Here is a 72,089-nt window from a genome sequence, read left to right on the forward strand (position 1 = left end):
AGATAAAAGCATCAGGATTTGTACAGACTTCAGGGATCTCAACAAGGCTTGTCTGAAGGATTACTTTCCTTTACCCAGCATTGACACAATTGTAGATCTAACAATGTGACATGCTATGTTATCACTCATGGATGGTTTCTCAGGCTACAATCAAATAAAAATAGCACCAAAGGACCAGGATAAAATGGCATTTACCTATCCATGAGGTACTTATTGCTGGAATGTTATGCCTTTCAGTTTGAAGAATGCAGGAGCGACCTACCAAAGGGCATTGACCATAATATTTCATGACATGATGCACACATTCATGGAGGACTATGTAGATGAACTATTGGCTAAGTCATTCACAAGAGAAGTACATCAGGAGATTTTGGATAAAATCTTTCAAAGGCCAAAGCAATTCAATGTACGACTGAATCCTAAAAAGTGTGTCTTTGGTGTAACATCTAGCAAACTCTTGGGATACATAGTCTCAGAAAAAGGAATCGAGATGGACCCCACAAAGGTACAAGCAACCATGAAGATGCCACCTCCTAGAAATATCAGTCGATTAAGATCTATACAAGGACAGCTACAATCCATAAGAAGATTCATTTTTCAACTAGCCGACAAGTGCCTTCCATTCACTCATCTACTCCACAAGAATGTTCCTTTTATATGAGAAGATCAATGTGTAGAATCATTCCACCAACTCAAGAAATATCTGATGAATCCACCTATCTTGGTACCACCAATAGAAGGCAAACTTCTCATTCTTTACATATAACCTATAGAGGTATCACTAGGAGTATTGTTAGCACAAGAGGATTCAACAGGCAAGGAAAGGGAAATATACTAAATCAGTGGGGGACATTAAATGGATATGAGACCAACTACACATTCATTGAAAAATCTTGTTTAGTCATGGTATTCGCTTCTCAAAAGTTTCGCCACTATATGCTAGCTCACACGATCAAACTGGTAGCAAAGATTGATTCATTAAAATATCTACTCAGCAAAGCCACTCTCACAGGAAGGTTGGATAAATGGGTCATGATTCTAAGTGAGTTTTATATTCACTACACAGATAGAAAGTCTATCAAAGGTCAAGCTATCATTGGTCAACTAGCAGAAGCACCATTGCAAGACAATCATCCAATCCATGTTGAATTTCTAGATAGAGATATTCTCACAGTATTGACAACACCATGGGTCTTGTACTTTGATGGATCATATACACAATATGGATCAGGAGATGGTGTTCTATTTATCACACCAAAAGGACACACTATTCCTAAACCTTAAAGATTAATGTTTCCTTGCACAAATAATTGTTGTCACTCAAATTGCACCCGTAATGCACAAGCTGAAAGCTTAAGAAACTTGGTGACACATGGGATAATTCTCAAACCTATGGGTTGCCTATAGTGTGAATTAACCTCCAGATGAAGGGTTGGTTCCCTGTGAATAACTCTAAATTCTTTACCAAGAAAAAGGATAGGAAAACTAAAAAAGTAAAAATAGAAAGACTCTGCAAATGCTAAACCAAGGTAAAGCATCAATATGATATCTCAAAATGACATAAATACACTCCTAAAAACACCAATCTACACAAATAGACTTTTGGTTTATAGCACATAATTATTTCATGCAAAGGATTTAAGCTTCAAGAAATTGAAAGGAAAAAAAACTTTCACAATCAACCAAATGAACCAATTTATCACAATGCACAACCTGTGATTTACAAATGAGACAGAAAATTTAAAGGTTATCTAGACAATAACACAATAAACTAACTATCAATCATGAATAAGAAAATGAACTCCAAAAATATAAGGCATAAGCTGATAATTTTATTCAGTATTCTATCATAAAACTGCACATGAGCTACAAGAATGTATTCGCTGCTAAAACCACCAAGAGAATGATCAAGAACTTTTTAAGAAAGATTAAAAAAATCACTTTATACAAAAACCTTCCAAAAGGTAAAGGAAAGATGACTCCAGAATGACTGAAGATGAACTCCCACTAAAAATATCTATTCTGAAAACTGATCCTCAAGTGGAAATAGAAATCCACCAAAATAGGCTCAAAATCATGAGAAAAACTCGTGCAAACTTGCTCTCAAGCTTAAATCGAACCCCAAACTACCTGATGACTTCTCCTCATTTCATGCTGAGCTCACCAAGACATTACCTTGCTAGCCACTTTAGACCACCACTTCACCTTGGCACTTTAGATCAGACCCACCTCTTCCTGAGTGTGCCTTGGTTCTTCTTCTATGCTCTTCCACATGACACATCCTGATTCGTTCTGAGCCCACCTAGATGCTACCGGTTACTTGACCATTTGACTTAATCGCCTGCATTAATCATTAGCACATGACAGATTAACATTCAACCGTCGGGACTGCTCACAACTTGTCTCTATGTCGCGAGGATTAACATTCAGGTACCTTTTCATTGCGGTATAGTGACAGCCGCTAGATCTTCAGGAACCTGTTAACTTTTTAACCACTTTAACCTTCAAAACAGGCCCACTTTTGAGTCACTCATCTACAAACCCTTTCCACGTGTTACAATCTAACTTATTCATGGCCACCACCTGGGCTCCACCTAAACTGCCACCTCACCACCTATGTGTCACTGGGGATAACTATTGAGCATCTTCATCTTGCGGTATAGTGACGGTCGTTAGATCTTCTTGGACTTGCTCACTTTTTAACACCTGAGCCGCTCACCTTTTTCATACGTGCTTTGTTGTCAAGTCGGGAGGAGTATTCGGTGATCATCTTCACATCGAGACATAGCGATAGCCATTGGATCTTTCTTGATCACCGTTGATCTTTCTCACTTGCTTGACCTTTACCTCTTCGTCCATTGGTGCCACATGTCAATCTTTGGTTTGCCACCTGATCCACCTGAGCACGGTCTCATCCACCACTTCAGCGCCACCAGACTCACCATTTCACTTTGGTTTGTTCGGCATCAATCTTTCAACCAAACTTTCTCCTTCGACGAGTCGTTCACATATGTCTCATCGAACCTACAGTTTCATCGATGCCTTAATTTTATCGACGGGACCAATTTGGATTTCTTTGATGTACCTTATGTCGATGGAACCGATACCTTTGGCAAAACTATTTAGAGATCCATCGTGGCCTGTGTGTCACCACATGGCACCTTGTGATTTCCTCAGAGTCCACCTCGATGCCACCTAACCTACCATTGGACCGCCATCTCACCAATCACCAAGTCACGATGATATCTAGCGAGCAGTTAACCATCACAACATAGCGACAACCATTGGATCTTTGCGATCTATGTTTGATCTGCCTGACCTTTAGCCTCCTCTTTGCTAGCCTGTCACAAAATTTGGATGCCTTGAGATGCATGCACATGCAAGGAACCCACCAACATTGAGGTGCTCCTTGTCAAAAGCCCAAAAGCTTTGACACTAAGGATATATGCGGCTTTTCCTTTAAATGCGATAAACTCCCTCTACACTGTCAATGTGGGATAAATGCTTTCCCTTGAAAGTTCATTTCTTTTGTAAACCCAACTTGGCGCCCAGGTAAAAATATGCCTTACACAGGCTGATTGCATTTGTTTTGAAGTTTCTTTTTCCTTCCATTAGCCACGCAGGGGATTTGGCGATACACTTGCCAAATGAATTTGTCTAAAGGTTTGATAAGCCATGCCACTCTTGAAAGTGCAATGCAACATGAATATCTCTGTGGTCTATTTATCTTTGTAACACCCATCTCCATCAGCATGTTGGGCTCAACCCTCGTGGGAGCCACATTTTAACCCACATGTTGTATTTTACTTTTCCTGTATCTGCACATGAAGCAAACAAGTCAAAAAAAATAGTGTATATTTGATTTCTTGTTGATGATTTGACCTAAAATTTGCTGATTTGCTTGGAACTTTTCAATATGAATGAAAGCAAGGCATCATTAGGCCACCAAATTTAGCGTGTATAAAAATTTGGTAACATTTTTGGTGACCTCTACATAGTGTTTTCCTTCTAAACACTATAGACCAGTCATGGCTTATCCATTCAGTCATTCTGGAGTCATCTTTCCTTTAGCTTTTGGAAGGTTTTTGTATAAAGTAAAAAAGTTTTATCTTTCTTAAAAAGTTCTTGATCATTCTCTTGTTGGTTTTAGCAGAGAATACATTCTTGTAGCTCATGTGCAGTTTTATGACAGAATACTAAATAAAATTATCAGCTTATACCTTATATTTTTGGAGTTCATTTTTGTATTCATGATTGATAGTTAGTTTAATGTGTTATTATCTAGATAACCTTTAAATTTTCTGTCTCATTTGTAAGTCATAGGTTGTGCATTGTGATAAATTGGTTCATTTGGTTGATTGTGAAAGTTTTATTTCCTTTCAATTTCTTGAAGTTTAAATCCTTTGCATGAAATATTTATGTGCTATGAACCAAAAGTCTATTTGTGCAGATTGGTGTTCTTAGGAGTGTATTTCTATCATTTTGAGATATCATATTGATGCTTTACCTTGGTTTAGCATTTCTAAAGTCTTTCTTTTTTCATTTTTTTAGTTTTCCTATCCCTTTTCTTGGTAAAGAATTTAGAGTTATTCACAGGGAAGCAACCCTTCATCTAGAGGTTAATTCTCACTATAGGCAACCCACAGGCCTAAGAATTATCCCATGTGTCACCAAGTTTCTTAAGCTTTCAGCTTGTGCATTATGGGTGCAATTTGAGTGACAACAATAACATTGTTGAGTATGAAGCTCTAGTCACAGGCATCAAGATGGTCGTAGAGTGGAAGATCACAGAGTTGAAAGTCTTTGGAGACTCACAATTGGTCATTAATCAGGTTAATGATGACTATCAAACGAAGGATGACAAGTTGATACCCTACAAGCTCATGGTGGATGATTTCAAGAAATACTTTGTGGACATCAAATTTGAACAGATTCCAAGGTTGGGAAACAAAGTTGCAGATGCCATGGCAACCATTGCCTCACTCCTGCAAATACTAGACCAACAGAATCGTTATGAGTTCCTGGTGGAACAACCATTTTCTCCTGCCTATGACAAATGTAAATCCAAAGTCATATGCCACATAGTCAATTCTGACTCACCCCTTTATTGAAAGATCTACACATACCTAAAAGACAATATCCTTCCACTAGATCTATCTTGAAACCAGAAACACAACTTTATTCGTCAAGCATCCCATTATACCCTAAACCCTGACACACTTTACCACTAAGCTCTTGATGGTACTCTTCTTCGGTGTCTTGATCATAACGAATCAGAAACCACCTTGCATGAGCTTCACAAAGGTATTTTGGCACACACTCAAGTGGTCCTACTCTCACCAGAAAACTTCTAAGGATGGTCTATTATTGGCAGACCATGGAAAAAGAATCATATCAGTTTGCTAGAAAATGTCCAAAATGTCAAATTCATGGCAATCTTATACATGCACCAGCACAAGAGCTGAACCGTTCACCACATCATGGCCATTCTGTCAATGGGGACTCGACCTAGTAGGCAAGATTCATCCTTCCTCCTCAAATGAACATAAGTTTATCATCACAGCCACTGATCATTTTACAAAGTGGATAGAGGTCATCTCATTGACTACTATTACCAACAAGCAAATATCCTCTTTTATCCCAAATTATCTCATTTGTCAGTATGGCATCCCTAGTTCCATTATCACAGATAATGGAAGACCTTCCAAGAATCAAGATGTGAAAGAGCTATGTGAATTATTCCATATCCAACATTGTTTCTCCACACCATATTATCCACAAGGGAATGGCCAAGCAGAGGCCTCAAACAAAACCATCTTGAAAATCCTCAAAAAGACAGTGAATGAGGTTGGTCATGATTGGCATGTTCAACTCAACCCAGCATTATGGACCTACAGTAATAGCATCTGCACACCTATGGGAGAAACACCATATTCACTTGTGTATGGATCATAGTCTATTATACCTATTGAGATTGAAATTCCATCACTCAAAGTATCACTAAAAGGACTCATTCCAGATGAGGAGTATCGGGTAAACAAACTGCAAGAGTTAGAGTTGCTAGATGAACGCCGACAATGTGATTTTGATCATCTCAAACCATATCAATAACACATATGTAGGAGCTACAATCACAAAGTAAAACCAAGAGCATTTCAAATTGGTGATTTGGTACTAAAGGAAAATCCCCGCAATCAATAGAATCGGGAAAAGAAGGGCAAGTTTGAACCAAATTGGCTAGGTCCTTTCATCATCATATCCGCTTATGTATCAGGGGCATATCAGTTATCTATATCAGAAGGGGACCTATTTGATGAACCTATCAACAATGTGCATATAAAAAAGTTCTACACCTGAGTTTTCCAATGCATGGATAAGGGGAAAAAATTTATGAAAAAAAAAATCAAAAAGTGCAATAAACACTAGTGAAAACATGGCAACAGGTGCTATTTTTGATGGATTGACTCTTCCATCTATATATAACCATATGATATCTTTTTGCTTCCATTCACACTAAGCCTATGGCCATCAAAAAGATTTTGTAAGCACATAGCAAAATCTTGGACACACTTAGTGTAGTCACTGTCCTTGATTATCCAAACAATTATCCACATAAATCCCTCACCATGGCTTTGTGATCCATGTATATATCCACATCAAAATAGGTATCCATAGTTGGGGGAAAATCCTGATCTCAGTAGGGGCATTCTGCTTTAAGTTTTCATCATATAGACATAATTAAAACATTAAAGGATCGAGGCATACCACGACGACAAATGTCAAAACTAACTGTCAGACTTAAAATCAAAATTACTGTCAGAATCAACACGAGAACATAACATGATGGATGATCTATTCTGAATCATTATTTGTTTACTCTTAGCATGAAGTTTGACTTTTTGTATCTTGATTTTTCAATTATTAGATCTCCTGAGTAATGCAAGGATGCACTGAGCTAGAGAAGCAAAGAAGGAGTCTGATATTTTATTTGGTTTGCTATTTGTGAGGCGATCATTCATATGATGCAAATTTGTCTCGAGATGTGATTGGAAACATATCATTGAAGACATTTCGCATTTTTGCACATAAAAAATGGTTAACTCTTGTCTATTTTACATAAACAACACTCAAGTCATCTTGGTTTAATTATACTTCGATGCTTGTGTCATTATGCAATATCAAAAATCATGTAAGTTATACTCGAGTCATCATGGTTCAATTATACCATTGATGTTTGTATTAACTTCCAACATTTCAAAATCTGAATGATGATAAAAAGGGCACAAACAATTGGCTAAAAGGAATGACAACGAGACACAATTAAACTGATCATTAGTGCATTTAGTTACATTCATTCATACATTTAGTTGCATTCATCATCATTATCATCATTATTATCATCATATCCTATGTATATCATATACCCATCACATAAATGCATTTATCATTAAAAACCACAAATCATCATCATATCAACATTTTTTTTATCAGGTAAGCATATATCACCTTCAAAACATATAGATAACCATCATCATATAAATAACATCCATATATCAAAACATGCATGTACATCCACAACCACCTTCATAAAATCATCATAAAACATCATAAAGCATCATAAGATAGAACTCATCACATCAATCATCATCATAGAACATCACAATATGGATCAAGGGAAAATCATTGTCATATCTCATATATCTCAAGATCAAAATATACAAATAAATATCATGTCTATATATGAGTACATCAAAGGTGATCTATATCACAAAATGGGACAATCAAATATGACTATCTCCAGAGACAGAAGGTCTCACGATAGATGTCCCCACTTCTAGGTCCCCACCAGAAGGATCGCATTGTACCGGTCCCATCATGCTTCTACTCTTTGTCCTGGTATGACTGCATCTAGATCAGGTGGATGCAACTGCAAGATAGCTAGGTGATATCCACTCTCGAGGGACCAAAGCCTTATATAAACATCAATAATACTCGACCTCCTTGGCCAAGTACTATATCTCCCTAAGTGTATCTTAGAGAGGGGTACCTACAACTACTCTATCTAATCTATCAGTAAGGGCCTATGCTTGTCCTTATCACTCTATCACAGTATCTCTCTCAATCTACAGCTGAGTAATCTGTTGCTACTACGCCAAAACATATGCTTGCAACTGCTGCATGGAGATCTGCAGAGCCCTAATCTGTGCATCCTGCTAATGTGAAGGTACCAACCTGAGAGGAAGTCCATGTTGTACATGTCCCTATCTGAGGATCTAGTGGAGGGAGAAAGTCTGATCTCCTCTTCTATGTAGCCTGCCTACCCCCCACCACACCTCCAACTGCACTTGGCACAAGACCACCACCTCCACCACCACCCCCATCATCGCCCTCATCATCCTCTATGTCCCTTTGTCCTCCCCGACCCTGTGGACTCGCATCCTCCTCATCATCAAAAACTGGCATTGGCTCTGCTGGATCGGATAAACGGACCACAACATGTGCAATCCAGTACGCAAAGTACTCTTCAATCATACCTGCATCTACCACCTCAGCTTCGTAATCCCAAATTTGACGAGGTAGATGTTGGGATCCAAGAGCACTAAGAGGGGGGGTGAATCTATGTTCTACCGATAAGATATGATTTTACCCTTTTATAACATACACATATAAATTGGTAAATGAAGAAACATATAACTACAAGTAAATAAACCATCCACATAAATGAACACCATAACACATAAAATTTATACGTGGAAAACCTCAAAGTGGAAAAACCATGGTGGGATTTGTGACCCACAATATCAGTTCACTGACCATATGAAAGGATATTACATAAAATGGGAGCCTACAAATGCAGGAAGGCACACTGCTCATCACAAAAAAGAGTCTCACTGACTACAAGCTTCTGCTGAAATAAAACAATAATAATGAACTCACAAAATGCATTTACTATGCCAAAAAGAGTTATGGTTATAGTTCTACTTTGTACCAGTTCATAAACCCTGAACACTTCTACCAATATCTTCTTCCCTCCAAGAATTCTTTCCAAGCTATCTACAGATCATTGCATGCTATAATAGTCACATACAAAATGATCTACATACATATACTTCACATTACACAGTTCTGCTATTATTCTCCTATGTCACTTTATTCAAAATGACCTAGCAGACTGACCTATATACCCTTACAAATAATATGCCTTATGTCAACTTACAATGCATTACAAAAGATATACAATATCGGCCTTATACAATAATTACAAATAAAACTTCCTTTGGGTCCAAGCCTAATGTTGGCTTCACTGAAGTGTTGGATGTCGGTGCCGGTGCCTGTGCCTATGTAACCCTGGATACTCCAATGTCAGTGTCTGTCGATGAATGCCTCCTAATGCCGGTGTGTGCTTCCTTATGAATCTTGTTGCCAAGATACCATGTTGTCATGTTGCCATCAATGACAATATATGAATCCAACGAGTGCCAATTGCTAACAATCTCCCCCTTTGGCATTAATGGCAACACTCATGTGAAAAATGGATTTCCTGTCGGTTTAACTTGAAGTATGCTCCCCTTGAGAAATACACTCCTTTCTGATATCCTTCCCATATTTTTCTGTCTAATGTTTTTCACATTATATACAATCCCCCTTTGGCATCAATTCCAAAGACCAGTGAAAGAATTGAAAGAATTAATAAATACAGATTACTTTACCGGAGCTTGACCAATTTCAAAATTTTCAGGTAAGCCTTGTGTAGCAATTGTAAATATGTATCCCAGTCGGTTCTAAAGGTATCAGATATGGATACAAGTCCACTCAGTAAGTGTGCAAATGTTTCCTTCTCTTTGACTTCTATCGGTGTGGACTTAGCAATCATATCCATACATTCCCTCTAATGTACATCAAGTGAATCCAACCTTGGACTCACCAATCCTCTAAGACTCCTTGCTCTCCAAATGATCTTGTCTCTTTCCTTTTCAAAAGAAAAAAATTGGTTCTCCAAGGACAAAATTTGTCCATCAATAGATGTTGTTACTGAGGTTAATCCATCAAAAGAATTTGCAATTTTGGCAACCTTATCATGTAACTCCTTTAATCTGCTATCTACATTTGATGTAAGAGTTTCTATGTTACAACAGACCCTATAGATATTTGTACATTGGTTCAAACAATTCTCAATAAGAATCAATTTTCCTTCAATTTTCTTCTTCTCTGTTTCAATAAGCTGATCAAAAGTGGCTCGCTTAGCCAAAGTAAATCTCTCAAGTGCCTGCCAGTCTGAAATTTTCTGCAAAGATTGAAAGTTGTTAGATATATGCTCCGTTAATGCCTTAAGCTTGTTAGAAGGTCTTGCTTCATTTTCAATCTTAGAATCAGGAATTAGTCTATGCAAAACTATGATTGAGTGATATATTATTCCTTTATCTGTCGATCCCTCATCTATTAGTTTTTGAATAGCCATCATCATTAACTCAGTGGGACTCATCTCAATGATTGATTTCTTCTCAACTTGAGAAGTGTCAATTGCCAAAACCTTTTTTGGGGAATCAATATTAACTGTCGGTATAGTCTCAATTTCTTTTACCTTATCCTCCTTAGCACCGGTGGCTTCGCCACTTGGTGCAGTATCTATTATTGTCCGTGGAGTATTATCCATAATATTGTCAGTACCCTATACATTATCTTGTTCAAAAGATGTCTATACTGGTATTGACTATACACTCTCCTTTACTATCGGTAGTGTCTGTATACTTATAGTTACTGTCGGTTTATTCAAAATTAGAGCTAAACTATCCAAAATACCTTTCCCTTTAGATCTGCCTGGGATGGTGGAAGTTGTTGCTTTTACAAATTCTTCTTGGGAGGTGAGAAAATCAAGATTCTTTTGGAATAATTTGGTCCAACCATCTTTGGTCTGATTTACTACCTCATTTACCCTGCCCATCATTAGACTTATTTTTCGAGATTTGCTACTAAATACTATTATGTTTTCAACATCAATGCATCTTTTCATTTTCTTATTGTTTATTGAGCCACACATACCCAAAAGTTCTACTTCCTTAATTTCTCTATCACTCTTGACTGCATCAAGTCTTCTAGCATCTAATTTATTGTACAATGATCAAGGAATTTCCTTCGAAATTTCTACTAAGGCTTTCTTATATATATCTATGTGTAACAAAATTGCCTCTTCAATCTCATTCTACTCATTATCCTTTAAATCTTCATAACAAATGGATACATTCTTCAAAATTCCATCCTTGGTTATTTCATCAATCAATTTAGCACAGGTCATTGTAGCCTTACCAGATTCAGTATCATCATCACTCTTCTTCTTCTTCTTGTGGGATGTTGGAGTGGATGTGACTAGTTTCCTCTTCTAAATAGGTTTCCTTGCTAGAGGTGGGGGTGCAGTAGGTTTTGTCACTTTTCTCAAGCTTCCTCCTTGGCTCCACCTTCTTCTCCTCTATCGGAGGTTGGTCAACTTTCTTTCTTTGTACCCTTCTAAATGCTAGAGGTTCATTATCCTTTGGATCAGAGTTAGAGGTGATAGAAGAAATGAAATTTTCAAGCTTCTTTGCCTCGGGATCTCTAACCATTGCCGGTTCCTTTGCCGATTTGGATCCAGAACCCAGTTGAGTGCCTATCTTATGGATTACATCTTGTAGATATGCAGACATCTTATCTATTTTATTCTTTCTTCTTTTCTTGTTGAAGCCAATCTTAACTTCAAGAGCCTTTTCTTTAGCAATACCAAAGTGTTCTATCTTATCATCCAATGGAGCTTCAAGTAGCATTTTTGCATAAAGTTCAAAAATGCTATCATCCACTTCATATCCAAGTTCAGTGATCCATATGGTTCTAGGTGTGTATGGTGAAAATGGATAACAATAATAACAATATTGAAAGGCTAAATGAATCCAACCACAAAACCCTAGCCTAACAATCAACAAAGATCCACCATAACATATGAAGATTAGCTAAGACAATGCAAATCAACTAAAATCACAAAGATTATACCATCACATGTCCAATAGGGTTTTGATCTCCATTCTTCCTATCTCCATTGATCTTGCTTGATATATTTGCTCTCAGATTTTATATGCACAAGAGCTCAACAAAGAATGGAATGTGGTTGCAAGTAGGATCGTAGTGTAGTTGAGTCCTCCAAACTGTTGATTAGCATCAGTGATTAGGGTTTGATAATGAAGAAGGCATCTCCTTAAATAGAAGACACAATATGAAATGGAGGGATAAGATTGAGAGGTGTAAAAGGAGGTCGGCTATGATTAGAGGGTAGGTAAAAGAAATAATAAAATAATGAAAGAGGTAGGTAGTGTAGGAATTAAGAGATGAGTGACATGTGTCATAGGTAGAAAAGGCTAATGAATTAATTAAATAAATAAAGATTTATTTAATTAATAGAAGAAGTAGGATCAATTAAATAAATAAGAATATTTATTTAATTTAGGAAAAGGATAATTTAAATAAATAAATGTATTTATTTAAATGAGAAATAAGGCTAGAAGAGGATAAATGAATTAATTAAATAAATAAGGATTTATTTAATTAATAGAAGAATTAGGCTTAGATAATTAAATAAATAAAATTTATTTATTTAGACTGGACAATTTTGGGTGTCTACATTTTGCCCCTCTTTGAGACAATGCGGCTTGTCGCGTTGTTTCAAAGAAGATAAGATGAACTAATACAGAGTTGCCCCAGGATGGGAATGATATGCCCCCTCGAGAGATTGGATGAAAAAGTCTGAAAAAATTGCAGACAATCTCTCGATAAGAAAGAAAGGCTAGAATGGATTGACCGGATAAAGTGACAGAGTCACGGGATGAAGAAGACTGACTCAGGAAATGAAGGCTAAGGCTAGGATAGGCTATAAGATAGACCACGGGAAAAAGACATCCTCATTGTCATCTACACCCTCACGAGATCACAGTGCAGAGCGAGAAAAAGAGCAGCAGCAGTCAGCAGCGATGGCTTTGGTACACAGATTCGACCACGTTCACCGATTTCAGAGACCAGCAGAGGCAGGAGAGCCGGTAAGTACCACCAAACCTCCTCGTACTTTGATGCATTTGCTTTTGTCATTAATGTATGCCGAATAGAGCAATAAATGCACCTAGGAATAGTGTATAAAAAAGTGCAAAAACGTGAAATCGCGTCTGTGTCTGTGCCAGGCGCGTCTGTGTCGGACAGGCGCGTCTGTGTCGGTGCCAGGCACGTCTGTGTCTAGAACCGCGTTTGTGTTGAATGTGGGCGTGTTTACGTCTTTCAGGGGCGTTTATGTTGCAAAGTCGCATTTGTGACAAATGTAGGCACGTTTATGTCAAACAGGCGTGTCTGCGTTGTTTAGGTGCGCTTGTGCAGTCAATAGGCACGTTTGTGAGTTAGAAACGCGTTTATGTCTGAAAATGCAAGGTTTTTTGTCTTCTAGGTCAAATCGGCAGTTCTGTGATGAACATACGCTGTCGATTGGATAAGTTGCTGAGAGGATACACTCAAGCAGGTCCTCTAGGAAGACAAGGATAGATCAAGGCACTTTGTGATGAACAGTGAGCACCAAGATAGAGTACTTTGTGATGAACAGGGAGTACCCAAAGTATGAGCAGCACTTTGTGATGAACAGGGAGTGCAAAATGTGAGTAACACTTTGTGATGAACAGGGAATGTCACACACGTAGTACTTTGTGATGAACAGGGAGCACTACTAGGATAGGTAGCAACACTTTGTGATGAACAATGAGTGTCACTAGAATAGATAACCATATGCATTTAGATAGCGAGTAGCATTTTGTGATGAACAGTGAATGCCACCATGACTGACATGATTGATTTGTTTGACTGCAGGAGTATTTGCCTATGCTAGAGTCACAGGAGAGATTCCTGTCCACACAGAGGTTGCGACCGGAGTTGTCATTTCAGGATAGAGCTGCCATCGAGGAGATGGGTTTGAGACACGTATTGTATGTGCCTGAGTTTCGGGCAAACATGGGTTTGCTGACTGCGCTGGCCGAGAGATGGCATTCAGAGACATGCACATTTCATTTGCCGATGGGTGAGATGACAGTCACCCTTGAGGATGTTTATAGGATTCTGCGGGTGCCGATCGATGGAGAGCTGATTCCATACGATCGCGACGGAGACAGAGAGGCTTTGAGACGGGTGTTTCAGGATCCCGGCCTAGAGATGAGAGCAGGACATGTGGCATGGGATACCATGACTGCGACAGGGTTAGCCTTGCCAGCTGTGATTGGAGGAGCTATCAGTGGGTTCCTATGTCCGGACAGAGTGACACGGGGGTTGGCAGTGGGTTGGGGAGGAGCACTGGAGATATTGGTAACGTAGCACACCAGATATGCATGGGGTCCATGTGTGTTGGCCCACCTATATTATGAGCTTCACTAGTTTGTCTACCATGGATCAGTGGGACTGGGTTGTGGAGTGACACTATTGCAGGTTTGGGCGTACGAGCATCTGCCTATCACGCGGCCGATACACTTCAGAGGGAGAGGTCATGGATGGAGCTTTGTTCATCTGTATGACATGATCACTTCGTAGCCTCGGATTGGCAGGCTAGAGCATTGGCGGCGAGTGATAGATGACATTGACGTAGTCATCTGGAGGCCGTATCTGGGATGTGAGGAGTGGGAGGATGATGCAGTGGAGCTACCTTACACCTTCCAGAGCAAGTATTTGATTGGGCGGATGCCCTATATACTGGAGAGGCAGCTGGTGGATAGAGTATGCAGGCAGTATGGTAGGATCCAGAGGATGCCACGAGGCTCGAGTATGTATGCCCGTATAGTTAGGGATCAGGCGCAGTTCGGGCCTTTATTGTCATATGATCAGGCAGTTACACAGCTGGCAGAGATGGTGCCCCTACCCTGGGATATGTGGCCGGAGATCAAGGAAGTCAGGATGGATGCGGAGTATTCCGCATATTGGGCTGAGCATCCATTCCCTCGATTGACAGATCCAGGAGAGTTACTGGAGGGCGATGGAGGAGGAGATGATGATGAGGATGGTGGGGGTGATGGAGGCCGAGGCCGACGGAGGCAGAGGGGAGTAGTTGGGGAGAGGAGGGTGACACCTCGGAGGGAGGGTGGACAGGAGGGATAGGCCCAGGTGGTGAGGGGTCGCGGTGGAGTACCCCTACAGGTACCAGCAGCACAGGGTCCTAGAGCACAGGGACAGAGATAGGGACAGGTGCAGGGACAGGTGCCAGTACAGGCACAAGGATAGAGACAGGTACAGGGACCTAGGCATGTACTGAGACAGGTACCCGTTCAGGCACCAGTACAGGTACAGGGACAGGTACAGGGGCAGGTACCCGTAGAGGGAGAGCCACAGGCAGAGGCAGAGGGTGGGGATCTGGAGGAGGATGAGCTGATTGAGCTCAGGGAGATCTGCCAGGGCCAGGCAGACAAGATCCAGGAGCTGGAGAGGGAGAGGGACCGACTCAGGATCAGGCTCAGGGATACTGAGCGGGAGAGGGATCAGATGATTCAGCACTATACTGAGGCTGAGATAGCACTGAGGGCAGGGAGGCAGGCGGCGGAGGACACAGGAGCAGGATACGCATATGTCCTGCGAGTCAGAGAGGAGATTGCCTACTGGAGGGAACTGTATTATGGTGTCGTGCCAGCAGATCAGTGGGCGAGGAGCTTCCATAGACCATCGCAGACAATGACAGCTATGGGAGGGAGCCGGAGGAGACAGGCATTGAGTGGTGGGGTCATGGGTCCTCCACCACCACCAGATAGGGGGGACAGGCAGGATGATCCTGGAGTGGGTCCTTCTAGGGCTCAGATTCCATCAAGGCCAGGCGGCTCCGAGGGAGGGAGTTCATCATAGCCATAGAGGGATCCCTTGTATCAGTATTTGTACCATTTTTTGTATTGTAGACACCTGCGGGTGATTGTAGCCATATGATTTTTTTACATCATTGTATCATGACATTTTTTATTATATATATGAGAGATGATTCATTTTTGCGGCAACTATATGCATGTGTCCCTATGTGATGAGATGTTCTTAGAATGTATGCTTATGATATGGATGCAAATATATACATAATGCAATGCAATATATATTTTTGTTCTTTTATGTTGTATATGCGATGCATGATGCAAATGTGAATGTATGTGATGAAAATGAATATGATAATGCAAATGTAAATTGTGCTAACAGGTGTTGTGTGCAGGATGTGATGCAATTGTGATATCTATATGTATGTGTGAAATACTTATATGTGGTAATGCAGGTGCAACTACATGAAATGCAAATGTTTTTGGTGTGTCATTATACTCAGTCATGTGATAGCAGGCTACGCAGACTCGAGAAGGACGATGGAAGTCAATCAAGAAAGGGGGATGGAAGATAGAAGATATGAAAGTGAAAGAGCTTCTTGTGCGTTATCATCATTGAGCTTATTATGGCAAAATAGGTTATGACAATCGAGGCATATGTTCGACCTAGAAAGTCATTGTACCTGTTTGCATGGAGATAAGACAGTCACAAACAAGGAATGCCCCAGTTCATACTAGACTCACAGTGTCCTCATATCCTTGGACAAGTCATAGCATTACTAAGAGACAATCCACAGACAGCAAAAGAAAATGGGTGACGATACCCCATCCTCTCCTTTCTAGTCAAAGACATCCTGGAGATATAATCTCTAGTCAGAGACATCCCGGAAAAGCTAAAAGACATGTCACCAAAAGATAAAATCAAAAGAAAACCAAGACTCGACACCAACATCCACTGTAGTCCTCAAGTTTAGTGTCTCTTGTCACTTGTATAAGTCTTATTTGATTGTGGTCACAATGTTCACTTTCACAGAAAGGACAGATAGCACTGAACCATATGTTGTCTAAGTCTATTGAAAGATTTGATTTGTTGAAGCTCATTGTTGTTGTTGTGTCTCATCTGAAACTGACTGAATCCATGAAACTGATACTTTATTGTGGAGAAGATGAAACTTTATTGTGGATCTGTGATGCAAATGTTGCTTTATTGCGGATTGTGCGCGAATAGACTGAAGGAAGCCGAAAGAAACTATACTCCTCGAAACATGTGATGTTCTCAGTTCCACACCCATCACTAGACATAGGATTTGCCTTAGCCACAGATAGGATCTGATTTATTATGGATAAATTGGGAGATTTGTTATGAATGGCTAACCAATCTTAGGTAGATCAATAACAAGCCATGATGGGAATGGGTAAGTTTATTATGAACAAATAGGTTGTGAGTGTGTGCAAAGTGAAATGATGAAGAGAATCCTGAAGGAGGGAGGAGCAATGTCTCTACGCATGGCGCTGGTGACCCAGTTTTCACCATGGTACTTTCCCAGGGCGCCACCGAAGTGGTTTTCACCGTTGGACAAAATTATTTCTCTTTACTTTTTTCAATTTTTCAATGTTTTTTGTGTCACAAGGCGCCTATTTGCCAGGTTTTCACCAAGTAACGATTTTTTTGTTTTATAATTTTTTTTGTATTTTTGAATTAGGATATTCCGACGAGCTATGTGTAGAACTTGCAAAGGTGCATGCTATTGATAGGATCCTCCAAAGGTTCACCTTCTGTAGTTGAGAGCTGATATGCCCCAGATCCATATGTTGCTGTAATAATGTAGGGACCAAGCCAGTTTGGTTCAAACTTGCCCTTCTTCTCTCTGTCTTGCTGATTCTTGGAGTTTTCTCTGAGAACCAAGTCACCTACCTCAAATGTGCGAGGCTTGACTTTGTGATTGTAGCTGCGACTCATTCGTTGTTGGTAAGCCTTGAGATGATTAAAAGCAATTTGTCTCCGTTCATCCAATAGTTCTAGTTCTTGTAAGCGAGAGACCCTGTAATCTTCATCAGCGATGATGTTTTGCAAAGAGACCCGTAAAGAAGGTAACTCGACCTCAATAGGCAAGATGGCTTCAGCGTCGTAGACAAGTGAATATGGTGTAGCTCCTGTAGGTGTGCGGACACTTGTACGGTAGGCCCAAAGTGCAGGATTGAGTTGGATATGCTAGTTACGGCCAGCGTCGTCGACTATCTTTTTGAGGATTTTAAGAATTGTTTTATTAGACGCCTTAGCTTGGCCATTACCTTGGGGGTAATATGGTGTGGAGAAATGATGGGAAATATGGAAGCGGTCATAGAGTTCACGAACATCCTAATTTTTGATGGGACGCCCGTTATCAGTGATAATGGAAACCAGAATACCGTATCGGCAAATAATATAGTTAAGGATGAATGTAGCAATTTGTTTTCTCGTAACTTGTGTGAGAGGCACGGCTTCAATCCATTTTCTAAAATACTCTGTGGTTATGATAATGAATTTATGACCATTAGAGGAAGGAGGGTGAATCTTGCCTATGAGATCGAGTCCCCACTGACAAAAGGGCCAAGGAGACGCAAGTGGTTGTAGTTCTTGTGCTGGCGCATGTATGAGATCTCCATGAATTTGACATTGCTTACATTTCTTGACAAACTGATATGAGTCTTTCTCCATATTGGGCCAGTAACATCCAGTCCTAATGAGTTTCTTGGCCAAGGTAGGACCACTAGCATGTGGACCACATATCCCTTCATGCACTTCACGTAACGCAATCTGAGCTTCGTCGCTTTCTAAACATCTAAGAAGAGTGCCATCTAGACCTCGTCGGTATAGGATATCAGCTAGAATGACATATCGAGAGGATTGGCGAATGAAAGTGTGGCGTTGGTTGTTTGATAGATCAGGAGGTAAGATATTGTCGCGAAGATATGTGAATATGGAACCATATAACTGGGATTCGGGACCAACAACGCATATCATTTCAGTAGGAGTGATCTCATATGAAGGAACCAACAGATTGTCTACCAGGAACTCATAGCAGGTTTCATTTTGAGGTAGATCAATTAGTGAAGCAATTGTAGCCATGGCATCTGCAACACGATTCTGCTCTCTTGGTATCTACTCAAAATCTATCTTTGTGAAGTGTTGTTTCAAATCATCTACCAGTTGCTTGTAAGGCATTAATTTTTCATCTTTTGTTTGGTAATCATCAGTTGCTTGACGGATGACAAGTTGAGAATCCCCAAAAACATGAAGTTCCTAGATCTTCCACTGAACTGCAATTCGTAATCCAGTTGTTAATGCCTCATATTCCGCTATATTGTTGGTGCAAGGAAATGATAAGCGGTATGATTTTGGTATAGAATCCCCTTGAGGAGTTATAAAGAGAATACCAGCTCCTGCCCCATGCTGTGTGTATGAGCCATCGAAGTACAGTTGCCATGGCTTTGCATGTGATATTATTAAAATGGATTCATCTGGAAATTCTGAATTTAGAGGAACATCATCTATCATGGGAGCATCTGCTAATTGATCCGCGATTGCTTGTCCTTTTATTGCTTTTCTGTCAACATACTCGATGTCGAATTCACTCAGGATCATTACCCACTTGGCCAGTCGCCCAGTAAGTGTAGCTTTGTTGAGAAGGTATTTTAATGGATCAATTCTTGCAATCAACTTAGTCTTATGAGTGAGCATATAATGTCATAATTTTTGTGAAGCAAAGACCATAGCGAGACATGCATGCTCGATTGGTGTGTAGTTTAGCTCATATCCCACCAATGTGCGACTGATATAGTATACTACTTTTTCCTTGCCGTCAGCTATTTGTTGCGCTAGGAGTGCCCCCAGTGCTGTTGGAGTAGCTGATATGTATAGCAACAAAGGCTGATCTGGAATTGGTGGCATCAAAACTGGCGGATTCAAAAGATAATCTTTGAGCGTCTGAAAAGCTTGTTGACAGTTATCATCCCATTTGAACTTGATATTTTTATGTAGCAGGTGTTGAAAAGGATTACACTTATCTGCAAGTTGTGCTATGAATCTTCGTATAGACTGGAGTCTCCCTTGTAAGGATCAAAGTTGACTGATATTCCTGGGTGGCAGCATGTCCAAGATAGCCTTGACTTTTGCTGGATCAGCCTCGATTCCTCTTTTGGACACAATGAATCCTAGGAGCTTCCCGGAGGTTACTCCAAAGACACATTTCTTGGGGTTTAATCTTACCTTGTACTTTTCCAACCGATCAAAGACGACTAAAAGTATGTCCAAATGTGTATCTCTGTCTATTGATTTACCCAAGAGATCATCAACATAATCTTCCACGGTTATGTGCATGAGATCATGAAAAATAGTAGTCATTGCTCTTTGATATGTAGCACCTGCATTTTTCAGCCCAAAGGGCATGACATTCCAACAGAAAGTTCCCCACGGACAAGTGAATGATGTTTTGTGTTGATCCTCAGGTGCAATCCTGATTTGATTATAACCAGAAAATCCATCCATTAATGATAACATTTCGTGACCTGTTGTGAGATCAACGATCAAGTCAATATTTGGTAATGGGAAGTCATCTTTCGGACAAGCTTTGTTGATGTCTCTGAAATCTGTACATATTCTGATGCTGTGATCTGGTTTACTGACAGGTACTAAATTGGAGATCCATTCGGGATAATCAATTGGGCGTATGAATCCGACATCCAATAATTTCTCTAGCTCTGCTTTGACTAGTAATGCCACTTGTGGATGCATTTTCCTTAATTTCTGTTTCACTGGCTTTGCCCCCAGTTTGACTGTCAAATGATGCATTACCAAATCTGGATCCAATCCGGGCATATCAGCATATGACCAGGCGAAGTTGATTTGTCGCTCTTTGAAGAAACTTATGAATTTTGACCTTTCAGACCCTGTCAGTGATTGAGCTAGGAATATGTTGTGTGGAACCTCTTATGTACCGATGTTTGTTTTGATAGTCTCCTCTACCAACATGGATGATTTTTCCTCATATGATGCTGGGAGAATGTCGAGCCTTCCATCTTCGGGTGCCTCAGAGAGGTTTTCGGCCTCAGATACATCCTTTCTTTTTACTTTTTTGGGATCAGATAGCGCCACAGTGTGGTTTTCGCCATACGACCCTTGATTTGTTCTTATTTTCACATTTTTGCGACTGGAAGGTCCGACACCCTCACCAAAATATGCCATGTTGTTGAGTTCTATGGTGTATCCTGCTTTGTGGTCCCCAGGGGGAAGATCATCTCGTATGCCAAGATAGTCAATAATAGCTTCGTCATTTTGAAATGTGTCAAATTGTGTTGGTCCTTCATAATCCCAGTCAATGAGTTGGTGGTGAACAAGGGGAAGCCCTTGAATGTTTTCGGAGTTTGCAGGGCTAAGAGTGAAGATGTGGTTATATTTGGGTATATCGAGGCAATCATCGAGGTCATCGATGGCACTCTCCTCATCAGTTTCGATCGCAAGCGAATCCAAATTGTCGTCACTAGTAGCGCCTTCCGGGACAGGTGTCCTCATCCTATGTGATTTCGACCTAGAACCTTGAGACAAAGACTATGCGGAATCCTTATGGGTTGTTTCTTGACCAACTCTAAACTTTTTATAAAATTCCTCTTCTTCTGTGGGTTCATCTGGCTCTCTGAATGTCTCGGTGAGCTCATAGTCACTGGAGGATTTGTCTGAACCCCATTCCCATTCATTGGAATCTGTGGAATAGTAATCTTCTTGTTGAACTTTGGCAACTTTGATTTGTGATGCCTCTTCTGTCCTTTTAGTGTGGATCTTGGAAATCAAAAAACCAAGTCCCTTTGAGCGTTCTCTTCTTACAGTCAATTCAGGTTGTAGGGGTTCCATGACACCTTTGCATAACCCAAGAGGGCTTTTTCCATCATACCCGAATTTTTGTAGAATCTTGAAGCCTTTGCCATAATTCTCACAAGGTATATTGATCTGATCATGTGTGTCATCTTCAATGTCTTTATAGAGCATTTTATATAAATCTTCTTCTTCTAGTTCACCCCATCTTTGAAAGGTAGTAGGATCCCATTTGAGTATCATGATGGATATTTGCTTGTTAGGATGTGGCCTCCCATATTCTTTTGGAGAGCTCATGACTTGTCGTAAATACATGGTCTGATTTAAAGTGTATTCTCCCATGCCTTTGTCTTGAAATTTGCCTTCAAGTTCACCTTGTTTTGATGTCGAAGGTTTCAATGACTCAGGGTCAATGTATGCCGAAGAAGGAACAACTTCACGATTACTGGGAATGATGGTCTCCGTATGTGATCTCAGGTTATTGCAATATATGAACGGATTAGGATCACCGTTAACTGTTACCTCGACTCCATTATGAGGAAATTTAATGCATTGGTGATATGTCGATGGGACTGCCCTCATTTCATGAATCCAAGGACGTCCTAGCAATATATTGTATGTGAGATCCAGATCTAGGACTTGACAAACCACATCCTTTGTGACTGGCCCAATTCTTAGAGGTAAGGTGACTGTGCCCTTGGATGAACGCTCTTCATCATCATAAGCCTTGATGGTGATTTGATTTTTTGAATTCACAGCTTTATCAGAATATCCCAATTGTTTAATGGTGCTCAATGTACAAATGTTTAGACCAGCTCCTCCATCTATCAGGACTCGCTTTATTCGATGTTTGTGTATGAAGGCTTCAATATGTAATGGTGCATTATGTGGCTGACTTATAGAGGCGTCATCAGCTTCTGTGAATGTAAGGGAATGTGGAATGGAAAGGTATCCCACCATGGCTTGAAACTGGTCCACGTTCAGATCAGTAGGAATGGCGGTGTCTCTTAAGATTTGGTCAAGAATAGCTTTATGAGCGGGGGATATACGTAAGAGCTCAAGGATGGAGATGAGTGCGGGTGTCTTCCCTAACTATTCTACAAGGTCATACTCAGGTTTGGTTGATGAAGAAGCCATATTTTTAGTGGAGGCACTTGGCAACGTAATCTTACCTCGACGAGTTGTAACATGACATTCAGAGGTAGGTTCGGAAGAAGATCCAACACCTCTTAGAAAAATCTTGGGTCTCTGAGGAGGATTCTCAGGATTTCTGTTCTTGATGGTAATAGTAGAAATATGATTGTCCATTGAGATGTGATTGATAATTGAATCATAGTTGTAAGGTGCTCTAGTATAGTTGGCTTGATCATCTGTGACTTTGGCTTTTCCCTTGTCATGCTTTGGGAATGGTTCCTTAAACATCTCATGTTCTTGATTAGACGAATGTCCCTCAATCTCAATGTCACCTCTATCAATGAGATCTTGCACAATGTTCTTCAGTCGATGACAATTACCAGTTTTATGACCCTTGCTCTTATGAAACTCACAATACTCATCATCATTCCACCAATTTGGTTTGACCTTTGGTTCATATGGAGGAAAATCTGGAACTGTGATCACTTTGTTTGCCACTAGCTTTTTGAAGACTGATTCAAGTGGTTCTCCCAATGGGGTGTACTTCCTTCGTGATCTAGAAGTTGTTTGAGTATTCACTTGGTTGTTTGTAGAACTTGATCTTGAAAAGATGAACTTGGGTCTCACTGTATTGGCATCAACAACACCATCATTGACTATGTTCTTGTTTTTATTCCAAAATCTTGGCTTGTCTTTTCCTTTAAAGTCATCTTTGTTTTCCTTGAATATTTTAATGACTCCTTGTTCAATTAAGACCTTTTCTGTTGCTAAGCCCTTTTCAATAACATCCTTGAAGGTGGACAAACAAGCTTTCCTTAGATCATAGCCAATATCCTTGTTAACGTTTTGAGTGAACATTTCTACCATTTGTTTTTGGGGAATTTTACAAGAGCATCTGCTGGCTAGATTTCTCCATCTTTGTAAAAATGACGCAAAAGATTCTCCCTCCTTTTGCTTGGTGTTGCACAAAGTAGTGACTGAGATATCTGTCTCTATATTGTAGGAGAAAGGCTGAATAAATGCCTCTGCTAAGTCACCCCATGACTTAATACCAGGAGGTAATTGAGAGAACCATTCCATAGCTTGATCGCCTAAGCTTTGCGGGAACAACCTCATCAAATATGTTTCTTCTGCCGCTACCTCTATGCAAGCTGTGAAAAATTGTCGTATGTGTGCCTTGGGGTCTCCTTTTCCTCTATACTTGTCAAATTTTGGCATCACAAAGTGTGCCGGAAATGGAGGCATTGGAATGCTCTTATCAAATGGATAAGGACATATGTCTCTCATAGTGTATGTTGGTTTTGGTGTACTCATGTCCTCCATTTTCTTTTGTAAATCTCTGATTTGTTGCTCCAAATTATTCTTAGGTGGCGATCGATTTCTTGTAGCATACCCCATGTTTGGGACACCAATTTAAGGAGGAGCTTGTTGCATGTATGGATGATATTGATCATAGACATGTTCATATGGAGGAGGTCTATATTGATGTGGCATATAGGGAGCACTTGGTATAGCTTCATGTTGAGGAACCCCATATCCATTTTGTGCATATATACCATATTCTATAGGCACGTCGGGTTCTATTGTGTTGCCCCAAAATTTGACATGAGGTTTCCTTATGTCCAAATTTTGAGCATGCCTTTGAATGTCCACTTGTTTTGATAGATCCATAGCTTGAGCATGTGATTGAGCATATCTATCTGCATAAGGCTTCCATAATGGTCTTCGAAGGTAAGTATCATATGTTTGAGCTTGTGTATGTGGGACCTCTGGTTTTTGAAGCAAAGCTAATGGTGATTCAGGTACCATATGCGGTCCTCTATTTCCTCCACTATTGGGTCTCCTTTGATCCATGTTGGAGTGAGTTTGTTGCGAGGGTCGGTTTTCCATAAGTTGAGACATATCAAAGTCATGAGGTATTTTAGCTCCACTTTGTGCCATCATGTGTAAGAAGTATTGTCTATCCCTCTTCATTATCTCTTCAACCAATCTATTGAAATGAGGATTCATTATGGATTCTTCTACATCTACTGATTGTATTGAAAAGTTGTCCACATTGTCATTGTGTGTAGCCTTGTTGTTTGTAGTGTCTGCGTTTTCCACATTTGGAATGTGTCTATAAACATCCATGTCAGGCAATGTAGTGTGCTCAGGATTGAAAAATAAATCATTGTCATACTCATAAGAACTCATGTTGGTGGACTCTTGAGCTTCTTTAGCTTTTCTCCTAGATTTTTGAAGACGGGTTTCAACCATGAACTAGGTGTTTGACCAAGATGTGTAAGACTAGATGAAAAATGGAAAGAGTATGGAAGACCAAGAGTTGTATGGAGTGTAAATGAATATGAAGTTTACTTGCAATGTCCAAAGTGTAAGACCAAGTATGTACGTAGTAGAGTAGGTGTGACTTCCAAAGAGAGGATAGTTTCTCTTGATGAGGTAAGCTAACCTTGACTCTAAGTAAGACCAAATGAGACCCAAAGGTAAGAAACCTTGATGAGGGACCACTTAGCAAAGTGTAGTTGTATGTAGTATGTTGACAAAGTATGATGAGGACAAGCAAGTGACCTTTTGACTCAAGTTTAGACAATTGTGACTGTAATGAGAGATGTGAAGCAATGATGGACTGTATGAGACCCAGAGACAGGTTGAATGCTAGATGAAACCTAAAGAAACAACCTAGGAAGCTCAAGTATTCCGAAACTGATTTCTTTTGTTTGCTGGACTGTAAAAAATTTCAATTCTGTACACAGACGCTTCTGTATACTTCACAGACGCGATTCCTAGACACAGACGTGTCTCTGTTTGACACAGACGCTGCTAGACACACAGACACTATTATGCCCTTCACAGACGCGCTTAGATGACTCAAACGCGGTTAAAACAGACACAGACGCGTTTCTGTAAACTTCATGCAATTTTTCCAATCTGTGAAGTTGTTTTGCTGTGACCAAATCCGACTGTGTGACTGTTTTTCGTGACAAGAGGACACAATGTTGATGAGGACTCAATGTTTGCAAGTGTTTAGACTCCAAAAGTGTGTTGTTTGATGTAAAATGTTTTGCATACACTTCAAGACACAAAAGACACAATGTCTTGCTATTTGGTCTTGAATGTTTTGAATGTTTAACATAAGACAAGCATAATTCTTATGGCTGGCCAAGACAATAGTTGTTGATCCCACATAGGGTTTTACCCCCGAGGCTACGCTATTCAGAGCGGATACTTAGATGCTTGGCCTCACTGGCTCCACCCTCGGCACTCACTTCTCGGGTCAGCCAAGCATCAGTCCCCATGAAAACTCCCCATGGTGAACTTTGTATCTCTACTAAGAACCGTATGTGTGTGGGCCGCTACCAGAGGTCCGACCTCCTGCCCCAACAACTAGAAGGATTTGGGCCTCTAAAACAAAATGGTGCTAGTAAAGGCATCCGCTCATGTGGTCATACATGGGGCACTTTCAGCTCTATAAATACAGAAGGCTCCCAGCCGGTAGGGGTTACGCCCTACAAATGATCAAATAAATTTGATCAAATGGGTTTATGGGGAGACATAGTGTCGGTATGAACTAATCAGCACACGTTATTCATAGTTTTCACCATGAATACATTTGATTATAGTGGTTCGGATGAGGTGGGTTTTCCTCGCTACCACTTGGGTCGTCCTCTTCTCACTAGTAGTCCTAATGACCACAAGGGAAGACAGGTCCTCTAAAGATTAAACAAAAAGAACCTATTGCTCAAGACACAAAAGACAATGATTCAATTTTAGTGCACCAATGGAAGTGTTTGCTAGTCTATGAAAACAAGGCACACAATAAAAATCCAAAAACCCTTGCCAAGGACCTGCAACAAAATTTGTTAGTAGTTTGGGTTGTTTCAAATAATCACCCCTTCCTGCAAGCACACAAGTTAGGTAAATTTTAGAAACCCAAAAGACTTTGTGAAAGAGGGGCCTTCAACAAAACGTTTTAGCTTCCAAGGCAAGCTGCACAAACTTAGTTAGCTAGATCTGAAAGGGTTAGTCCAAAAATAAACCAGATCTAAAACCCTAAGTACAAAATCCGAAAACCGAATCAATGAAAATTTGAAAATTCTGAAACATTCAAAACACGGACGCTGTTACCCACGATGCAGACACGTCTGTATGACATAGACGCGGTTCTGTGACTCACAGACGCGGTCAAAAATCACAGACGCCCTTCTCGGACATAGACGCGATCAGAAACAACACAGACGCGCTTATAAAACATAGACATTCCTGTCCGAGACCTGCAAAATAAAACTTGTCAAAAACACAGACGCGACTCCAGTATCCGCAGACGCTCCTAAAAATCAGAGACGCGATCTGAAAGTTCATAGACGCGGAAAAACCTAAAATGTCATCAAAAAAATGTCCGATCTGCAACTTCAAAAACGCAAAATCTGCAACAAAAAAGGTTAAATGCAAAGGGACAAGAGTCCCACCGGGCGTGCCAAAATGTGTATGGTGAAAATGGATAACAATAATAACAATATTGAAAGGCTAAATGAATCCAACCACAAAACCCTAGCCTAACAATCAACAAAGATCCACCATAACATATGAAGATTAGCTAAGACAATGCAAATCAACTAAAATCACAAAGATTATACCATCACATGTCCAATAGGGTTTTGATCTCCATTCTTCCTATCTCCATTGATCTTGCTTGATATATTTGCTCTCAGATTTTATATGCACAAGAGCTCAACAAAGAACGGAATGTGGTTGCAAGTAGGATCGTAGTGTAGTTGAGTCCTCCAAACTATTGATTAGCATCAGTGATTAGGGTTTGATAATGAAGAAGGCATCTCCTTAAATAGAAGACACAATATGAAATGGAGGGATAAGATTGAGAGGTGTAAAAGGAGGTCGGCTATGATTAGAGGGTAGGTAAAAGAAATAATAAAATAATGAAAGAGGTAGGTAGTGTAGGAATTAAGAGATGAGTGACATGTGTCATAGGTAGAAAAGGCTAATGAATTAATTAAATAAATAAAGATTTATTTAATTAATAGAAGAAGTAGGATCAATTAAATAAATAAGAATATTTATTTAATTTAGGAAAAGGATAATTTAAATAAATAAATGTATTTATTTAAATGAGAAATAAGGCTAGAAGAGGATAAATGAATTAATTAAATAAATAAGGATTTATTTAATTAATAGAAGAATTAGGCTTAGATAATTAAATAAATAAAATAATTAGACTGGACAATTTTGGGTGTCTACACTAGGTTCTACTTCCTCCATAAGAGTTTCATCAATTTTTACCATAAAACAAATATCAGTGGAATACTTCTCCACAATGTGCTTTGATATTCTTTCCCTTTGACTCATATTTTCTTGAAATATTTTGAAATAGCCCCAAAGATTTTCATCCCTGTTGGTACCAAGACTGGTGATTGCTTCCTTGATTTGCATGCCTACCGGTATGTCATGTGCCCAATTCTTCTTCCCTAGACCAGGTAGCTCATTCATGAAGTAAAGCATTAAACAAATAATGAGATTTCTGAACCTAAAGGTTCCTTTCTTAACACTCTTAATCTTTCCAAGATTCAGCGTTAGTTCACTTCTCAACCATTCACATAAATCATACTTCTCATTATTCTTTAACATCTGATAAGAAGCATGGATGTAGGAACTAGGAACAGAATTCAATCGACTAGATTGACTTACCTTATAGCCAATTATCATGCTAACAAATTTCACATCTATGTCCTTGACTGTGCTAACCCTCATAGATCTTCCATCATGGGTTGCGTCGATGAGCTTCTCAACCACAATGGTGGAAATTTTCTTGTCAGGTTCTTGTCTGACTTTGGGTAAGTCGGAGACTACTTGAATTGCTTCCTTTGTGATCATGTAGGGTCTATCTAGCCAGGTGAACTCATTGTGAACCTTGCTCAAAACATATCTGATCACCTCATCTTTGAATTCTGGTTGTACAGAATATCAGTTAACCCTAGATCCTTGATGATCTTATATTTCGGCTTGATTATTCTGGAGTCTCAACATACATCACACCGTCGGGAACCCTAGAGAATGCGCCCATAGAGTCTTCTTTCTTAGCTATATGGGAAACTTCCTTAAAAATGAGTCTCAACCTATCCTTAACTTCAACAATGGTGGGATTTGCAATGAAAGTAGGAGCAGATGATCCAGATGCCATTTTGAAGAAATACCTAAAAAATGATCGTCGGTGTGAAGATTTGATTGCTTCTCTGATGATTCTTGAAAATCCACTCAGAATGCCTTTTCTCTTAATCGCCTGAAATTTTCCTTTGCTTCACTCTAGATTGCTTGAATGTTGGGTGAGTGAAAATGAATTCACTTTCCCCTTTTATTAGCAAGTAAACCCTAATCCTTCACTGTCATAAATGCTTCACGATGTACCCTACCGGATGACGGTTTCACAGTCTTATGCCAGGTAAACCTTCATCAATGATTAAGACAACTCTCTAGATCTCTTTCAGATCTTTTCAGATCTCCTCCAAAGAATATGCAATATTTGCAATAGATTTTCCAACCCCTAAGGTGTATGTCTCAATTACTGGTGGAATTTCCTGCCACTGTAGGAATGCTCTGTGTTCTACCGGTGGAGTTATCAGTGTAGATCCATCTCCACTTGGTTCTTCAGACTTTCTAGCCCATCTCTTGGTGTGATCTTTTTGTATTTGATCTACCTTTTGCTTTCCTTTCTCATTTTCTTTATCATTGCTAACCGGTTGAGTCTTGCTTCTGCAGTACTTAGCAATATGACCTATTTTGTTGCATGCATAACATGTAATATTGTTCTTTTGAATTTTTTTAACATATCTGGTGTCATTCCTTGACCTCTATTGATTAGCTAAATGACCAAACTTTCCACATGCATGACATTTGACATTCATTCTGCAATCTTCTGATTTATGAACATATTTCTTGCAATTTGTGCATTGACCGAGAATAGAATTGTACTTTTGATTTTCTCTATTTCTACATTGTTTAGCCATGTTCCCAAATTTATTATAAACAAAGCATCTACCATTGAATCCCAAATTTATTATAAACAAAGCATCTACCATTGAATTTATAAGCATTAGATTGCCTTACCGGTTTCCTCTAGTCTGATGAGTTTTGTATACCAGTTGTTTGATCTTCATTTGCAGTATCGGAGCTTTCACCTTGTACAAATTCAAGTCCTATAGAGTCATAATTTTGCCTTTGTCTTTTCAATAAGTCATCCAATTGTGCAGCTCTAATCCTAAATTTTTCTTTATACTCACTTGTAGTAGTCATATCATCTCTCAGAGTAGTTATTTGTCTTTCAAGCTCATGTTCATTGTTCCAGGAGTGTGCCAAATCAGTTATCAACAAATTATTCTCATGAGTCAATCTACCACATTCATCAAATTTGTTCTTCAGAGATATAACAGGATTTTCTTCCTTTTTTCTTTATGTCCTCAATATATTTTGATAACCTCATAGTCAGGTCTTGCATTTCATTCTTCATGAGCATGTTTGCTTGACTCAGTTTCTGACATTGTTCCTTAAGTGCATTTTTCTCTTCATCATCCTGGTTTTGCAAAAGTTCCTTTCTCTTGGCTTGAGAAGATGATAACCTTTCTTACAGGACAAGAATGAATTCATTAGCAGAATTCAATTCATCTTGCAATTTTAAATTCTTCATCCTTTCAACATCATAATCCTCAAGAGACATCTCAAGTTGCTTCTCCATAGCCATGTTCAATGATTTTGGTTTCAGGATCTTCCCCAAGTTGTTAAACTTCTTCAGAGGAACTAGGCTCCGATACCAATTGTTGGGATCCAATAACACTGAGAGGGGGGGGTGAATCAGTGTTCTACTGGTACAATATGATTTTACCCTTTTATAACATACACATAAACCAGTAAAGGAAGAAACATATAACTTGAAGCAAATAAACCATCCACATAAATGAATACCATAACACACAGAATTTATACGTGGAAAACCTCAAAGAGGAAAAACCACAGTGGGATTTGTAACCCACAATATCAGTTCACTGACCATATGAAAGGATATTACATAAAATGGGGGCCTACACATGCAGGAAGGCACACTTCTCATCACAAAAAGAGTCTCACTGACTGCAAGCTTCTGCTGAAATAAAATAGTAATAATGAACTCACAAAATGCATCTCCTATGCCAAAAAGAGTTCTGATTATAGTTATGCTTTGTATCGGTTCATAAACCCTAAACACTTCTACCGGTATCTTCTTCCCTCCAAGAATGCTTTCCAAGCTATCTACAGATCATTGCATGATATAACATTCGCATACAAAATGATCTACATACATATACTTTGCATTACACAATTCTACTATTATTCTCCTATGTCACTTTATTCAAAATGACCTAGCAGACTGACCTATATACCCTTACAAAAAATATGCCTTATGTCGGCTCACAATGCATTACAAAAGATATACAATGTCGGTCTTATACAATAATTACAAATAAAACTTCCTTTGAGTCCAAACCTGATGTCGGCTTCACTGAAGTGTTGGATGTCGGTGTAACCCTGGATACTCCAATATCGATGTCTGTCGGTGAATGCCTCTTAATGTCGGTGTATGCCAGTGTATGCTTCCTTATGAATCTTGTTGCCAAGATACCATGTTGCCATGTTCCAGTCAATGACAACATATGAATCCAATGAGTGTCAGATGCCAATAGTAGACTCATATACTCGGCCACCATTGCAGCACTATCAATGGTAGGCCCCCACTCAGTTACGTCTTGTTGATGACGAGCATATAAAAAAGCTTCGTATGGTATCCCCTGTTGTCACCCATACTGTCTATAGACCCGACTATCCAAAAATATCTTAATGATGAAGGGAATCCACCCGATCAAGTACCTAGACATATATACATATGGCATCTTTAGCCCATCCTCCACCCATACCTCGCAATCCATATACGACGTCCAAATGACCGTGTCTATATCATCCCACACTCTTTGCCAGTACTCTTGTTTTCCCTGGTTTTGTTGGAAAATTACACCTGTATATCCATATACATAAGGGTAGCCTACTGGTCTATCCCTATCTTCATGTGGTCGTGTCACCGCTATATGCTCCCAAGCCCACACTTGTAGCAATGTGACCCCTGCTGATAAACTCATGTAACCCAATACATGACCTGGTGTAGCTCCTTGTATAAGTGGGCTAACATGCATGACCCTCACGCAAACCTCCTACCTTGTGTCACCATATCCTCTAGCACCAAACCCCATCCAATGACCAGTCTCTTTGACCTATGGTCGGGACATAAGAAACCACCAATAAAACCTGCCAGTACAGATGGTAGAGGAGCGTAAGTGTCTGCTAGCTCCTACCATGCAATCTCATATCCGTTGATACGCTCATACTGAAACACATGATGCAAAGCCTTTGTACCACCTTCCTTAGTCTACTCATATGAAAATAAATCTCCTACCACTGGAATCCACAACATCCTGTAGCAATCCTCAGGTGTCACTGTCATCTCCCCTTTTGCCAAATGGAAGGTGTTGGTGTCGTTGTGCCACCTCTCTACCAAAGTTGTCAGCAAACCCCGGTTAATGGTATACCGAGGCATGTCCAAAAGAGATGATAGTCCACATCTCTCAAATTTATCTCTCTTGACCTATTTAAGTCGAGGGATCAGTCTCCATGTCTTTGGGAATCTCTCTTGAGACTATAGCATACCTAGTTTCGCCTGCAAATCAAAACAGATCCATCATCAGTCATCAATCAAATTAACTCTATCATATCAACATCATATTGACAAAATTAGAAACATATCAGTGAATCATACAGCATCATATCAACAATAATCCATATCAGAGAACATATCAGTATCCCATTACAGTGCCACATATTAGTAATGCATAACATATCAGTATCCCATATCAGTATCTCATATCAGTGATTCCATATCAACACAACATATCAGAGAGCAACATATTAGTGATTCACATCATGACTCATATCAACATATCAAAACAACGACCCATATTAGTAATCCATATCGTGACTCATATTAGTGCACCATATCAGAGCAAGATATCAAAAAATTCAATCCAAAGACCCACATCAGGCAAAATTGCTCAATTGGACCCATATCAATATTAAAACAATCTACACATACCCATTGCATCATATCTAAATTCATTCAAAATCAAAAAATCATCTCAACAATAAATATTTTGCATTTTTCATCCTTACATGCTAAAACAGAATGAAAATAAGCTAATCTACCCTATATGCGCTAATCTTTCCAATCAATGAGCTAAAGGAAAATGGTCTATGCGCTAAATATAGACTATGTGCTAATATTTCCATCCATTGCACTAAATTGGGCAACCTAAGCGCTAAACTGTCCTACGCGCTAAATTCCAAATCGAACACGCTATTATGTTTTGCGTATGCGCCTAAGCTCATCTATGTGCTAACCTATCATTCCCATGTGCTAAATCCTAACCCTAGGTTTTACATGTGCTATTTTGCATTGTGTATGCGCTAAATCCCTAGTTCTACACGGTAAAATGTAAATTCTGACCCTAAAATTTGAAAAACGTGACAAAAATTCATAAAAAATGTACAAACAGACAGGGATTTTCTACACTTACTGGTGGTTTATACATGGTGGGTCTCCACTATCACCTGACACACTTGAAATGGTGAGAATGGTAGGGAATCGACATCATCATAAGAACTCTAAATGCACAAATCACAAGAAGACAAGTGTATAATTAATTTCCTTTTTCACTTTTTACCTTTTAAGAGGGTAAAAGGTAGGGTTAATAAGTGGGCATGTAATATTTTCCACTTTTTCATTTATTAACCTTATCAACATCATTTTTCAGGAGATGAATCAAATTGTGCATATCTAAAATTCAATATTATCATATCTAAAATAAAAATCACAAAGTCAACACAATTTGAAAAATTTCGCAATTTTTTTTATCAAACAATCAAAAACCCTCGATTAATCTCCTGAGGGGGCATCATTATCATATCGACATCCAAATCAATATCTCAGGCATCATATCAAAAACTTTGGTGAGGACAATAAAATCAGAAACTTTGACGACATATAAAGTGATTTTGCTTTGAATCAACATGTGCACACACGTCACTTCAAAGAGGTGCAAAATGTAGACGTATAAATCTGAACATCTAGTCAAATAAATATTTAGTATTTATTTAATTCATCAAAACCACATTCCTCTATTAATTAAATTATATTTAATTATTCCCCCACTTTCATCTATTTGGTTAAATAAATTATTCAATTCATTTAATTAAATCCATCTAGCCAGTTTCTAGCTTTTAATTAAATAAATCACTTTATTTAATTAAAACCCCTTTCTCCTTTAATTAAATTCACATTTAATTAAAAAAATCTCCTTCCAATTTAAATAAATCAGAAAATACTTCCCACTTGCATTCTCCTAACGTAGCCACTTGCATGCATAAACCCCTTCTAGACACTTCTAGATTCTTCTAAACATCCTAATTAGCCTAATCCATCCCCTTAAACATTCCCAAACAAGGGTCACTTCTCAAAAATGCCTCAAAGTCTTTGAAATGCATTGAAGGCTTTGTGTCCTCAACAAATTAACCTTCAAAGTCTTCCTAACCATTAATTATTAATCCAACCTCAACTCATGGTTAGATACTTTCTCTCTAACTTAACCCTCATCTAACCCATGGGTCTCATCAAGCACTCATTGCTTTGACCCTAGGTATCTTATTAACCCTTGCACAAGAGTTTACCCTTTGGGTAAAAGCTTTACCCACTGGTTAACCCTAACCTAACCCTAATCATGTTGGCTTGATGATGATTTTTGTAATGGATGACTTCATGTGTTGTCATTTATGGCACATGTATACACACACATATGTTCACATTTTCATAGTCATCTTAGTTAAGTTGCTGTGATTTATTAAAGGCATTGCAGAGTATGTCGATAATGCAATTTTGAGTGAACAGAAGAAGATCTATTCAAGCAAGATGTGCTACTTCTAGATCACACCACCTATTGTTTTCTTATCTCTACAATAGTCAAATCCCCTAGCCGAGTAAGCTCTAACAAGCTTCATTGTACAAATCCTCTAACCAGGTGATCCATTAGTTTGGGTTTAACAAGGTATAGCTCCTAACAGGGCTTTGGGATCTTTAACAAGATTCACTCCTAGCAGAGCATTTTGCAGACCTTAACCGATCAATTACCTATTATTGCAAATAGTTAACTTGTGAGTCCCATCTCACCATGGTTTTTCCCAGTTGGGTTTTCTACGTATAAACACTTGTTTTATGGTGGATGTTTTACTTGTTGTGGATCTTTTAATATCATTTTGGATTGCATGCATAGTATTAAGTAAACTGGTTAACTGTCTTTACTAGTCTATGTTTGAAGTGGTATTGTTTGTTGTCACTGATTCAACCCCCCCCCCTCTCAGTGCTTTATAAGTCTATCAATTGGTATCAGATCCAAACTTCCTTAAGGCTTAATTGCTTCGAAGGAAACCCTAAAGCCACCATGGGGGATATGAGTTATTTAGAGATGGCTAGAGTGCTTGATGTAATCAAGGATGAGCTTGAAACCCTAAGGGTCAGATTTAAAGCTTCACAAGTTAAAAGGAGAGAGATTACTGAGCAACTATTTGATATTTCTAATAATAGCTCTTTAGATGAGGCTAATATTGATGCATTAGTTGAAGAAGTTGAAAAACTAAATGGTGAAAAGCTAAATCTGAGGAGAGAGCTAGAAGCCCTAACAATCCGCATGATCCAAGAACTTGAAGCAAGAAGGGCAGTTGAAGACCTAATCAAAGAGAGAGATCATGAGATTGCTAAGATCAAATAGGAAAATGCAACTTTGCATGAACATTGGCACAAGGAGAAGGAAGAGAAAGAAGCTTTGCAGCTAGATCTTAAAATGGCAATATCTCTAAAAGATACTTTGACAAAGCACAATGAAGATCTTACCAGAGAGCTCACCGAGGCTAATGGAAAGCTTGAAAAGTTGAATAAGAGTTATTTTATGCTGGATGAGCAGATCCAATCTCAGGGGATGAAAGGTGACACATCTGGACTAGGTTTCAATACATCTGAAAAGGGAGAATCTTTCAGTACCAAGAGCAACATACACAAAGGTAAAACTGCTCCTAAGGCTAACAAGCCTACCGGTAAGAAAGCTTTCAAACTTGTTTGCTTTATCTATCACAAACCTAGACATACTGCTAATGTGTGTAGAAGCAAACCTAATGTGAACAAAGGCTATAATGCAAATGCTAGGTATGTGTCTAGAAGATTTGAAGGCCATTGTTTCACATGCAACATGTATGGACATAGATCAGTTGAATGCAGATATAGAGCAAACAATCTGGCACCTCACATGAATCCAAGACCTAAATGTGACTAGAGAAGAACCTATGACAATCGGGGAAACATGAAATGGCAGAAACCCTATGTCAACCGGTTTAGTCCATATGAAATGGAAAAGGAAACAAATGTGATTCACACCATTTGTAATAATTATGGTCATGTGGCTATGAACTGCAGAAGAAAAACTGGAAGAGGTAATGCAAGACCTTGGAGATCATCTGGGATGGCTTGCTATCATTGTCACAAACTGGGACACATGGAAAAGTTCTATAGAACTAGGAAGAACAAACCGGTTAACCACTCTAAAGATCATAAAGGTAAGAATAAGGTCAATGTTGAGGACACCAGAGAGGAGATGAATAGAATTTGGAAGAAGAAGACTGAGGACAAGCCTGCAGAAGAATCTAACCCTTCATCTAGTGTGGACAATCCTACATCGGTGAATTAGGCTTTTCAACAAGCCTAAGGGGGGCATAGCAGTAAATCTACTTTCGGGCCCCTTGAAGAATGTGTGGTAAGAGAGTTTTGCATTTTGAGTTGTTTTGTGAGAATTCTTGATACCATTGTTTATCGGTTTTCTATATTATTACAAACCGATTATATACCTATTGATATAAGTAAGTTTTGTTAAGCGGTATATTAGGGTTTTTTACCCAATCAGTTGTGCAATTAATGCAGTGGGAAGTTTATAAAAGTGAGTTTTACTATGTTATTTTTACCCTAATTGCATTCGAAGAAAAATTTTGAACACATACAAAGCGAAAAAGAGAATTGCTAGCTGATTGTAGATGGATTTGTGTTGCGAATCGAAAGATTGAATCAGATTCGAAGATCAGAGAAGGAAAAATGGGTGTACATTTGAGAGATCAATTGAAAACCTTTCCAATGCGAAGGGATTAAGGTATTTTTTTGTTAATCTCTCTCAAATCAAGTTTATCCAAAATGGCATTGTCGTCTAAGCAAGCAGAGAGACTTATGATTACTGTTGAACCTATGGAGTCTATGGAATTAGACAAAATAGTATCATATAATGCTTTTTCTCAAGTTCCTAATGGTGTTATGATCAAAGGTGATTTATCTGGTTATATTGACTATAAAATTGAGGATTTAGGATCACTATCAATTTATTCTCAACTTAAATCCTTGTGTGATAAAAGCGGGAAAATCAAACCCGAGTACATTAGGGTTTATGAAAAAGGTTTTCATAATGCGGCATATTTTCTTGAAGATTTTGAAGAAGGGCATGTTAGGATAATTATTAGTCATGTGCATGGAGAGAATATGTATCTTGACAGGTTGCATATAATCACGAAGGAAGCAATTCATGTAGTGACTGGTTTTTGGCAAACCGGTGAAGTTCCAAAGTTGAGAAAAAATTCAAAAGAGACTATGATTGCACTAACTCAGACCACCTCTGACGGTCGTGCATTTCCGGTCAACAACATTAAAGATCCAACAGTTAGACTTGCAACTATGGTCATTGGTTATAGGATATTTTATTCCAACAGGATGAACAGTGTGCCATCTACTGTTGTGCATGCAGCTTACAGGATGATTGTTGAGAATGCAGATTATGACTTATGCGAGGCTATAAGGAGCCAATTTATGTTGAACCTACAATCAATTAAGAAAGACAATAGTCAAAAGTTCAAATTTGATCAACTATTGATTGGTCTATTCTTCTATTTTTCGGGAATTGGTGACATTCAATGGTCCAAGGACATACTGGTAACAACTCAAATCAAGAACAACATTAAGGCTATAAAGAACACATTTCATGTTGCTATGAATGGATATCTTAATGAGTTCCAAAAGAAGATGAGCATGAGGTTAAGGCTACCTAAAGATGTGGTGAAACACTTTGCAAAAGACATCCGTTTCACAGTCACCACAGATATTTGTCTTATGAAGGCGTTGAACCCAGGGAAGATGAGATGGAAGAAATGAGTTATGAAGTCAACTATGACTTATTAATCGACTATGCCAACGACCTTTTGGCATCTCCCAAGGATAAGAAGAAGAAAAGATTGGGAACTTACTAGGAAAGAAATGCACCCGCTCAACCCAGTAGTGCCAAAGAGAAGAAGAAGAAAGTTGAGCAAGCACCTTCAGTGACCACAAGTACAAGGGTGACAAGAAGTCTTCAAGTCAAAAAGGAACTGCACCCAAAGTATATGCTAAGAAGGAGACTGCAATGAAGAAGAGAGGTAAGCAACTTATTCTTCAAGTAGAATCTGAGGATACCGACACTGAAGAGGAACCAAAGAAAATGAAAGCAACTGGTAAGAAAGCCAAACCAGGAGAAGACACTTCAAAGCCAAGTATTCCTATTAATGTTTATCTTACAAGCCTATGACTGATTTTGAGAGGACATTGAAAACATTAGGGAGGAAACGGTTTAATAATGTAAAGGAATATTTTGATTCATTTGATGATGAACATAAACAACAAATTGTTCAAGAGGTAATCAACTACTTGTGTCAACACAATCGGTTTCCTCAAGATATTGAAAAGGATATTTCTGATTCTTTGTATTCTATTCTTAAAAATAAGTGGAAAATGGTTGTAGAACAAGATCAAGAAATTATTCATAGATTTTTCATTCAATATTTTTCTGAGTTACGTAGAGAAAAATTATTAGAATTGCTTGATAATATCAAAGGACAGTTTCATTCCAAATCAAGAAGATTGAAGTTATTGGTTGGAAAGGTTCAATCTATTGAAGTTGAAACTCATCAGATAGCCAAAAATATTCAAAGGATGCATCAGCAAATGAAGTCTCATAAAGATGACCAAACAAAGACTGGAGATCAAACGAAGCTAGATGAAGAAGAGATTATTGCATCGGATATTGTCTATCCTATTAAGAACAAGGATGACATTACTTCTCCACCGATTATTTTCTTTGTAGATGATACTGATGAAATACAAGACACTATTGATACAACTAGTAATATCATTGTACCTGTACAGCAACCGGTCATTTTTGTTACACAGGAAATAGTTGAAGCACACCAAGGGGAAAATAAACTACCACCGGTTACAACAGATACACATGAGAAACAAACAAAGGCAGAAATAGAGAAAGTGAAACCGGAGAAAGAGGGTAAAGTAAAGGAACCTGAGCAGAAAAAGGATGAAGAGAAAGAGAAAACAGAGGAGAAGATGGCAGAGAAAACAAATGAAAAGGAAAAAGCAAAGGAAAAGTAGCAAACTGATGATGAGGATGACTCAATAGGCATCAAAGGCCCTATATATGTAGACAATCTGAGTGTATCTGAACTCATGGAGATTGCTACAGTAATGCAATCGAGAGCTCAAAAGAAAAGATTTAAAGAGAAGAAAAGAAGCAAAAACAATTCAAACTGTTATTGAGATTGTGTCAAGTCTCCTACCAGATACTGACACTGGAAAATTGACTACCCCTATCGGCAAGCTTGGCCAATTGGTTGCTGATGATTCTGATCAACTAAAGTCTCTTAAAGAAGTTGCTCAGACTTTAGCTGAGAAGAATTATAGAAAGAAGAGGGGAGAGCAAATAATGAAAAATATTGATACAAGGAAGATTGCTCTATCTCTGAATAAAGATATTTTGAAGACTACTATTGAAACTAGAGGAAGGATATTGGCCTATACATCTAACATTTCATTTTTCAATCCTAATTTAAAGAAGAGGCAAGAAGAGACAGAACAAGAACTGGAGAGGATATGTGTTGCTTACATACCTTTACATGATTCATCCTTAGCTTTTGGCAAATCAGTTGATGACTTGCAACATCGATTAGATATTTATGATTATGAACATGCTAAGAGACTTTGATCCTTGAAATAACTAAATAACTAGTTGAGACCTAAGGTGAACATCTTACAACGGGCATACAAGGATGCAAAAGCGGTTTTGGTGACTCCAAAGATGAGAACAGTGGATGCAATGGAAGAATTCGCTGCACAAGTTATGACAATCATTGAGATCACCGAAACATTATTGGAAACATGGGACAATGATTTTACTCAGATGAAGATCATTTTCAGTGACATTCTCTTGAAAAATTGCAGTGAACACTCCTTGAAAAGACTCTTATATTTTTGTATATGTAGTTTTTTAATGCAAATTTTGATATAATATATATGTATTTTACTTTTCAATTTGGCATTGTTGTCAAAGGAGGAGTAGAAATATGTATGTGTTGTGAAAATTTTCTATGTATTATTAAGGGGGAATCGAAATATGTTTGTACAATTTTTGTAAGCACACTTAGTTGTAAAGTTGTAAACATTTTCTAAGTGTTGTCATCAATGCCAAAGGGGGAGATTGTTGGCTTGATGATGATTTTTGTAATGGATGACTTCATGTGTTGTCATTGATGGCACATGTATATGTTGGCATAATCATTATCGTTCACCATTGACATCAATGACAACACAATAGTTAATCAATGCAATATTCATGCAAATGCCAACAATCTCCCCCTTTGGCATTGATGGCAATACAAATATCAATATCCTTGATTGTGATCAATATATATCTCAAGACTGAAGGAGATAAGATACTGGTTAGTGAAGTGTTTGTGGATGATATCATTTTTGGAGGAAATGATGACATGAGTGATGACTTTGCAAATGAGATGAAAAGTGAATTTGAGATGTCTCTAGTAGGAGAGATAAAAAATTTCATAGGTTTGCAAATTCAGCAGATGAAGAGTGGTATTTTTATCACACAGTCCAAATATGTGAAAGAGGTATTGAAGACATTTGGAATGGGAGATTGTAAACCAGTTGGGACACCAATGGTTACAGGTTGTAAACTATCTGAGGATGATGATGCCACATCTATTGATGAAAAGGAGTGCATATCAATGATAGGGAAACTGCATTATGTTCTTCACAGCAGACCTAATATTGCTCATGCAGTTGGATTAGTTGCCAGATTTCAAAAGAACCCAAAGGAAACATTGTTGGCATTATGTGAACCGGTATGAGGATATGATGACATGGTATGTTGTCATTGATGTCAATATGCTGAAGAAGAGAGAACCGGTATAACATTGTGAACCGGTATATGTGCCAAAGTGAAGCGGTGTGTTTGTTCAAGGTGAACCGGCATGTGGTTATGAGAACCGGTACATGGAAGCTTTGTATGACTATCTGTTGGTAGTCTCAACTTCAGGGTTTCCGGTTGAAGTGCTTCAAGCCTGTGTGACTCAACCAGTGACTTTGTGTGATGAGTTAGCATTGTAACAAAGAACAAATCGTGTTGCCATGTCAGCCTTGTGCGCGTGAAGGATCTTGCATGAAGGAGATTGTTCCTATCTTCCTCAGGAATGTGTGAATCCTGTAAATGGTGAAAACGCATGATGGGTTATCAGTCACCATGAAAGTGGTGGAAAATGAACGATGGAGAACATCTTGAGATTGGTTCAAGACTGTTGCATTTAATGCAATGTGCTCAATGGTCAGGATTGAACCGTGTGAATTGCTTAACCTAACAGGTTTAGGGTTTAGGTTTTATGCTACCAACCTATCTATTTCCTATAAGGTCGATGTTGTGTTTCTTTCTAAGGTTGCTGGCAAAAGTTGTGTGTGTGTATCCAAGTGAAGTGATAAGTGATTCTTGCCAGACCAGAGGGGAGAAGTAATACCTACAGAGTGTAAGTGCAGAAGGTGAAGAGGAGCTAAAGTGGATCTGCATTGGCATTGAGTGTTGTTACCAGATCATTGTAATACCTATTGATCTATAACCACTTCAATAGTTGGGAAATCCCTTAATAGGGTAGCTTTAACCTGCTTACTATAAATCCTTTAACAAGGTGACTCAAAACCATTGAGTTCTTGAAATCCTCTAACAAGGTAACCTTTAACAGGGTTTAACCCTTAACTGGGTATTCTAGCCATCCCTTAACCGGGTGATCCCTAATAGGATCGGTTCCTAACAGAATCTATTATATCAGTCTTCAACCGGACAAGGCTCCTAACAGAGCGGACTTCTAAAGAGTTCAAAAATAGCTTGTGAGTATTCATCCCCAACGTGGTTTTTCCTAGTTGGGTTTCCACGTGAAAAATCTATGTGTTATGTGTGGTGTTATTCATGTGATGGTTTAAGTGATTTGTGTCTGAAGGTAAATCATGTTGATCTAGCTGTTCATATATCTTTGATGATAGATTACATGTTCATGCACTAGGGTGAAATGGAAATGAAGTATTAGATTGTATGAAAAGATAAGTGTCAACTGGTTTATGCTTGTCTCAATTATTCTGGGTTTTGTCAGTTGTACTCTATTTAAGACCGGTGTTATTGTTTGTCTGCCAAAGCATAGTGTCTACTAACAAACTGATTTTAGGAATGTTTTTTTGTCTATATTGATTCACCCCCACTCTCAGTACTAGTTTGGTACTATCCATTCATCATTGAGTTATCAAACACACATGATTGCAACTAAAATGATATTTAGATATTTGAAAGGTATTGTTGATTATGGATTATGGTATCCATATGCAAGTAACTTTGATTTGAAGGTTTATACAAATGCAGATTGGGCAGGAAATGTTGATGATAGAAAGAGCACAACCAGTGGTGCATTCTTTCTTGGAGGAAGACTTGTATCTTGGAGTAGCAAGAAGCACAACTATATATCACAGTCCACTGTTGAAGCTAAATATGTTGCAGCGTATATGAATTGTACCTAGGCAATCTGGATGAAACACATTCTAGAAGGATTCAAGTTGAAGATCTCAAAACTAGTAAAGATTTTATGTGATAACATTAGTGCAATAAATATTTCAAATAACCCGGTGTTGCATGCTAGAACCAAGCATATTGAGCTGAAATATCATTTCTTGAGGGTGAAAAGTGCAGAGTAAAGATGTGTTATTGGAGCATGTATCTACTAAGGAGCAGCTACTGGCTATCTTTACTAAACCTCTACCTAAGACTACTTTTGAGTATCTTAGAGGTCAACTAGGGGTTGTGCCCCTACATGAGGTCAATTGAGAAGATGTGGAAGACATCAGTCCTGGAGCTAATTGAAGAATCTTGAAGCAAGATTCATGTAGAGTGGAGTTACTCCACGGGGGGAGCATCAAGTTGTAGATATTTTGATGCAGAACTATGAAGTATGACATTGCATGTTTTACTTTCACTTTGGCATTGTTGTCAAAGGGGGAGAAGAACTATATGATTATGGGGAGAAGAATTATATGATTGATAGAGAGAAGAACTACAACTAGATACCAGTTGAAGACATGGAGACTTAGTTGAAGGAGAGTACATGGTAAAATGTAAACCAGGATTCCTATACCTGTGTATGTGCATTACTCTCAATCATCACAATCAAGGGTATTGATATTTGTATTTCCATCAATGCCAAAGGGGGAGATTGTTGGCATTTGCATGAAGATTGCATTGATGAACTATTGTGTTTTTATTGATGTTAATGGTGAACGATAATGATTATGCCATGTATACATGTTGTATGTGATGAGTTTCAAGTGGTTTTTGGCGTGTAGAGATAACGGTTTTATCTTGGGAATGATTGAGTACATTGCATGAAGAGGAAACCATGTGATGAGTTACAGGAATTGATGAAGCAGTGATCAAGGAGCGGTCGAGGTTGTCTTAAACAATGTATTTTTTATTGCTATTTAATCTAACGGTCAAACTTGAACCGATTTGTTTATAATCTCTATGAGATCTTAGGTTTGTGATGTGTTACCAACCTATTGTTTTGTTTATAAGGTTGATGAGTTGTTTTGTTGTAGTGTTGGCAATTTTAGTTAAGTATCAATGTGATTGATTGTCGAACTAGAAGGAGTATCTGCAGTATGTGTGAAGGTAGATAGGAGCATGAAAAGGATCTGATCAAGCAGAGTAGTGCTATTTACTAGATCAACAAACCCTTGTTGTTCTCTAACAATTACAATAGTTAAATCATTTAACCAAGTAAGCTTTAACAGGATTAGTGCTTTGTAAATCCTCTAACCAGGTGATCCATTAGCTTGGATTTCAAATCCTCTATCGAGGTTACTCCTAACAGGGTATTGCTTCTAACAGGGCATTATAGTTAATCCCTTAACCAGGTGGTCCCTAATAGGATTTGTTCTTAACAAGACATTTTGTAAAGCTTTAACAAACTTAACTCCTAACAGGGCAAACTTCAAAAGAGTTCAAAATACTTGTGGGTATTCATACCCATAGTGGTTTTTCCCATTTGGGTTTCCATGTCAAAAATCATTGTGTCAAGTGGTGAATGGTTTTTGTGGTTATGTTTGCTATGGTTAATTTGCTTAACTGTTAAATCCACTTAGTTATGATAAGATAACTGGCAGTAATCTGAAATGTGCTTTTACTATTGTCAGTAAAGTATTTTCATGTTTTGGTTAAATGGTATGGGATTTTTAGAGCTATTATACTATTATTTTGATATGCCAATCAAACCGGTAAACTTTCAGTGCTATTGTAGTTTGTAGCTTAGTGTTTGAACCAGTTAGTTCAGTGATTGACTTGAGAGATTGTTTTTGAGTTTAGTGAAAGTTTAGTCAGTTTTCTTTCTACTGATTCACGCCCCCACCTCTTAGTAGTTGCCTGGATCCTTATTGATTCATCATATCATCAGTATACACACACATATGTTCACATTGTCATAGTCATCTTAGTTAAGACAAACGGGTACTACTCCTAAGTCTTAGTATTGCAAAACTAATATTATATATATAGAGAAGTCCAATCAGTTTGAGGGTGTCTAACCGGTATATGTAGATAACTAGTATATGCAGGAATGACATGACACCAGCTTGGATATTTAGTGGAGATCAACAAAGAGGCAAATGGAGGACAATCGGTCTATGAGTTGGAAGAGGTTAACTCTTAACCGGTATCGGTGTTCCAACCAATTTCACTGATTGTGTGATGAGTTATCACCAGTCGTGATGAGTTATCCCTAACCGGTAGATTTGGCAGCAATTTGTGATGTGTTATGTTAGATTGTCCAGATACACTGCACCTAGGGAATTATGATGAGGTTCCTAAGTTGACATGAAATATAATGTCTATATAATGACATTGTGATGAACTATTTTCATGATGCGAGATAGAAGTGTTAAGTTGTGATTTATTGAAGGCATTGCAAAGTATGTCAGTGGTGCATTTTTGAGTGAGCAGAAGAGGATCTATTCAAGCAAGATGCGCTACTTCTAAATCACACCCCCTGTTGTTTTCTAATCACTACAACAGTCAAATCCCCTAACCAGGTAAGCTCTAACAAGCTTCATTGTACAAATCTTCTAACCAAGTGATCCATTAGTTTGGGTTTGAAATCCTCTACCGAGGCTACTCCTAACAGGGTACTACCTTTAATAGGGTATAGCTCCTAACAGGGCTTTGGGATCTTTAACAGGATTCGCTCGTAGCAAAGAATTTTGTAGACCTTAACTGGTCAATTACCTATTACTGAAGATAGTTAACTTGTGAGTCCCATCTCACCATGGTTTTTCCTAGTTGGGTTTTCTGTGTATAAACACTTGTGTTATGGTGGATGTTTTACTTGTTGTGGATGATTTAATATCATTTTGGATTGCATGCATAGTATTAAGTAAACTGGTTAACTGTCTTTACCGGTCTGTGTTTGAAGTGGTATTGTTTTTGCTATCATTGATTCACCTCCCCCTCTCAGTGCTTTATAAGTCTATCAAACCACGCCCTCCTAGGGTGACCCTCATGTCTTCTCAAGAATTTAATGCCTCTTACATCTCCTCTCAAGACACCTCTTGTTGACAATTGTCACCATTTCATTGGTGAAAATTGTAAACATGGATTGAATATCTTTCAATCATAGCCCTTGTTAAGATTTCTCAATCTTAACCATCCATTTCCCTATTTTCCCTATGAATAAGACTCACTTTCTTCATAATCCATATCCAATTTTTTATGCATCTACACTATAGTCTAATTATATCAATAATTTTGGTCTCTTTGTTAGAATAGCAGTTTAAACATTTAGAAGTATTTCCATATCATTCATATAGCATATCCATGTTAGTATATCATGTTACATATGTTTGATAATCTCTTTATCATAGTTTCATACTCATCATAGCTTAGTATCATATCTTAATCATAATCAACATATCATATAGATCTTAGATGCATTTATGCATATAGATCATTTAATCACTCATTCTTGGACTTGTCATTCCTTAGTCATTTTCTCAATGATTTAAGAGCAAAACATTGACATGAGGGATCCTATGAGATAGAGAACAATGAGACACATCTTGGGAAGTTAACTTGTTTATATTAGTTTAAACTTAGTTAATCTTTGTATTCAAAAGTTTCATTAGTATGTTAGCTTTTTTATTTCAATTTTAGTGTTTTGATCACTAAATCTTGCATACACATATTAGTAAATAACTAAAACAACAATTACATCCACACAAGAACACTAGTATTTTTACATGGAAAATCCAAACTAAAAAAAACACAATGAGAATCACACTCACAATATATGTAAGAATGTTTCTTACAAATATTAAGGCCATAGGTTAGGGAGTTCGCTGCTCCAGACTTGTAGGCTAAGGTGCACAACCTTAGGGAAAGATACATAATGACTTGCACAGTTGAAGTTCATTGCTTCAAGGTAAGATACAAAACATTTGTCCAAATACAATAAATATAAGAGATTTAACTACAAGGAAATGGTTTGTACCAATTTGCAGGTAACAATTCACAACTTAATACTCATCTGATCCAACCTTCATTACTACATTGTACCACATTCAGACCTGTGTATTACTTCATAGTAGCTTCACATGTCACACATCACATTAAACTCACATCATACTTGGATATCCTTATCCTGTTAGGCCCAATATGGAAAGCTAATGTAATGAGAGGGGAGGGGTGAATCAGTACTTCAAATCCTTTTCTCAACAATATCTTTACTGTTATGCATAAACCAAAAACTATTGTAACATAACATAAAGCTAAAACAAATGAGTAACAATCATACATGATTCACTCCATAACACATATATTTTGGTTACGCAGAAACTCTTGGTTAGAGAGAAAAACTGCGGTGAGGATGGCACCCACAACTTCACTACTGCAATAATAAAGAGTGCTCGGTTAGAGCTACATTTAGCTATTTTTGATAGCTTACCCTATTAGGAGTATTAAGATTAGTTAGATCTACCTTACTAAAGGATTTATACAACACTATATAAGTGTAGCACCTGGTTAAAGGATTTACAATTTATAGACTTGGTTAGAGTCTTTTACCCTGTTAAACGTTTCTCTTACAACTTCAAAATATTACAATATAATCATTACAAATATCTGCAACTTTACATCTAAAATGCTGTAGCAGATTCTATGTGCTCAAAATAAGATTACCTTGCCTATAGCATACCTCGGTAACTCATAAAGTAACTCGGTAAACCCTTCTATTTACTCTGTTCCTCGATTGTTCTCTAATAACCTTCTCGGTGACCTCTATGTCTTTGTAACAGTCATAATACTCTATGATTTTTCATGTATCACATAAGTCTTGCTTCATACACATATGCACACACATTTCTCACATTCACATCTCTTTCTAACCCTAAATTCATGTTGTATAAATAGACTTCTTATGTCGGTGATCTGATTCATTGCTTCGATCTTACAAACATGATTTCTCGAATAAATAACCATGCAAAATATTTCATTGGTTAGATGACCTCAAAATTATACAAAATTTGTATGTGCAATTTCCAATGTGATAATAGTTCTGTGTGCCTCGATCTTGTAACACGTTTTCATATGTGTGTCCAGGTTCAATGAATCTAGTAACACGTTTCACTCAGTGTATATCAACTCGGTGTATTATCTTTACTGCTTGGTAGACATGAAATAACACTCGGTAGATAGCTCGGTGTATACTGGGCTTTGTGACTGTTTTCCTTCTGTAACCGACTTGGTTGTTCATACCGACTAAATATTTCGGTAGTGGTAACTGACTAGAGTATATAGAATGACTTTGTATATAAAACTAATGGCAATTTGATAAGTAGTAACAATCTCCCCTTTTGACATTAGTTGAGATGTTTGACAAAACTATTTTCAAAGTCATTACTCAAAAATCTGTATACTTTACAAAATTTGACTAAACATGCATTATATACATTAGTCATTGAAATAGTATAATCAAATATACTCCCCTTATCAATATGTTGTTCAAAACTCTGTAATGTGTGCTCGGTGATCAATACTTTTGTAATCATTATTCTTTCCTTTGTTCACTGCTCTTGGATACTCTGCTTATTCTGCTCATTTCTCTGCTCGGTATACTCCCCCTGTATACTACACTCTGGTTGTTTGATACTTTGAATACTATACACTCTTGATGATATACTCTGATATACTCCCCCTTTTTGACAAACATCAAAATTTAGTTACCATTGGGAGGTGGCAACTGATCAAAAATGGATTTGTACTTTGTCTTGGCTTCGGTGAGAGCAACAGAGAGTGCTTCCTTTACACTATCCATTAAAGAATTTTTTTCATTAATATCAGCCAATAATGAAATTAAGCCATCTAAAGTGCTTCCCTCTTGTGTAGTAGAGAGATAAGTGGCTCGGTTTAGCTGTTCTTGAACGGATGAAAGATGAGGAAGGAATAATGTTTGAAGTGTCATTATGTCCATCCTGGTCTTGTGTTCTTCATTCCTCAGTTCCAATTGTTGAACCATGAGCTATTGTAGCTTAGTATAAAAATTCTGAACTGAATTGGGCTCGGGGGTCAACTTATTTGAGAGATCAATGATCTCTTTCTCAATTGCTTCTGTTTTATTCCTAATGTCTTTAAGAAATAAAGAAAATGTGTAGAGTTTCTAAAATAATGAAAGAATGTGTTTGAGTTGAGGGGACAACTCAGCAATAAATTTAACAAGTTTTACCTTGCCAATAGCAATGGATCTTTGTACTTCCTCTATCATTTTAGTAGTTAGCTCCTTGTCTTTTAGTTTGCTCAAGTATTTGGATGCAACTACTCCAGATGTCTCAATCTGATTTAGGAGTTCATCCAATTGAATATGGATGGTTGCATCGATTGATACTGTGGCTGAAGCTAGTATATCTAATAGTAAGGTCTTGACCTTTTGAAGTACTTTATTCTTCTTTTGTATGGCCAGTTGCTTCTCCTGTTCAGCCTTTGCTTTGCACAGTTCACCAAATTCATTGAGTGCTTTCCCTTTCAATGTGGAGATGTCTACATTGGGCAACACTATTGGTTTTGATAAATCAATTTTGAAACTATGCTTTTTCAACTTCTTTTCTTTACCTTTCACCAGGTGAACCACTACAATAGCTTGAGAGGCTTAAGGACCCTCGGTAGGTTGCTCAGTAGAGACAACACTTTTGTCAGTTTCTTTAGCCTTGGTAGCGTCCTTCGGTGTCTCGGTGCTTGGTGTCTCAGCTGTAACATTTTTCGTGCTAGAAGGTGCTTGAGAGGTTTGTTCTTGTGAAGTACCTTCTGCTATAGACTTTTGACCTTCGGTGCCTTCACCTGTAGCCTGAGGAGCTTCGGTTGTAACAGGTTGATTGATCGGTGGGTAAGGTTGAACTTGTTCCAAAACAGAGTCACTGGAGACAAGTTTTGCATAAGCATTGCCTTCTATCATTTCTTGTTCAAGTGCCTCTGCATCCATGATATCTTCATCTATTTGAATGGTGACAGTAGGGTCTTGCTCGCTAACATCAGGCTCTTGGTCGGTGACATCGACTATTTCCACTGTAGATTGTTCACCAGCATTCTTTCTTTGAAAGATGGTCTTCCATTGCTCTTTTGTTTCCTTCTCCACTTCTATATACAGGCCATTCATCAATTTCAAGGCCTTTTGTTTTACTGTAAATTGAGTTTGGCTATTTGTCAGATGTTCTTTTATTTCATCAACCGACATATCAGGAAAGAGATGCACCAAACTTCTTTCTCTGATTTGTTTCTCCCAGTCTAGGGCATATTGCCATCTGGTTTCAATATGTGCATATAGTTCCGCAGGAATAGAATTACATATTTCTAATGGGACAACTCAAAATTTGAGAAGTGTGCAAATGACAGCTTCTTCAATTTGCCTCTTTTCATCAGCAGATCTGGATTCAAATTTGACAAATCTGAATCCACCAAATCCACCATATTCCTTTAGATTATTACAAAAAAATTCTGCACTATGTACATCTACCTTCTTGCTTTTCACAATCTAAAATTTATTTGCATCTTCAGATTCGGTATCACTCGACTCTTTTGGCAAAATGAGTCTCCGAGTATATTTCTTGTAAGTTCTAGTTACCTTAGGAATGGCAACAGTCTTTTGTTTCTTACTTGGTAATGCAGCAGATGCCCTTGTGTTAGGTCTCTTTGTTGGAGGGGTCGGTAGGGCCATTGAAGTGTCCTTTTTCTTTCTCTTCAACACTTTTCCCTTAGGCAATTCGATGCTAAGTGTTATGGCTGCTTCTTGGGCTTCTGTCTCCTCTTCGGTGATGGCTAGAACTCCTTTGACAGGTGTGGAGAAAGACTCTTCTCCAAATTTCTCAGTTAATGCCTTAATCATCTTTGTAGCTTTTCTTGTAGCCTTAGGTACTACAGTGCTCATTTTTACTTTTTCCTTCATCTCTTCATAGGTTCCATACCTCAGCTCGGTAGTATGCCTTGGCAATGATAGATAGGCATCAATTTCATGTTGTGTGATATCAAAATCAATCTTGTAACCCATAGATGACAAAGATTGAGTCCTCAGTTTCACAACATTCACATAACAGTAATCGGTGTCGACCTCAAAACATATTTCATCTTTGTATTTTTCTACCAGCTATGATGGAATCCGGTACCTGTTATGCATTTTCTCTTGGAACTTGCTGAAGTAATCATCCATTATATCATTAAAGTTATCACCTAACTTCTTGATGAAGTCATTGATCTGATGGGTGATTGGTCGGTGTAGTTCCCAAACAACTTTACCAACTATTGGAAAAAACTTCTCAAAGTAGAAAAACATACATACAAGTAGTGATCCAAATTTTAGAGTATTTGCCGAGTTGTTCTTCTTCAGCTTCCTGATTGTGTTCAAATTTTCAAACAAGTTCTTCAGCAATACTTCACACAAGTCAATTTTCATGCCTTTCTTAACAATTTTGTATGCTAAGTCCACTGTTGCACAAGGTACACTATTTTCCCTTGCCGATTGGAAGAAACAGTAACCAATTACTCTAATGGCAAATTTGAGTTCAGGATCAGTGACATTGTTCAACTTCAGACCTCTGTAATCTGATTCAACTCCAGTCAAACTGATCAATTCCTTCTGTGATATCATTTTATGTGCTCGGGCATGATCATAGATAGGATATCTGGTGATCAGATGAATGATTTATTTAGTGATCTTAAATGGTTGCTCTTGTAGCCACATGAAATCATCATGCACTTGGCTTAGTACAAACTTGACCCACTGGGGTTTGAACACACGAGGATAGGTTAGGGCTTCAGTCAATCCCTTGATTTTGATATGCTCATACTTGCTATCCATTTTACCATCTATGCACAATTCATCATATGCATCTTTGATCTCAACATGACTGAGTTCTTCAACACGACATTTTGCGAAGAATCTCACATCCTCGAATAACAAGACTCGATCTGGGATGAGTGAAAAATAAGTCTTGTCATCCGGTTCATATGCAATTTTGGGAGTCAAAGAGTATTTTAGTGAGGGCTTTTCTACATTTGTGACAACAATGGGGTCTTGGATCTTAGATGCCATTTTGATTTCAGATAAAAATTGACACAGGAACCTTAGGGTTTGAGAACTAAACAAACGGCAGACACTTCACACTCAGCAGATAATAACAACTTAATGAGTTCAGTAAACCAACTTAGCAATGGGATGAGATTCGATGTAAATACCTTAGATTTTTCTTTGAAGATGGTTTGATGGACTTGATTCGCTCTGCTCTGCTTCTCAAAAACTTAGTGAATAAAAATGACCGTGAAAAACCTTTTAAGTACTCAAAAATACCTTATCGGGCTCCGTGCAAGTTAGGTCAAAGACATTAAATGCACTCGGTTCACTTAACTTTCTTTCCCCTTTTTTTTGTGCTTTAACCGAGTAACCAAATTTCCTTCATATACCGACTTGACAAGCTTTCTGAATTCACCGACTTAACAGTTTTCCTATAAAGTGCTCCAAAAGACTTTGATAGAATTTCAAACTTACTACTACATCTTACTATGCAGATTTTGAATTTAGTACATACTAAAATAGGAACTGTTTAAGATTTAACATTGTGAGAATGCAGTCCCTTCATACCTTTACCGATTAATTTGGAGTGGGAGAACCTAACTCGGTAGGTAAGGTGCTTTCTTTATTTGACACAATTTCCTTCTTTCTCCAAATCATCTTTAATTTCTCTTTTATTTCCTCAGTGTCTTTTCTAGGTTGATCTCTGCAATCTCCAGCCAAGTGTCCAACTTTGTGACAATGAAAACATGCCATACCAGGATTTCTCCATGATCTTCGGCTATTCATTCCAAACCCTATAAAGCAGTTGGCACTTATATGTCCATATCTTCCACAACATTCACACCATATCCTTGTATTGTAATCCCATGGTACTGCAGAATATTGTCGGTAAGGATCTGTGTGAGTTTGATAACCTCTAGTATTTGCTCGGTGTGCAAACCACATGTGGTTCTTTTGCTTAAACCAACACTTCTCAGTACTATGTCCATATCTATTGCAGTTTTTACAAAACCCTTTGAGTTTTGCCTTTCGATAATTGTTAACAGACTTTGTCCTACATTGATTAGATGTGTGACCATATTTATTGCAATTGTAACAATAACCATTGGTCTTAGTGGTATTCGGTTGCTTACCTTTTCTGATTTGACACATGTTGGCAGTATGACCTTGATTTCCACAGTAGTAGCAAATAGGCTTCTTCCTTTTGATGTTATTCCTTTTTCCAGCTTGTTTTGATGATTCTCCTCTCACGGTAGTGCAGATTCCCTTCTCGGTAGAGTCTTTTCCTTTGTAACCGAGTCCTCCTTCTTTGTAGGGTCATCTTGTGTTCAGTTTCTCATCCAACATCTTTGATGCTTCATAACTCTTCTTCAGTGTTTCCTTGGATTTCTTCTCTGTTTCAAGTTCATTGCTCAACCTTGATACTTCAAGTTTCAATGCTTGATTCTCATCATTTTTCAGATTTGCTTCATGATGTGTATAACCTAGTTGATCTGTTAGATTTTGTTGAATACTAGTTAGCCTTATGATTTCATCATTCTTATCAGATACTAAGACTTCAAGTTGTTGTTACTCTCTTTGTAGATCTCTTGCTTTATCCTCGGCTATCCTTAATGCATCTAGATTTTCAGTCATCTGTGTACTGAAATGTTCATGTTCTCTTTTCATTGCTTTTAGTTGATCAACCAATGTTTTATTCTTTTCTTTCAACATTCCAATCATTTCTTCAGTTTCTTCAGATATACTGTTCTCAGATGATGTCTCGATTTGTTCCACTAACTCTTGAGAATCCTGCAAGTCATCAGATAATCTTCTCCTTACTTTTAGACATTTTTGCATTTGCCTTTGCATGTCTGCAATCACTTGATTTGCATTATCCAGCTCTTCTTGTAGATACACAATCCTCTGAGATTGTTTATAGCCTTCCATTGATAGGATCTTTCTCTTTAGGTAGTTAAACCCTTTTCCAAGATTCAAGCTCTGATACCAATTGTTAGGCTCAATATGGAAACCTAATGTACTGAAAGGGGAGGGGTGAATCAGTACTTCAAATCCTTTTCTCAACAATATCTTTACTGTTATGCATAAACCAAAAACTATTGTAACATAACATAAAGCTAAAACAAATGAGTAACAATCATACATGATTCACTCCATAACACATATATTTTGGTTACGCAGAAACTCTTGGTTAGAGAAAAAAATTGCGGTGGGGATGGCACCCACAACTTCACTACTGCAATAATAAAGAGTGCTCGGTTAGAGCTACATTTAGCTATTTCTGATAGCTTACCCTGTTAGGAGTATTAAGATCAGTTAGATCTACCTTACTAAAGGATTTATACAACACTATATAAGTGTAGTACCTGGTTAAAGGATTTACAATTTATAGACTTGGTTAGAGTCTTTTACCCTGTTAAAGGTTTCTCTTACAACTTCAAAATATTACAACATAATCATTACAAATATCTGCAACTTTACATCTGAAATGTTGTAGCAGATTCTATGTGCTCAAAATAAGATTACCTTGCCTATAGCATACCTCAATAACTCATAAAGTAACTCGGTAAACCCTTCTGTTTACTCTGTTCCTCGACTGTTCTCTGATAACCTTCTTGGTGACCTTTGTGTCTCTGTAACAGTCATAATACTCTGTGATTTTTCATGTATCACATAAGTCTTGCTTCATACACATATGCACACACATTTCTCACATTCACATCCCTTTCTAACCCTAAATTCATGTTGTATAAATAGACTTCTTATGTCGGTGATCTGATTCATTGCTTCGATCTTACAAACATGATTTCTTGAATAAATAACCATGCAAAATATTTCATTGGTTAGATGACCTCAAAATTATACAAAATCTGTATGTGCAATTTCCAATGTGATAACGGTTCTGTGTGCCTCGATCTTGTAACACGTTTTCATATGTGTGTCCCGGTTCAATGAATTTGGTAACACATTTCACTCGGTGTATATCAACTCGGTGTATTATCTTTACTGCTCGGTAGACATGAAATAACACTTGGTAGACAGCTCGGTGTATACTGGGCTTTGTGACTATTTTCCTTCTATAACCGACTTGGTTGTTCATACCGACTAAATATTTTGGTAGTGGTAACCGACTAGAGTATATAGAATGACTTTGTATATAAAACTAATGGCAATTTGATAAGTAGTAACATATCCATCATCCCTGTCATTACTCAATTAATTTGTCATTTATATATCAACCAAATCTTCAATATTCTCTATTAGGTTGGCCTATAAAATTATAGCATGTATATGTAGCCTTGACCCCAAAATGATGTATATAACACATATCAATGGCAAAAAAGACGTGTGAAGATTCACACCATGTTGTCACACCTTCCAATTATCTCCAAAAAGGGTTCTATACTCACCACATGCAACTTCTTGGACCAAAACACATAAGTCAGCTCATACCAATCTTACCCAAAATTTTAATCCGGACAAAAAATAATAAGACTTGTGGACCATCACAAAAGAAACATAAAGTGCCAAGGAACATAAATCAATGATCCATAATACCTTTAAACTACTAGAAAGTCGAGGAATGGAACACATTCCTATGCACATCTTGTAACTGCATTATCCCTGAACATAGACATAAATAGCTTTCATAGTAAAATATTTGTCTATCTTTCATTGAAATATGGAGAAATCGATCCTCCATAACCATTCCTCTCCAACGAACACATCTATCTGATAAATATCCGTTACAACCACAAACTAGTAGAAAAAGATACTATTCACTACAGTAGTCACCTAAAATATTTATATAATTTCCAAACCAAGCAGAAAGACATCAATCCTCTGAAAACACAACAAACCATCAATATTTGTCAACCAGAACACCTTTAGATAGTTTCCACGCATCTGCACAACATCTGTAAATACTTACAATATAGTATCATCTCACTATTACTCCACAAGACAATATGTGCACACACAACTCTAAAGTACACCTTCCTCATTCTAGACAAAGAACTGCATATCCACATAATCGTGAAAGCACCTTATTTCATCGCCATAGATATTTACCAACATACTGCATATAACTTGCAATACATTTATACACCTTTGCATCATTTCTACAAGAAGTGAACAAGAACTAACTTCAAAGAAGGGATGAAATTGCCTTTATTGGGAAAGAAGCTCCAAAATTTTGAATTTGAAATTTGGCTCTCTTTGAATTCCATGCTCCAACTATTTGACGTTACTGAAAGTGGTAGGATTGAGTGAAATGGAGACAAGGGTGTACTGGCAACTTATTCTCCTCCAAATCAGGTACCAATTGATTTTGAATTTGAAATCAAACATTTTTTAGACGAGTCGACTTGAAAAACCCACAAAAAATGGGCTGGAACTAGAGATATCATGTTGATTTTCCTCTCTAAATTGCCTTTACGACTCGTGAAGTTTACTCAAAAACTATGAACTGGGTTTGCATGAAATTTATTGGTTTTTTGTTTTATTGTTTTCTTATTTATTTCAAAAAAATAATGAAAACCCAGTTCGTATTTTATCAGACATGACTAAAACACGATTGCTCCCTTGAATGCTCCTTCTTTTGAAAACTCCTTGTCATCTATTGCTTCTAAAGACTGAAAACGTTTCTCTCATCCATCAGATTTGATGCTCCCACATTCTTAAAATTGTTGTTCTCAAGGGATATTTGTTCTTGAACTCGTTGTTTCCTCCTCTATTATCTTCTACTTGACTAAAATTTCTCACTCCTGGTGGCCATAGAGAACAAAATGCGAAACTAGGGGTTCAAATATTAGCTTCTTCTTTTAACCACAAATTAGAGAAAGAACTTAAGAGTTTTTGAATAATAAAACTTGAAATTCCATCATTTGACTCTAGAAGACCACATAGCTTCCCTCATGACTCTTACTTGAAAACAAACCTTTTCAAAGGATAAAACACTATGAAAGGCATTTTAAAGACTTAGGTGAATACTAAACATTTCAAATGAACCTAGACTCATAAAATTAAGACTAAACCAATGTGGAAGCATAACTAAGGACATGCCCCAAAAATGAAGACCAAAATCAATAAAATATAACTCGATGTACAATTAAAGTGGACAAGTTGAATTGGATAACATTCTCATGACATTTCAGGGTGTTTGCCTACTAAATAGTGAGAACCAAAAGCCTTCATTAATTCCATTGGGTACAAGAGTCTCAGCATTTGACTTAAAACAAACTCAGGCTTGACCTGGTACAACTATTAGGAACATTGGATAGCAACAACCTACCTACTAACAAACTAAAATAAAAACTTTATGCAACAACACTTAGGGAATTAAAGCAAGACTTAAATTTGACTAAGACTCAAAGACTTAGTGTTACAACACCTTATTGAATTCAAAAACACCTAGCCTACTCCTAAACTAACCAATAAAATACCAACCTAAACAAAACCATTCACTGGTTGTAGGAAATAACTTCCATTTCTTCCCAACATGGGATGCTTTACATTATATGGGTAGATGAGAAAATATGAAGAACAATGAGGTACTTTACCAACTGTTGTAATACTTCTTCAAGAATGAAAACAAGGTTGGCTACCCCTCCGAGCTGATTGTTCATGCAAGCCTCTTGGAGTGAAAAGGTAAGTGGAGGTTGTTCCTCTTGAGCTGCAACTTCATGGTTTGGTGGAAGTATGATAAATGTTGTCTTCTTGGATTCAACTTTTGATAGATATCTGATAGGATAGCCTCTTAAGAAGATAAAATCTGAAGCTTCAATGCTGATATTTTGTTGATAGACTGGTTCTTTAATGCCAATTTCCTAGTTGGAAACAACCTCTTCGTTTGGTTCAAGTGGAATGGTGACTTCTTCGTTTGCTTCAACTTGCTGAAGTTGTTTGAGATCTTCTCCATCATGTTGATGTGAGAGTGATCTCTCTAATACCCCATTTTGAGACATGATATCAGTCACTTCATGTTGTTCATGGATTACCTCTTTTAAAGATGTTGATTTGATGTCCAAACTTGAACAAAAACCTTCCTAATCATCCCAAAAAGAGTCTTCATCTAGATATTCTTTACTTGTCTACATAATAGGACCAATTTTGACATTATCGCAGCTCTTTTCAAGGCTTGATGAGGCATCAACAATATATCGCTAAAGCACAACTTCTGATTTGGGAACTTGATCATAATTTTCTGATCTAGTGATTGGAGGCTTGGCATCTAGCTTTGAGCAAAAAATCTCTATTATGTCTAAAAACATATTCTCATCATGATCAAATTCCTTATGTCCTATTTCAATCTTCTAATTGCTTTCTTGAATATTAGAGATACTAAAGCTTTTACCTAGACAAATAGGCTCTTCTTCTTGAGAAATAAGATCTTGTCTTTCAACTTGTTCAACTTGATTGAAACATTCATTGTTCTCAACCTTTGCATCTTCCAAAATTAGGCTATCCTCACTTGCATTTTGATGAACCAACACCTTGTCAACATGATTTACATTCTTCATTGTTGATGTTAGTATAGATATATTCTCTTCATCATGAAAAATATACAAAGGAAGCTCATTAAACAAATCAAGTACTATCACATCTTCTTGTTCAATATAACCAAGCAAAATAGTTAGAAACTCATCACCAACACTTGTTTCTTGATCCCTAGCCTACTGCTCTTGTTCATCATGCTTATCGTTTACCTACAGCATATCTGATTTTTCTATTTCTCCATCATTTGCAAATGAATCAACAATGGATAAACCTCTTTCTACCTCAGAAACTTCTTCCTATTGCTCAACAAACCAACTTTTTTGATATACAATATGACCTCCTAGAAAAAGATGGATGATGCTAGAATAGGAAGGTTGATTTTAAAAGGGATCTTGATAAGATTTGGGAGTTCCTTGAGGAGGAGACAACTCTTTTAAGGGATGCTCTTGAGGAACAATGGTTTGATTTTCTACGTGTCTATGCTCTTGCATATGGTGAAAGCTTCTAAAACTTGGGGTTTCAACTTTTGAAGGCCTACTTTAACCTTGCCTAAAACTTGGGAATTTACATTTATGAACCTCTTCTTTCATAAGTTGATCCATTGTAGCTGAGGGTACTTGTTTGAATCTAGGAATTGAAGGAGTTTATTGAGTCTCCAACCTCTGAACTTAGGCAAGACAAACCTTAATCTACTCTTCTTTTGCTTCTATCTCCCTTGCAAGATATTCTTCATACTGCCTCTTTTTTTCTTCTAACTCCTGCTCGTGATTCATGTAGATAGGCCTGATAAGCCCATTCATTTTGTTGCAACTCAAACTTTCATTGTCTCTCAATGTCATCAAATTAATTATGAAAGTATGAGGCCATGTCATTTAAGCTCATTGTATCAATATTTTGAAGATGAGTACCCTCATATTTAGGCTGCAAAGGGGTTTGAGCAGGGGTTGGTGGTAGGTAATCATGATGAGCATGTTGGTTACTTCTTGTACCATGGCTTTTTGCGACAAAACCAGCACCATTTCTAGTTTGGTATGGATAAATGAAGGCTCAAAATCTAGATTTTGGTTAAAGGATGGCAAGGGAACATAATTTCCTTGATGATACATCATTCTAGTATATTGAAACAAACTGGAAATTCATTCAAAATGGCTTTGAAAATGGATCAAATCAGACTTTCTCCTTGAGAAATATAGCATACCAACACTTAGATTGCTTGAACCAGTAGATTTGAACTCAGAGTCACCATGGTGTTGAATAAAATTGCATCCAAAGGCCGAAATTACCGATAACATGCCAAATATCAGTAAATTGATACGAGAAATTGAACTCGGGTAGTTCAATTGTGTTCTATCAGGCGTGCCAAAAACTATTATCACTAAGGTTTGCATCTTAGCTAAGCCTAGACTCAACTGACCTGTGACACATGGGACTACTTTCAGGTTGTGGATACCCTATGGTGAAATTAGACCTCCAGATGAAGGGTTGGTCCCTTTAAAACTCTCTAAAACTATTGACATTGAAGAGGGAAAGGGGAAGAAATATGACTACATATTGAAACTATTTCTACTATAAAGTGATGCACCAAGTTTTGATTATATTAACTTGACTCACAACCTAGTTTTGACAAAAATATTTGACATTCACAACTCAATTTGAAAGTAGTCATTACATAAGCACTTCATATGAAGGCACTATCTCCAATGCTTTGTATGAAGGAAACCAAGCTTCAAAACTTCAAAATATTGTTAAAATAGGAATTCATAACGTATGACTTGTACTAAGCATACATTTTCTTGCTATACATTGCTGAAAATGAAGCTAAAAGTAAAGGATTTTAAATTAAGTCAAAATAACTAACTCAAATCATTCATCCACAACAAAGAAACAAGTTAATTTGGAAGGACAATCTGTTGCTTTTCATTAAAATCACAAGGAGAACCGATTACAATGCTTAAAAACCTCAATTAAAAATTCAGAAATTTGAGTTACAAACTGTACTCTTCTTAGTAGTGCTTACAATAAGTGAACAAGAACTAACTTCAAATAAGGGATGAAGTTGTCTTTATTGGGAAAGAAGCTCCAAAATTTTGAATTAGAAATATTGCCTCTCTTTGAATTCCATGCTGTAGCTATTTGACTTTATTGAAGTGGTATTATTGAGTGAACAAAAGACAAGGGTGTATTGGCTGCTTATTCTCCTCCAAATCAAGTACCAACTGATTTTGAATTTGAAATCAAAACTTTGTTGGGCGAGCAAACTTGAAAATCCTACAAAAAATGGGTTGGAATCAGAGATATCGTGGAGATATCATGTTGATTTTCATCTCTAAATTGCCCTTAGGACTAGTGATGTTTTCTCAAAAACTACGTACTAGGTTTGCATGAAATTTATTGGGTTTTTTTTTTTATTTTTTTCTTTTTCTTTAAAAAAATCATGAAAACCCAGTTCGTATTTTTTCAGATATGATTGAAACACGACTGCTCCCTTGAATGCTCCTTTTGAAAACTCCTTGTCATCTATTGCTTCTGAAGACTAAAAATGTGGCTCCCATCCACCAAATTTGATGCTTCCAAATTCTTCAAATTGTTGTTCTCATGGGATATTTGCTCTTCAACTCATTGTTTCCTCCTCAATTATCTGCTACTTGACTAAAAGTCCTCACTCTTGGCAGCCATAGAGAACAAAATGTGAAAGTAGGGGTTCATATATTAGCTTCTTCTTTCAACCACAAATTAGGGCAAGAACTTAGGAATTTTTGAATAATAAAACTTGAAATTCCCTCCTTTGACCCTAGGAGACCATGTAGCTTCCCTCATGACTCTTACTCGAAAATAAACCTTTTCAAAGGATAAAATATTATGAAAGACATTTTATAGACTTAGGTGAATACTAAACCTTTCAATTGAACCTAGACTCATAAAATTAAGACTAAACTGACATGCAAGCATAACTAAGGACATGCACCAAAAATTAAGACCAAAATCAATAAAATAAAACTCCATACACAATTAAAGTGGACAACTTAAATTGGATAACATTAATATTGGGTTCAAGGTTAGGTTTAGATTTCTTTTGTTTAGGGAAAACTTATATCACATTAACATAATTGTCTACTTGGTTGGTTTGGAAATCAATGTCTATATAATTAGTATTTAGCTCTAGACCATTAATGGAATGGGAAGGCAAAATATTGGTGAATATTTGCAAGTTTTGATTAGGAGTTTCTACATATTTATTCCCTTTATAATTCACACCATCCAAATGTATGATATTAGAGTTAATGAGGTCTTGAACTTCATGTCTTAGATGCATACATTGCTTTGTATAATTGACAAAAGGCCTTTCGGTCAAACAAAGGTAAAGGTTTAGAGGTATCTATGGGATGGATGGGGAAGAAGTCTAATCCAAATTCTGTTTATAAATTAAAGCAGAATGGAATGTAAGGACTCCAAGATCTAGGTAAAGTGTCGATTATTTGGTATAAAGATTAGTTGGTTGCAATATGAGGTGTTGCAACTAAAACTTGTGTTTGAATATTGTTAGAAGAATGAGTATATATCTTAATAAAGTTTTGTTTTTTTTTTCGCAAGTGTTTGATAAGTTTGAGAAGCCTCATCTGATTTGTCAACTGGAGTCACAGAGGAAGAGCCCTCATATTGACTAACTAAATTTTGATAATCACGAAGGGTTATGGACAATTATGTGAATGAAAGAATTTTCAAAAACAATATTTTATCTCTAATTTGAGCTTGTAAATTTCCAGTAAAAACTCTTTAGACATTAGCATCAAGAAGAGAATAAGAAATTTGTGAATACAAAGTTTTATATCTACCAATGAAATCAGTCACCTTTTTTTTCACACCTTGGTTAGAATGTACCAAATCAGTTAATGTTACTTGACATCCAATATTGTTTTAAAAATGTAAAAAATTCTTAATAAGTTGTGAGAAAGAGTTAATTGAATTACTAGGTATAGAGAAAAGCCAATCCAAGGTCATTTCTTTCAATGACCTAGGAAATAGTTTTGCAAGAAGAGTAGCCTCAAGAATGATATTATTGCATAAAGCGGTAAATTTTGACACATGAGTGCTAGGTTCACCTTTCCCAATGTATTTCTCAAAACATGGAACCTCTATATGTTGTGGGATAGTAGTCTTAAGAATGGTATATGAAAGTGGGCTACTTGTGCCATATGATGGAAGAATTGGTTGGGATTGGGTTTGGTTTATATATGCTAATTGTTGTTGTAATGAAGAAACATTTTATAACAATTGGCTAATGATAGTATTTCTTGGGGGTAAATTAATCATTCAGATATAAAAGAGTGAATCACAACTCTAATCTAATTAAAATTAACTCCTAAATGACAATGAAATAATGCTAAATCAATTGAATAATGAAAGAAACTAATTTAAACTCCCTCAATTGATGTAACAAGGCTTCCATTTCTCTTCTCCAATTTGTGTGGTAGGTGGCTCTTAGGTGTTGCACTAGGATTTCCTGCATATGATTGACACAAATATTTTGAAGACTATGATTCTAGATTGATTTGAGAAATTGATGCAACCAAGGTGGGAAGATCCAATGAAGGATAGCCCCGCCTTGCAACCTATAACAAAAACACCATGAAAGATATCGATAACTGGTATAACACAAGATATAATTGGTAAAATAGAAAAGAGTAATCTTTATAATAGTTAATGAATTACATATGCCCTCAGGTGCTACACATGTTGGGCCGCAGCCTAGGATTACAAATCAATCCTTACAACTCAAAAGTATGATCCACATATTATCTACTCAGTAATTCGGCCTCCAGTAACAGTCTGCATTGATTCAGACCTCAGTCCTTCTAGACTTCAGTCCCCCCGAACTAGAATCTCTCTAGAAACTACATCTGCTCTCAATCTCTTCTTCCTCGGACCTCTGTCCTACAAAATGAATCTCCAAAATTCCTATTTATACCATCCACAAGCAACACAAATCAATCAAGTTGGCCAAAGACCAAACGGTTAAAGATGAAACATGCAAATAATAGGTCAGCCCAAATCGCCAAGAACATCTCCAAAACGCATATAACTTCACACGGACTTTTGGGAACATCTGTCAAGGCTCAAAATAGCATCTCTTAATGATCCACAAATTATGGAAACCATCCACAACCCAATTCATCTTCTCTTTACTCACTGCTAGACCAACTGATAAGAACACACCAATACCGGAACAATAATGGAATTAATATCTTACCAGAATCAAATCCAAATGCCATGAATCTTGAATATGATCAAGACAAAGACCTCAAGGAGATAAATCCAAATCCACAACTCCGAATCCAAAAATATGAAGAAATGTAATGATCTACAAGCAACTCCACTATTAACTACTCCAACTGGATGAACTACTTCGGTGCTCCTGCATCAACTGGATGAACTACTCTAGTGCTCCTGCATCAGACTCTCAAGGTAAATTAAAAAGTGAGTCTCATTGCTTGATCTATTTTGGAGATCTGTCAGCAGGTACTTGCAACTGCCTCAGGGGTTCGGTGGTCTGACTACAGGTTTCGGTTGTCTCCCCTCAGTGAATCTACTGGACCACCCTATAGATTGCCTCAGTTCGATGATCTGTTCAAGTCTCCACCTACCAACTGCCTAAATCTCAAGCTCTAGGTTCGGTGGTTTGCTTGCAAGCCTTGTACTACCTCAATGTTTGATGATCTGAAAAATTCCACAAGCTGCCTCAAGTTCTTTTCAACCAACTGGTTCACAATAGGTTCCTAAGCAGCTCTTCCTCCAACCGGTTCATAACCAGGTCTTCCTCCATCAACAAGTTCATAACCAGCTCTAATGCCACTTGATGCGGCCAAGGTGGGAAGATCCAATGAAGGACAGCCCCATCTTGCAGCCTATAACACAAACACCATGAAAGATACTGGTAACTGGTACAACACAAGATATAATCGGTAAAATAGAAAAGAGCAATCTTTATAATAGTTAATGAATTACATATGCCCTCAGGCGTTACACATGTTGGACCACAACCCAGGATTACAAATCAATCCTTACAACTCAAAACTATGATCCACTGATCATCTGTTTAACAATTCGGCCTCTGGTAACAGTCTGCATTGATCCGGACCTCAGTCCTTCTGGATTTCTATTCCCCTGGACCAGAATCTCTCCAAAAACTACATCTTCTCTCAACCTCTTCTTCCTCAGACCTTTGTCCTACAAAATGAATCTCCAAACTTCCTATTTATACCATCTGCAAGCAACACAACTCAATCAAGTTGGCCAAAGACCAAGCGGTTCAAGATGAAACGTGCAAACAATAATAAGTCGACCCAAATCGCCAAGAACATCTCTAAAATGCATAGAACTTCATGTGAACCTCCAGGAACATCTATCAAGGCTCAAAACAACATCTCTCAATGATCTACAAGTTATGGAAACCATCTGCAAGCCAATTCATCTTTGCTTTACTCACTGCTAGACCAACCGGTAATAACACACCAATATCAGAACAATACCAAAATTGATATCTCACCGAGATCAAATCCAAATGCCATGAATCTCGAATATGATCAAGACAAAGACCTCAAGGAGATAAATCCAAATCCATAACTCCACATCCAAAAATATGAAGAAATGCAACGATCTCCAAGCAACTCCACTGTTAACTACTTCAACTGGATGAACTACTCTAGTGCTCCTGCATCAACTGGATGACCTACTCCAGTGCTCCTGCATCAGAAATTGATGTTGTTTATATAGATTTTAAAGAGAGATGGGGATGTATTTTGAAATCAATTCCTAATTAGGAGTGAACTGGTTTAGATTGATCAGTTAACATAGTTGATTGATTTGTTAACTCAGATTGATTGAGTAGTCAACTAAATTGATTGGATAGTAGACTGAATAGATTATCCAGTTGACTGAGTTGATTGAAGAGATGACTGATTTGATTGATTAGTTAGAAAAGGTGATTTGGAGTGAAAAGGGGAGATCGGAGAGTTAACTGGTTAGTTAACTGATTTGATCAACCAGTCTTGATTTTCAACATGTGATGTAGGACTTTGAATTTGAAATTCAATTTCATTCTTATTTGGATTTGAATTTGGGTTTTTGAATGCTGAAATGCACATGAAATTTTATTGAAATGTGATGAAATTCAGATTAGGTGAAATGTTAATTTGATGATTTGGAATTAAATTAAATTAATTGAAATCCACATTGGGGGAATTGTGAATTTGAGAGAAATGAAATTAGATGTAATTATTTGAAATCCACATTTGGGGATTTAGAGGAATAGATTAATTAATTAAATAATTTAAATGAAATTATTTAAACATTAGAAATGAGATTAATTAAATAATAAAGATTATTTAATTAAGGAATTAATTGTAATTAATTAAATAAATAATATTTAATTAATATTTGAGATAGGGTTAATTGATTAATTAATTAAAGAATAGAAATTCGATAATTAGAAATGTTGAATGTGATGATTGAGTCAGTTTAGAAGAATAATTAACTTAATTAAAGAATTAAAGAATTATTTAATTAATTAGATGAATAATTAGTGTATGATTAATGGGATGTTTGTAGGTGTCTATAGATAGAATCGGTGGGTGAATTGGTATGTGAGAAGTTGGAACGTAATGATGGATTGAAATTGAATATTGATGGTAGAACATTATACTAGCTAGGTAGAATGTATAGGTTAATGACATTGTGAATATTTTTGGAAGCCAAGTGGAGAGTGGAATATGGTGGAACATAAGCATATTGATTAATTGGATTAAGCCTAGAACTAACATGAGTTTTATTACCATTTTGTGTTGCAGTAGACATTATAGAAGAATTGAATGTAGGGGTATAAAGTATTGTTGTGGGTATCACAACCTACATCTCCATTCAATTTTTAGGAGCTATGTATCCAAGAACTTATTTACAATTAGCTACGATCATAGTATTTGCATCTACTATTTGAGATATGCAATGTAGAATATACACACCATGTGAATCACCTTGTTCCAATTTCATCAGACTCTCAATCAAGGGGACTGTCTCTCCATCTAAGTGTTATGTACTCATAAATTGTTGAAGTCCTTCCAATTCCTTGTCTAGATTCTTAAATTGTTCGTTAGACAGTTGGACTATAAGATTATCTTCATCATGGGAATCATAATGGGATTTGTTTTTAGGTATATTATGTAAGATGCATATTGGATTAAGAGATGATTTCTCTCCTAAATTTTTGGTGGGAACAAGTCAACATGCAACTCAGACTCAACACTATTACTAGTCAAACTACAAGAAGTCATGATTCAATAACTTCTTCTCACAAGAACCTTAGATGTAGGACAATGGTTTATGAAACTTATAAATAAGTATAAGCTTAAAAATAGCATACTTGTTCCTAGAAAACATTGGAAGAAAGATAGAAGAAGAAAGATAGAGTTTGTTTTTGTTTTTAGTGTTTTGGTTTATCACACAAGTTTTATTGCAAATGTAATATGAAATGATAATTGTATACACTAAAAATCAATCTGAAAAATTGAATTAATTGAATACGAAAATATTTAATTAATGACCTTTATTCATCTACTATATTGATGGTATGATGTAAGAAAAAGTATCTGGTAGAATACTGAGAGGGGGGGTGAATCAGTATATTGAAAAACTGATACAAAGTTCTTAAACTCAAACTCAATGAAACAAAAGAAACATATCTCAGTCAAGATCAATATTCATAAGAATACTTGACATCAACTGGTTTAACTATTATGAAAACTTTAATTGTAAACAACTTCAATCTTGTAAACATCAGCAATGCTTAATCATAACTCAACATATTCAACTCTCAATGCTTCTACTTAATATGCCTTATCAGAAGTTAACCAAATCAACAAATAAGATCACAACCACAAAAGAATTCACCACTTGACACAAATGTTTATACGTGGAAAACCCAAATAGGTAAAAACCATGGTAAGATGAGACTCACAAGGATAGTTATCTGAACTCTTTTGAAGTTCGCCCTATTAGGAGCCAAGCCTGTTAAAGCTTTACGATAAGTCCTGTTAAGAACTAATTCCGGTTAGGAATCACCCAGTTAAGGGATTTACAAATATGCCTTGATGAAAAGTATAATACCCTGTTAGGAGTAACCTCATTGGAGGATTTAAGAATCCAAGCTAATGGACCACCTTGTTAGAGGATTTAATGATTAACCAAGCTTGTTAGAGCTTACCCGGTTAAGGGATTTCACTTCTGTTGTAATTGTTAAAAGATAATAGGTTTTCTTGATCTGTCTAAGTAGCACTACATTTGCTTGATCAGATCCTTCTAAGCTTCAATCTGCCTTCACTCAAAGTACAGATCCATTCACTGGTTAGGCAACTACACACTCAACTGGTTTCTATTAATCTTGCCAACACTCTTTACAAACAACTTCATCGACCTTAAATACAAATCAATTAGGTCGATAACACAGAAAAAACCTAATTCTCATCATCGAGATTACAAACAATTCAGTACAATCTTGACTGTTAGAAATCATGACAATCTCTTCACATTCTTCAAGAAAATTCCAACCGCTCCATGATCACTGCTTCATCAGACTTTGTAACTCATCACGTGTTGTGCATTAGATGCAATCTACTTTGCTCCTTCCCTAGACAACAAACGCACCAAAACAATTTGAACATATCCTCATACAATGATCACACGTGTCTCCATCATTACCTCTTATCAGATAATAAACCATCAAACTTGATCTCTTAGGGTTTAACAGTTGATAGGGTTTACTGGTTACATTACATAGAAAGGTTTAACCCTTTACACCGATTCACTGGTTCAACTCACAAACTTTACATACCAGTTTACAACATCTTCCACAAAGCTCTTCTTACCAGTTACTAGCCAATATCAAAAACAACAATATCAGCAATAACATGAATACCATTACCGATTCAATTGACATCAATGACAACATATCATTAATGCAATCTCTATACAAAATGCCAACAAACTCAAAATGCCAACAATCTCCCCCTTTGGAATTGATGATAATACAAATATCAACACCTCTGATTGCTGCTAAGATTGGTGAATAGGAATCCTGGTTTACATTACCAAGTATTCACCTTTCTCTGTCTGTCTTTAGCCTGCCACTGGTTCACCTAATAAGACACATAATTCTTCTCCTCAATCACATAATTCTTCTCCCCCTTTGACAGTAATGCCAAAGTGAAAGTAAAACATGTAATTTTGCTCTCACTGTGCATCAACATCATTCTGCAACTTGATGCTCCCCCTGTGGAATACATCCACTTCTTCATCAATCCATGTAAAATTATGCAAGTGGTTCAGGGACTGATGCAATCAACATCATGCTCAACTAACTTCATGAAGAGGGACAACCCCCAATTGACTTCTAAGATACTCAAAAGTGGTCTTAGGCAAAGGTTTAGTAAAGATATCTGCAAGATGCTCCTTGGTAGAAACATTCTCCAAGATAACATCTTTACTTTGAACTTTTTCCCTCAAGAAGTGATATTTCAATTCAATGTGCTTAGTCCTTGCGTGCAAAATAGGATTTTTAGAAATGTGTATTGCACTTGTACTATCACACAAAATCTTTATTGGTTCTGAGATTTTCATCTTCAAACCTTCCAAAATGTGCCTCATCCACATAGCTTGTGTGCAATTCATATAAGTTGCTACATACTCAGCTTCAGCAGTAGATTGTGAAGTGCAAATCTGCTTTTTACTACTCTATGAAACTAGCCTTCCTCCTAGAAAGAATGCTCCACCGGTAGTATTCTTCTGGTCATCAATATTTCCTTCCCAATCAGCATCTGTGTATGCTTTCAAATCAAAATTTCTACCATATTGATAACATAACCCATAGTCAACAGTACCTTTCAGATATCTAAAAATTCTCTTGGTTGCCATCAGATGTGCCTCCTTTGGATTCTTCTGAAATCTAGCAACAATACCAACTGCATGGGCAATATTCGGTCGACTATGAGCAACATAGTGTAATTTGCCAATAATTGACCTGTATTCCTTTTCATCTACAGACTTAGATGCATATTCCTTGGACAATTTACAACTTGTAACCATTGGGGTTCCAACTGGTTTACAGTCACTCATACCAAAAGTCTTCAAAACCTCTTTCACATACTTGGATTGAGTAATGAAAATACCATTCTCCATCTGTTGTAATTGTAAGCCTATGAAATTTTTTATTTTCCCTACTAATGACATCTCATATTCATTCTTCATTTCATCTACAAAATAATTACTCATATCATCATTACCTCCAAATATAATGTCATCTACAAATACTTCACTGACCAGTATTTCATCTCCTTCAGATTTGAGATAAATGTTGTTGTCATCACTGGTTCTAGCAAAGCCTATCTTCATTAGATGAGTATGAGGTTGTTCATACCATGCTCTGGGTGTCTGCTTTAATCCATACAAGGCTTTATGCAATTTGCATACCATGTCTTCCTTATTTGTCAATGCATAACCATTAGGATCCTCTATATAAACCTCTTCTTCCAGTATCTCATTCAAGAATGTAGACTTAACATCCATCTGGTATACCTTGAACTTCTTATGAGCTACAAATACAAGCAATGTTCTGACATCTTTCAGTCTTGCTACTAGTGCAAAAATTTCTCCATAATCCTCTCCTTCTTCTTGCGCATAACCTTTGCATACTAATCTTGCCTTATTGTGAACTAGAACACCATCTTTATTTAATTTATTTCTGAACACCCATTTAGTACCTATAACATTCTTGTTTACTGGTCAAGGTACCAAGGTCCAAGTGTTGTTCTTCTCAATTTGATCCAACTCCTCCTCCATAGCTTTCACCCAATGATCATCACCAAATGCCTCCTTAGCACTTCTAGGTTCAAAGGTGGAGATCATGCAAGAGTTCTCTCTTATTCTCCCTCTAGTTAGTACACCGACATCCTTATCCCCAATTATCTATTCAGGAATATGATTCAGTCTCACATATCTAGGAATAACATGATCATTCTCTTCAGGTTTAGCTTCTTCATTATCATCTTCCTTTGAATTTATTTGTTCCGATTGAACAAGTACATAAGGATTTGCTTTACCGGTTTCTGATTTAACAGTTTCAGGTTCCAAAAGCAAAATGCAAGGATCTTCATCCTTCTTCTTAGAACTGGTTCCTTCTGAAACTTTAGGACATTCATCTACATGAACATCAACACTCTCAACAATTTTTTGTGTCCAGTTGTTGAAGCATTTATAGGCCTTACTCTTGGTGGAATAGCCAAGAAATGTGCCTTCATCACTCTTAGCTTCAAACTTGCTTATGTAATCACCTCTTTTAATAAAACATTTTCTTACAAATATCTTAAAATAGCTAACATCAGGTGATCTCCCATACCAGTACTCATATGGGGTCTTGTCCTTACCTCTTTTCACCAGAACTTGGTTCATTGTGTAGACAGTTGTACTTACAGCTTCTTTCCAAAATGTTTTTGTTACACCTCCTTGTATCAACATAGTCCTAACAGCTTCAACCACTGACCAGTTGTTTCTCTCTGCTATACCATTCTGCTGTGGTGTCCTTGGTGCAGAAAGTTGCCACTTGATACCATTATCATCACAATACTTAGTGAGCTCCACATAAGTGAATTCACCACCTTGATCTATTCTTAGATATTTTATCTTTTTGCCACTCTCTTTCTCAGCTAAGGATCTGAATGCCTTGAATTTACCAAAAGCTTCATTCTTATCCTTCAAGAATGTGACCCACATCATCCTTGAACAATCATCAATGAAGATCATGAAGTATTTGTCACCTTGAATGCTTCTTTTCCTTATTGGTCCACATAGATCTGTATGAACCAAATCTAATAGGTGCTCTGCTGAGAAGGACTTGCTCTTAAAAGTTGAAGAAGACATCTTTCCTAGTTGACATTCTTTACAAAGAGCATTAATTGGTTTGTCTAGCTGAGGCAGACCTCTTACTGTCTTAGACTTGCTTACTTTAACAATATTGTAAAAATTTATATGACAAAATCTCCTATGCCAAAGCTAGCTATCATCTATTTTTGTAATGAAACAGTTGCTAACTTTAGGATTGAGATGAAATATATTACCTCTGGTCTGTTTCCCGGTTACAATCAATTCACCTTTTTTGTCAAAGATTTTGCACATTCCATTTCTAAAGTCCAGTAGGTATCCTCTGTCATTAAGTTGTGCCACACTTAAAAGATTGTGCTTTATGCCTTCAACCCAATAGACATTGTCAGCACTGCTCTTCCCATTAACTCCCTTACCTTTAACCATACAGGGTGAATCATTGCCAAATCTGACAACACCGCCATCAAATTCCTTCTGGGAAAGAAATTTGCTCTGATCACTGGTCATGTGATGTGAACAACCACTATCAATGATCCAATCATCAAGGTTATCCATTATAGATACTAGTGCCTTTTGATCTGGTATTTCTTCCTTAATAGCTACAAACACAATATCTTCACTAGCATCATCATCAGATTCTTCATCAGTAATACCACTGTCAATAGCTACAACACATTCTC

This window comes from Cryptomeria japonica, chromosome 5 (genome assembly GCF_030272615.1).
Source record: "Cryptomeria japonica chromosome 5, Sugi_1.0, whole genome shotgun sequence".
NCBI classification, from domain to species: domain Eukaryota; kingdom Viridiplantae; phylum Streptophyta; class Pinopsida; order Cupressales; family Cupressaceae; genus Cryptomeria; species Cryptomeria japonica.